The 60,948-nt window shown below is 43.2% G+C and overlaps 1 protein-coding gene and 1 pseudogene across 1 annotated transcript; one reads left to right on the top strand and one right to left on the bottom strand.

Moving 5' to 3' along the window:
* The first annotated feature begins 23,162 nt into the window (after positions 1-23,162).
* LOC138390578 (protein argonaute-1) lies at positions 23,163-58,764 on the top strand. Its single transcript, XM_069479756.1, has 19 exons — positions 23,163-23,305; positions 28,397-28,580; positions 30,914-31,034; positions 31,494-31,675; positions 32,073-32,209; positions 32,436-32,570; positions 32,721-32,808; positions 33,446-33,593; positions 37,313-37,432; positions 37,798-37,920; positions 38,055-38,188; positions 41,497-41,681; positions 47,732-47,891; positions 48,074-48,164; positions 49,249-49,443; positions 52,094-52,228; positions 52,837-52,938; positions 53,561-53,760; positions 54,000-58,764. The coding sequence occupies exons 1-19, from the start codon at positions 23,281-23,283 to the stop codon at positions 54,106-54,108; spliced, it is 2,574 nt and encodes an 857-aa protein (XP_069335857.1). The 5' UTR covers positions 23,163-23,280; the 3' UTR covers positions 54,109-58,764.
* LOC138389359 (COX assembly mitochondrial protein homolog pseudogene) lies at positions 49,642-49,962 on the bottom strand (annotated as a pseudogene).
* Positions 58,765-60,948: the final 2,184 nt, after the last annotated feature.

Below are 60,948 nucleotides of genomic sequence, written 5' to 3' on the forward strand. Positions count from 1 at the left end.
AGGCAGGCACCAGTTCCTAACAGGACAGGATTTATATGGCAATCTAAGGAGTTTACAGTTTATCCGAAAGGTCCAGGGGAATAGCAGAGTTTGATTTGTGTTAGTTTTGCTGGCAGGTTGAAGCTGAGGTTCTGCTGAAGGAAAGTTCAAGTTTTATTGCAGTAGTCAAGCAAATATGATGAGGCTTGAACTTGAGCAGGGATAGTACAGTTGAAGAGAAGGAATGAATACAAGAGATAGTCAGAAATTAGAAAAAGCAGAACCTGTTGGCAGAGTGGAGGTGTCGAATAAGGAGAAGGAGGTAGATTCATTAGGGAGACTTCCAGGTTTCTGGCTTGGGCAGCTGGGTAAATAAAGGTGCCACTGAGAAAATGAACACAGGAGAAGAGGCAGATTTGTGGGAAGGAGGAAGGTAGTGAGTTTAGTTTTGTACAAGGTGGATTTGAGGGCTGGTGCATATGGACTAGGGAAAGAGATTGGAAGCCATCAGTATATAGGTGGTCATTAAAACCATTCAAATGTGCACCCAGAAAGATCATGCAGAGAGAGAAGAGATGAAAAGATGACATCCTCGAGAACACAAATATTTAAAGGGTAGACAGAGCAAGAGGGACATCCAAAGCAAACAAAAAATGGACAAATAGATAAAAACAGAACCGGTTGTCCTAGAAACAAGGGAAAAGAGCATTTCATCAAGTTTATGTAGGATAGGGAGTTAGCTGTGTGACACTGGACAAGTTACTTAACCTCCCCTAGCCTCCGTCTTCTTATTTATAAAATGGAGATAGTACTAGCACTCACATCCTAGGGTTGGAAGGATTAAATGAGATAACATATGTAAAGACTTGGAAACATGTAGATGTAAGATACAAAGAAGGAAGTGGTCAACCGTCCAGTGGTGGTATAGAAAGACAAGATCTGAAAAGTCTTCAATGGAATTTGTAGCAAGGAAATTATGGGTGACTCTGGTGAAAGCTATGTCTGCGGCTGGAGGGGGCAGAAGCTCGACCATAAAGGCCTGAAGAATCAATAGTACAGACCCTCTAGTTGGCAGATTGGATATAAAGGGAAAGAACAAGTTCTGATATTAGCTGGAGTGGGAAGTGGTTAGTTTTTCAGAATGGGAGAGATTTGAGTATTTACACACTAGTGAGGGAGTCAATAGAAAGGGAGAAATTGGAAATACTGGAAAGAGAAAAGATGCATGACAGAGGAAGAACTTGAAGCAAATTGGAGGGAATGAGATCTAATGTACAAGTGGAAAAAACTGGGAGAGGGATGGAAGAAGGAGGAGACTTTACTATTAATATATAGCCTTTTCTAACTTTTTAAAAGTATGCATAAAGTATACAAGGCCTAAGTATATAGCTCAAATTTTCACAAAGCAAAAATGTCCGTGTAACTCCCACCCAGATTTAAAAACAGAAGTTTACCAAAACTCCAGAAACCCTATAGCACCCCTCCCTAGTCACTACCTGAATCTGTTCTGCTCAAAGATAACTATTATCTTTTTAAAAATGGTTTTATTGAGGTGTAACTGATAGACAAAAAAACTGCACATATTTAATGCATACAATGGTTTTAAACATATGCATATACCTAAGAAACCATCACCACAATCAAGGTTATAACCCATATACATCAATAACCACTGTCATGACTTGTTGCATCATAGTTTTGCTTGTTTTGAATTTATATAAATGGAATCTTTTGCTTCTGGCTTCTTTTGCTCAATTTTACATTTTTGAGATTCATTTATGTTGTTGTATGTAGCAGAAATGTGTTCATTTTTATTGCCGTATGATATTCCATTTATGAATATACCCTACCCCATTAATCAGGTTTTGGACACTGGTTGTTTAAACTTTTTGCAATTGTGAATAATGCTGCTATGAACATAGGTGCACAAATATCTCTTCAAGGCCCTGCTTTTAGTTTTTTGAAGTTACACTTGGAAATGGAATTGCTGGATCACATGATAATTTTAGGTTTAATTTTTGAGGAACCGCCATACTGTTTTCTATAGCAGCTACACCATTTTACATTCCCACCAGCAGTGCACAAGGGTTCCAATGTCTCCACATTCTCAATAACGCTAGTTACCTTCTGTTTTGTTTGTTTTTTGAGACAGAGTCTTGCTCTCTTGCCCAGGCTAGAGTGCAGTGGAGTCATCATAGCTCACTGCAACGTCAAACTCCTGGGCTCCAGAGATCCTCCTGCCTTAGCCTCCCAAGTAGCTGGGACTACAGGCACATGGCAACATGTCTGGTTAATTTTCTAAATTTGTTATTTAGAGACAGGGTCTTGCTATGTTGCTCAGGCTGGTCTTGAACTCCTGACCTCAAGTGATCTTCCTGCCTCAGCCTCCCAAAGTGTTAGGATTATAGATGTGAGCCACTGCATCCAGCCTGTTTTTTTTTTAAGTAATAGCCATCCTAATAAATGTGAAGTGGTATCTCATTGTGGTTTTGACTTTCATTTCTCTAATTGTTAGCAATGTTGAGCATTGTTTCACATGCTTATTGTCCATTTTGTATATCTTCCTTGGAGAAATACCTATCTATTCAAGTCTTTTGCCCATATTTCAGTCAGATCCCTTAATTTTTGAAGGGCAATTTTGATAGGTGATACAGTTTAATTTTTTTTTTTTCTTTCAGTACTTTGAAGATTCTATTGTCTTTAGTTTCTATTGTTCTGTTGGGAATTTAACTATCAGTGCCTTTGAAGTTAACTGCCCTTTTTCCCCTGGCTGCTTTTATCATATCTTCTTTTTTTCTTTGACTTTCAACACCTTTACTATGATAGACTTAGGTATTTTTGTACTTAGTCTTCTTATGACTTTGTCCTATTTATCTTTGTGAAACGAAGACACAGTGGCAGATAGTAGGTGCTCTTTAATGTGTGGTAAACAAATAAAATCCATAAACTCCTACAGGCACATATATTTTTAAAATCAGCTTTTAGGGATTGAATCCCACAGATATTTAAGGAAGCAATGCTTGAATTTCTGTCTGCTGTAAGCCTTGCTCTCCTAGTAATCCTGTCTCATTTAACCCTGAACTCCAGGCCCTGTGATCTCTTTCCTTGTCCCTGTTCCTGGCCCTTGCACTCGACATTTGGGCTTTTCTCTTATGTTTAATCTTGCTTTCTCCGACTGCCTTCACCTGGCTGCTGTCAGCATCTCAATGTCCCATGTGATATTAATCCCCTAATCCCATGTGTGTGGAGTTGCATGTGGGGGATTGGGGAGAGAATTCGTACATTAGGAATAGGAAGAGTTTTAAAATTCTTATTTAAAAAGACCCCAAATACAATGACAATTTATTTTACATATTACCTTTCAATACATATGCATTTTATATGGTTGTACTGTTAATACATTTAGGATTTTATATTCTGTTATTTTCATTAACTATCGCAAAATAAACAGTTATCCTTTTTCAACACTGAAGTCATGTGATCATAATTTATTTGGCAAGCACTTATTGAATATCTATGGCCTGCCTGACATTGTGTTAGGCACTGAGGCCACAAAATAAATAAAGCATGGTTTTCTTCATGCTTTTGAGACTTTTACATGTTTAGTGGGGAGAGGAGGAGGAAGATTATGTCAACAAAGGAGACCAGCAAAGTGTTACACATGCACTACAGGAAATGCAGGAAGGGACACATAGAAGGGAATGTCAGGAAGTTGTCATGAAGGCAGGAAGCCTTGAGCTGAGTTTTGAAATACAAGTGGGTTTCACTAGTCAGATGGAGGAGATGTTGAGGTTTTAGGGGGTTAATAAATCATATCTGCTTCCCTGCACTGGTTCAGAACCAACTGAAAAATAGATATCAAAAGTTGGATGAAGAGCAAGACATTGGCTTTATTGCTAGTAAGACTTAGATAAGAAGACATAGAGGTAAGGGCAAAGGAGAATGTTAATACTCCTCTTTATATAACATGCTTTGCCTACCAAGCCACAGTAAGCACAGGACATCCTTGGCTTTCCCCACAGGGAAGGAGCCTACTTCTCTAAACTTACTGATTAAGCACTTTAGAATAAAATTGAAATTTTTAAAAAACCCATGGAAAATGGCATCAAAAATATTAATATAAAATACTTAAGATAAATTTGAAAATAAGATGTGCAAGATCTGTACGTTGAAAACCAGGAAATATTGCTGAGAGAAAGGAAAGACAACCTACAAAAATGGAGAAATACTATGTCCATGGATCAGAAGACTTAATATTGTTAAGATGTTATTTGTCCCCAAATTGATTAATAGATCTAACACAATCCCAATCAAAACTCAGCTGGGTTTTTTTTTTTTGGTAGAAATTTATAGCTGATTCTAAAATTTATACGAAAATGCAAAGGACCTAGACTAGCCCCCCCAAAAAAAACCTTAAAAAGAAAAACATGGCCGGGCGCGGTGGCTCACACCTGTAATCCTAGCACTCTGGGAGGCCGAGGCGGGTGGATCGCTCGAGGTCAGGAGTTCGAGACCAGCCTGAGCAAGAGTGAGACCCCGTCTCTACTAAAAATAGAAAGAAATTATATGGACAACTAAAATATATATAGAAAAAATTAGCCGGGCATGGTGGCGCATGCCTGTGGTCCCAGCTACTCGGGAGGCTGAGGCAGTAGGATCGCTTAAGCCCAGGAGTCTGAGGTTGCTGTGAGCTAGACTGACGCCACGGCACTCACTCTAGCCCGGGCAACAGAGTGAGACTCTGTCTCAAAAAAAAAAAAAGAAAAGAAAAACATAATTGAATTACTTTTACTATACATGGAGGACAGATTGTAAGATGGCCTCCCATGATTCCTGCTTCCTGGTGTTAAGGCCTTTGTATAATCCCCACCCCTTGAATGTGGATGGGACCTGTGACTTGCTTCTAACCAATAAAGTAAGGCCAAGGTGATGGGACACCACTTTGTGATTAAGTTAAGTTATAAAAGAGTCTGTCTTGCTGGCAGTCTCACTCTAGTGTTCTTCCCTCTCCCTTCCTTTTTGGCCATATTGGGGAAGCCCATGTGGCAAGGAATTATAAGGGGCCTCTAGGAGCTAAGGGTGTCCTCCAGCTGCCAACCAACAAAAAACTGGAGCTCTTGATTATACAGCTACAGCAAACTGAATACTAATAACCAAGTGAGCTGGAAACCGATTCTTTTTCAGTCGAGTCTCCAGATAAGAACCAATCCCTAGCCTATATGTATCTTGATTGCAGCCTGTGAGACGCTACTCAGAGGAAGCCATATCTGGACTCTTGATCCACAGAGACTGTGAGAGAATAAATAAATAAATGTTGTTTTAAGCCTCTAAATTTGTTATGCAGCTAAAGATAACTAATATACTACCTGATCTCAAGAATTTATTTTACAGCTACAGGAATCAAGACACTATGGTATTTATCATAAAGATAGATAGGTAGATGGAACAGAATAGAGCCCAGAAATAGGTCCAGATATACATGGCCAGTTGATTTTCAACACAAGAGCCAGGGCAATTTAATGGGAAAAATCTTTTCAGCAAATGATGCTGAAACATTTGGACAGCCATGTGCAAAAAAACGAACCTTTACCGTTACCTCTCACCATATACAAAAATAAGCTCAAGGCCGGGCGCGGTGGCTCACGCCTATAATCCTAGCACTCTGGGAGACTGAGGTGGGAGGATCGTTTGAGCTCAGGAGTTCGAGACCAGCCTGAGCAAGAGCGAGACCCCATCTCTACTAAAAATAGAAAGAAATTATATGGACAGCTAAAAATATATAATAGAAAAAATTAGCCGGGCATGGTGGTGCATGCCTGTAGTCCCAGCTACTCGGGAGGCTGAGACAGGAGGATCGCTTGAGCTCAGGAGTTTGAGGTTGCTGTGAGCTAGGCTGACGCCACGGCACTCACTGTAGCCTGGGCAACAGAGTGAGACTCTGTCTCAAAAAAAAAAAAAAGCTCAAAATGGATCATAGACCTAAACGTAAAATTATAAAACTTTCAGAAGAAAACATGGAAGAAAGTCTTAGTGACCTTGAAGTTAGCAAAGATTTTTGAAACGTAACACAAAAGAATCAACTATAAAAGAAAAAATCAATAAATTGAATTTTATCAAAATTAACATTTTTTTATTCTTCAAAAGACCTGTTATGAAAATGAAGAGGCTGGGCACAGTGCCTCACCCCTGTACTCCCAGAACTTTAGAAGGCCAAAGTGGGACGATTGCTTGAGGCCAGGAGTTCTGGACCAGCCTGGGCAACACAGTGAGACCCATCTCTACAAAAATTATCCCAGCGTGGTGGCAGGTGCCTGTAGTTCCAGCTACTTGGTAGGCTGAGGCAGGAGGATTGCTTGAGCCCAGGAGTTTGAGGTTGCAGTGAACTACGATCATGCCATTGTACTCTAGCCCTGGCAACAGAGTGAGACCCTCTCTCCAAATAAGCCCCTGAAAAGAGCTCAATATAATTTGTCATTAAGAAAATGTAAATCAGGACTACAATGAGATACCACCACATTCCCACTGGAAGTACTGAATGTACCAAGTGTTCAGGAGGATGTGAAACAACTGAAATTCTCATACAGGTCTGGTAAGAACGTAAATGAGGCAATCACTTTTGAAAATAGTTTGGCTGCTTCTTAAAAAGTTCTTAAGTTCTTTAAAAGTTATGCATCTGTCATAAGACCCAGCCATTTCACTCCAAAAGACCTGTAGACAAATGTTCACAGCAGTTTTATTTGTAATAGTTCCAAACTGAAAACAACCCAAATGTTCATCAGCATGTGAATGAATACACAAATTGTCATATATCCATACAATGGAATATTACTCAGCAATAAAAAGGAATGAACTATTGATGTAAAAATCTCAAAACAATTGTAGTGAGTGGAAGAAGCCAGACTCCCTCCCCACCAAAAAAAATTATTCCAGTTATATAAAATACTAGAAAATGAAAGCTAATCTATGGCATCAGAAAACAGATCAGTGGATGCAGGGGGGAGAGCAAAGAGGGAGAGGAGGCAGGAAACAAAGGGGCAGGAGGAAACTTTTGGGAGTGATGGATGTTATGTTCATTATCTTGATTGTCGTGAGGGTTTCATGTGTGTATACTTGTGTCAAAAGTCATCAGATTGCACACTTTAAATATATGAAGTTTACTGAGTGTCAATTATACCTCAATAGAATTTGGGGCCTTGGGAGTAGTAGAAACATAACTTTGCCGTGGACCAGAGGATCTGAAACGAGAGAGGGAGGAGCTAGGACGCGCATGCTCAGTCCTTCCTCCACGCTCACCAATCAGATACCCGCTACGTGACCTGGCGTGGCTGGAGCCAAACGCAGACCTGTGAAGACGCCTTGCCGTGAGGGCCGCTGACGACTATGGCTGGTCGAGGGTGCACGAGGCCTACACGGAACCCGGGGGCATTTTGTCCTGAGGGCCCAGGGGAGCAACTGAAGGACTGTATTCAGGCAAGTAATTTAATCTGGTGTTCAGTGTGAAGCAGCATTTTGAAGCTGTGTGGGAAAATGGCTCGAGAGGGTGGAACGACCCATTGGCGGGCTGTGGCTAGATAGATAGATTGGTATAGATAGATATTTTTTTTCTGTCAGTCTTCCCATTCGAGCAGGAACTCTGGAGGGGAGGGACTATTTCATACTTTGCACCAGAGCATCCCTTCCCTACATGTACCTCTCCGCCCGTGACCGGTGGTCCGTACCTTGTTGTTGTTGAAGACGCTGACTAATCTCAGGGCACACAGCTTGTTAAGAGTGAGCCAGGATTCACATCTAGGTCTTTTTGACGTCAAACCCTGAGGTCTTTCCGTCAAAGCAGAATGAAAATCCAAAAATATTTGGTATTCACTTTAGGATTCATCAGTCGAATCCATTCAGTGATGCTGCCTGCCCTCAAATGCCCACCATAAGTAATGGGGGATTTCTGAGGGTGTATGGAGGGGTTTGTGTGTTTTCAAAAATTACACAAGATTGATTCAACAAATATTACGCACGCACTCTTTTCTAGGCACTGTTTGGCGCTGGATGCATCACGTGAGGAAGGTGGACATTGTCCCTGCCCTCACATAAAGCAGACAAAATAGTAACAAAAAAGTGTGCTAGGGCTCTTGAAGCTTTGAGATCTTCTGGGCTTTTTCCTTTTCCTGAAGTTTTGAAATTTTACCATGATGTGCTCTTAGGTGTGTGTGTGTTTTTCTTTATTTCTCAGTGTACTGAGCATGGAACCTCTCTTTCTGTCTAGAAATTCATGCCCTTTAGTTCTGAGAATGTTTTTTTGTATTAGATCTTTGATAATTTCTTCTCCATTTTTTTTCTCCGTTTTCCCAAGTTGGATCTTCTGTTGATCAGATGTAGGACCTAATGAATGGCTCCTCTAATTTTCTTTTATTTTCTCTTCTAATTTCCATCTCTTTTTGGCTCTACTTTCTGGGATAATTTCCTCCACTTTATCTTTCATCTCCTTTATGAATTTTAAACTTTTGCTCTTCTAATATTTTCCTTTAATTTAAATTGTTCGTGTGGTTATAACCTCCTGTTTAATGAATGCAGTATTTTATCTTTTTGAGGATATAAAATGCAATTTTGGGGAGGAAGTTTTTTGCATTCTCACTGAGTGGCATCTATTCCTCTGAATTGTGTTTACTATTTGTTTTGTTCTCTGACTTTCATGTTAGAAACTTTCCTCAAATCATAATAATCACTAACATTTATCAAGCACTTACTGTGTTACGGGCAGAGTTCTAAGCTCTTTCAAATATTAATTTATTTAATCTTCATAACCACTAATGAAGTGAGTGCCACTAACTCCAGTTTATAAATGCTGAGATGAAGGAAATGAGAGGTTGAGTAATTTAACAAGGTCACACAGCTTGAAAATGGTGGAGCCGATACATTAACTGAAGTGGTCTTGATCTAGGGCATGTGTTCTTAAACACTGTTCTGTACTGCCTCACATTTAAGAGTGAGACCTGGCTTCTGGCTAAAGTTATTTTTGTACACACCCACATTTACCTCTGTTTCTTCCACTAAGCCCACAAAAACAATATAAATGGATTTTTTTTAAAAAAGGGCACAAACCACCTGGGCATGGTGGCTCACACCTACAATCCTAGCACTTTTGGAAGCTGAGGTGGGAGGATCGTTGCGGCCAGGAGTTCAAGACCAGCCTGGGCAACAGTGAGAGCCTATCTCTATAAAAAATAGAAAAATTGGCGGGTGATGGTGGCACATGCTTGTAGTTCCAGCTACTCAGGAGGCTGAGACAGGAGAATTGCTTGAGCCCAGGAGTTTGAGGTTGCAATGAACTATGATGACTCTACTGCACACTAGCCTGGGCAACAAAGTGAGACTGTGTCTCCAAAAAACAGAAATGAAAATAATGTTTTTCAATAAAATTTTTATGATTTTTCTTTACAGATCTTACATACCTTTTGTCAGATTTATTCCTCGTGCCTTCTTATTTTTGTTATTTAAATTATCTTTTTAAAGTAATGGATTTTTAGAAATATTAATCTCATATTCATGAGTCTTGCCAAACTTGGGTTTTCTTTGTAGATAGTCATATCATCTGTGAGTAATAATAGTTTTACTTCTTCCTTTCCAGTGTTCTAACATTTTTTTTTTTTTTTTTTTGGCTCCATTGTGCTGGCTGGATCTCCAGTACAATGCTGAAAGAAGTAAGGACCTGTTTGACTTGTTCCCAATTTTAAAGAGAATGCTTCTAATGTTTTGCTATTAAGAATAAAGTTTGGGCCAGGTGCAATGGCTCACACCTGTAATCCTAGCACTCTCGGAGGCCAAGGCAGGAGGATTGCTTGAGGTCAGGAGTTCAAGACCAGCCTGAGCAAGAGTAGAGAGCCCCGTAGCTACAAAAAAATAGAAAAATTAGCCAGGGTGTGGTGGTGCACACCTATAGTCCCAGCTACTCTGGAGGCTGAGGCAGGAAGATCACTTGAGCCCAGGAACTTGACGTGGCAGTGAGCTACAATGATACCACTGCACTCTAGCTGGGGCAACAGAGCAAGACTCTGTCTCCAAAAAAAAAAAAAAAAAAGAATAAAGTTTGTATTTTGTTACTGTTATATATGAATGGTGGATATATGGGAGTTCATTATAGCCACTCTAATTTTGTGTTTGAACATTTTCACAGTATATTAATTATATTAATATTAAATATTAGTTAATATTAATTAAAAAGTGTTTGCTACAGGGTTTTGATAGATTTTTTTTTTTTTAGTTTAGGAAACTTCCTTTTTCCTAGTGTGCAAAGATTTTTTTTTTTTTTTTAAAGGGACAGTGTCTTGCTATGTTGACTAGGCTGGAGTGCAGTGGCTATTTATAGTTGTAGTCATGGCACACTGCTGCCTTGAACTCCTGGCCTCAAGTGTTCCTCCTGCCTTAGCCTCCTGAGTAGCTAGGGCAACAGGTGCATGCCACCATGCCTGAATAGGTGTTAAATTTTATTACGTGAATTTTCTACATATGTAAGATGGTCATATTGTTTTTCTCCTTTCACCTGACATTTACAGATTTTCTAATGGTAAACCACCTTTTCATTCTTGTGATAAGTGCAATTGAGTCATTATATGTAAAAAACTCTTTTATAGTTATATTATATACATTTAAATTTGTTTTTAATATAGCTCTAGGTTTGGTTTCTTACTGTTTTGTTTAGGATTTTTACATCATGAGTGAGACTGGCCTGTAATAGTCCTTTCTTGTACAGTTCTTGTTGGTTTTGGTATCAAGATTAATCTGACTAGGGGAGAATTCTATCTTTTATTCTCTGGAAAAGTTTGTATAAGATTGAAATGATCCGTTATTCCTTGAACATTTTGCAGAGCTCACCTATACCATTTGAATTTTTTGTGTGTGTATGGGAAGATTTAACTGCTGATTCAATTTCTTTAATAGTCCTAGAGATATTTTAGCTAATTGTTTGAAAGTTTTATTTCTATTTTTTTCTATTCTGTTTCTATTCTTTTAGTTGTTTCTTTTTGAAGTTTTACCATGTATGCTTACCAAAGTCTAAAGTGAATCAATACTTTTATCCTTGTCCTAAACAGTACAAAAACCTTTACAATACTTTGATCACCCCATGTCCCAACTTACATGCTGTTGACTGGTATTTTAGTTCTATCACATTAAAAAAATATACCTCCACCCTTTTTTTAAATAAAAAAAGGTTTTATAACTAAGTTGTATGAACATTAGGAGGTTTAGGTCTTAGCAACAGGCCACTGAATGTGTTAAAAACTGATTGCTCACAGTTATAACTGAGACCACTGGTGGCACTGGATGTCCTAGAATCTTCTCTTCATGGACTATATTAGCCAAAAATAGATGTCACTCATCTATCTCCACAATGGTGATGAGTTGAGATAATCCATATTGTGATGATAATCCATTAGTTGTTCTGAACGTTTCATATCAACTGTTGGTTTCACAGCTATAAGCTTTTTTAATAAAGGCACATTTTCTCTTTCAATCCTTTGTTGTTCCCTCTATCTGTTGAAAACTTAGAGGGATGACCAACCAGTCTTCTAGGAATTGTACTTTTGCTTCCTGTTTTTTTGCCTGTCCGGACAATTCTTTCAAAAGCTGCTGATTTTCATGATCAATCTGTCTCACCTTTTCTCTTGTGAAAGAGAACTTTTTCCTAGGTGCTACTAAAGGCTGATCAAAGTGATGTTTTTGCCATCCTTTTTTTTTGGAGACAGAGACTCATTCTGTCATCCTGGGTAGTGTGCAGTGGTGCCATCGTAGTTCACTGCAACCTCAAATTCCTGGGCTCAAACAATCCTCCTTCCTCAGCCTCCCAAGTAGGTGGGAGCACAGGCCTAGCCACCACACCTGGATAATTTTTTTATTTTTAGCAGAGATGGGGTCTCGCTTTTGCTCAGGCTGGTCTCGAACTCCTGAGCTCAACCACTCCTCCTGCCTCAGCCTCCCAGAGTGCTAGATTAAAGGTATGAGCCACTGTGCCCAGCTGTGATCGTTTTTTTATCTAGTTGCAGAAAAGCTTCAAATATGGTCTTGTCAACTTCTTCAGTGCTCTTCTTGGCCACTTACATCAACTACAGGCATACCTTGTGCTTTGCTTTACTGTGATTTGCAGGTATTATGGTTTTTTTTTTTTAATAAATTGAAGATTTGTGGCAGCCCTGCATCAAGCAAGTCTATCAGTGCCAGTTTTCCAATAGCATGTGCTAAGTTTATGTCTGTGTCACATTTTGGTAATCTCTCATTATTTCAGACTTTTTCATCATTATTTTATCTGTTATCATGATGCGTGATCAGTGATCTTTGATATTACTATCGTAATTATTTTGGGGCACCACGAACTATACTCATTTAAGATGGCAAACTTAGTCTATAAATGTTGTGTCTGTTCTTACTGTTCCACTGATGGCCTCAGCTCTCTCCCTGTCCTTGAGCCTCCTTATTCCGTGAGAGACAACAATATTGAAAGTAGTCCAATTAGTAACCCTATAATGGTTTCTAAGTGTTAAAGTGAAAGGAGGAGCCCCACGTCTCTCACTTTAAATTAAAAGCTGGAAGTGATTACGCTAAGTGAGAAAGCCATGTCAAAAGCTGAGACAGGCTCAAAGCTAGGCCTCTTGTACCACACAGTTAGCAATTGAATTCACAGTTGTGAATGCAAAGGAAAAGTTCTTGAAAGAAATTAAGAATGCTACTCCAGTGAGCACACGAATGATGAGAAAGCAAAACAGCCTTATTACTGATATGGAGAAAGTTTTAGTGGTCTGGATAGAAGTTCAAACCATTCCCTTAAGCCATAGCCTAATCCAGAGCAAAGCCCTAACACTTCAATTCTATGACAGCTGAGAGAGATTAGGCAGCTGCAGAAGAAATGTTTGAAACTAACAAGAGGTTTAAGGAAAGAAGCCATCTCCATAACATAAAAGTGCAAGGTGAAGCAGCAAGTGCTGATTTAGAGGTGGCAGCAAGTTACCCAGAAGATCTAGCTAAGATTATTGATGAAGATGGCTACACGGAACAACAGATTTTCAATGTAGATGAAATGGCCTTCTGTTGGAAGAAGATGCCATCTAGAACTTTCATAGCTAGAGAGGAGAAGTCAATGCCTGGCTTCAAAGGACAGGCTCTTATTAGGGGCTAATGCAGCTGCTGGCTTTAAGTTGAAGCCAGTGCTCATTTATCATTCCAAAAAATTTTAGGGCCCTTAAGAATGTGCTAAATCTACTCTGCCTATGCTCTGTAAATGGAACAACAAAACTTGGATGACAGCACATCTGTTTACAACATGGTTTACTAAATATTTTAAGCACACTGTTGAGACCTACTGCTCAGAAAAAAAGATTCCTTTCCAAATATTATTGCTCATTGACAATACACCTGGTCAGCCGAGAGCTCTGAGGGAGATGTAGAAGGAGGTTAATGTTTATTTTGCAGCCCATGGATCAAGGAGTAATTTCACCTTTCAAGTATCATTATTTAAGAAATACATTCCATAGACAGTGATTCCTCTGATGGATGTGGGCAAAGTAAACTGAAAACTTTCTGCAAAGGATTCACCATTCTAGATGCTTTTAAGAACATTTCATGATTCATGGGAAGAGGTCCAAATATCAACATTAACAGGAGTTTGGAAGAAGGTGATTCCAATCCTCATGGATGACTTTTAGGGATGTAAGACTTTAGTGGAGGAAGGAACTACAAACTTGTGTTGGAAATAGCAAGAGAACTAGAAGTGGAGCCTGAAGATGTGACTGAATTGCTGCAATCTCATGATAAAACTTGAATAGATGAGGAGTTGCTTTTTATATTAAGAGTCAATAGAAGGGCCGGGCGTGGTGGCTCATGCCTGTAATCCTAGCACTCTGGGAGGCCGAGGCGGGTGGATCGCTCGAGGTCAGGAGTTCGAGACCAGCCTGAGCAAGAGCGAGACCCTGTCTCTACTAAAAATAGAAAGAAATTATATGGACAACTAAAATACATATATAGAAAAAATTAGCCGGGCATGGTGGCGCATGCCTGTAGTCCCAGCTACCTGGGAGGCTGAGGCAGTAGGATCGCTTAAGCCCAGGAGTTTGAGGTTGCTGTGAGCTAGGCTGACGCCATGGAACTCACTCTAGCCCGGGCAACAGAGCGAGACTCTGTCTCAAAAAAAGAAAAAAAAAAAAAAGAGTCAATAGAACTTCTTTCAAAATGGGAATCAATCCTCTCAGACCCTGCCACTTATTAACTCAGTTTATGTAATATTCTAAATCCTTTTTTGTCATTTCAACAAATATTGAAATGACATCTTCAACATGTGTAGACTCCATCTCAAGAAACCACTTTTTTTGTTTATTGGCTGTGTCTCTAGCTAGGGAACTGTAGTCTTCATGAGGGCAAGGAACATACATATCTGCTTTGTTCCCGAATTGGTAGGCATTTAGTAAATGAATGGATATTTGTATTTTAGAAAGATCACCCTAGATGCAATTGGAGAATGGATCTGAGGGTACAAGACTAGAGGGAGGGAGTTAGGAGGCAGTTGCACTTAACCAGGCAGAGTTAGTGGTGATCTGGACTTGGATAATAGCATTAGGGATATAGAAAAGTTGTGAGGATTGAAAGATATTAAGAGGCAGAATCAGCCAGGTGTGGTAGCTTGTGCCTGTAATCCTAGCACTTTGAGAGGCTTTGAGGCAGGAGGATTGCTTGAGGCCAGGAGTTCGAGACCAGCCTAGGCAACACAGCGAGACCCCCCCCCCCCCATTTCTACAAAAAATAGAAAAAATTAGCCAGGTGTGGTCATTCACGCCTGTAGTCCCAGCTACTCAGGAGGCTGAGGAGGAGGTGAGCCTAGGAGTTTGAGGTTCCAGTGAGCTATGATGATGCCACTTCACTCTAGCCTGGGCAACAGAACGAGAGTAACACCCTATGTTAAAAAAAAAAAAAAAAAAAAAGGCAGAATCCACAGAATTTTATTACCATTTCAATATGGGGGCATGAGTTAAGTGATAGTTTTTAGGCATCTCTTGATGCCTATGTGATGTGTTTGCTCTATTCTCTATTCATACCACACACCCTTTTTGAGATTTTGCATTGATGCCCATGGCTTCAGTTACTTTGTTTGTGTTTATAACTCTCAAATATGGATCTCTACGTGAAATCTCTTTTCTGGGTTCTGTACCATATATCCAACCATGTATCAGACATCTGTTTTAAGATATCTTGCAGGCACCCCAAGCTAAATATGTCAAGACCACAGATACTATCTTTCTTGCCATACCTTCTCCTTTAGTGTTTTCAATCTTAGGAAATGGTACCACCAACTTTCTACTTGCTTAATCCAGAAACCTGTTAGGAATTGGCTCCTAGAGCCAGTCTAGGAGGAGGTAAGGGTTATAAAGACTAGTCTTTTTATTTTATTTTATTTTATTCATTTTTTTGAGACAGAATCTCCTTCTGTTGCCAGGGCTAGAGTGCAGTGACCTCATCATAGCTCACTGCAACCCCAAGCTCCTGGGCTCAAGTGATTCTCCTGCCTCAGCCTCCTGAGTAGCTGGGACTAGGTGTACACCACCACACCTGCCTAATTTTCAAAATAATTTTTTTATGGAGACAGAGTCTCATTATTGCCAGGCAGGTCTTGAATTCCTGGCCTCAAGTGATCCTCTAGCCTTGACCTCCCAAAGTATTAAGATTACAACCTCCCAAAGTGCTAGGATTACAGGTGTGAGCCCCTGGACCTGGCCCAGCCCTTTAAAGGGTGTGACTTTCCTCTTCCATTTTCTATTTTTATTTATGATTTTTATTTTTTTAATTAATTAATTAATTTTTTGGAGACAGAGTCTCACTCTGTTGCCCGGGCTAGAGTCCCATGGTGTCAGCCTAGCTCATAGCAACCTCAAACTCCTCGATTCAAGTGATCCTCCTGTCTAAGCTTCCTGAGTAGCTGGGACTACAGGCATGTGCCACCACACCTGGCTAATTTCTTTGTTTTTTTTAGTAGAGATGGGGTATTGCTGTTGCTCAGGCTGGTCTTGAACTCCTGAGCTCAAGCAATCCCTCTGCCTCGGCCTCCAAGAGTGCTAGGATTACAGGCTACAATTTTTAAAATATTAGAGGAAAGTAAAGCTATGAGAATGGATGAGATAACATAGAAAGAAAAAAAAGGACTTGCTCTAGGAGCGAAACAGAAGGCCATGGGAATTATCACATATTCAGCATATGTAAGTGCTAAGCTCTGTGCTTGGCCTTTGCCATTTCATTAATTAATTTAATCTTCCCACAACCCTATGAGATTTTTATAGATCAAGATGTTACAGTTTGTGGTAGGACTATGGATTGCTCAAAGTTTCATGTTTTTCTGTTTTTTTTTTTTCTTGAGACAGAGTCTTGCTCTGTTTCTGGGGCTAGAGTGCCATGGCATCAGCCTAGCTCACAGCAACCTCAAACTTCTGGGCTCAAGTGATCCTTCTGCCTCAGCCTCCCAAGTAGCTGGGACTACAGGCATGCGCCACCATGCCCAGCTAATTTTTTTTGTATATATTTTAGTTGTCCAGCTGATTTCTTTCTATTTTTAGTAGAGATGGAGTGTCGCTCTTGCTCAGGCTGGTCTCGAATTCCTGAGCTAAAACCATCCACCCACCTCCGCCTCCCGGAGTGCTAGGATTACAGGCGTGAGCCACCACGCCCGGCCAAGGTTACATGTTTGCATGTGGTAGAACTGAGATTTCACCCAGGTTTGCCAGATCCCAAGTATTTCCTTATGTAACTGAGTCAAATTGAAAGTCAAAGAGCAAAACATTGTTATGGCTGTTGATAAATATTGCCAGATTGCTTTCTAAGGGATCATACTGGTGTATTAATAAAATGCTAATTTACCAGTTCCATTATGACATCTTTTTTTTATTTTAGATCTTTGCAGTGATTTGGAACTATCACATTGTCTTGATCATTGAGTATATACTAGGAATTTTTAAATTAATGGATATAGAATTATTATTCTATATCAACTTTCTTATGAGTGAATAATTATATAGTCCTACTTGTGCACACTGTCCTTTTCTTTGGTCCATTGATTTTTTTTTTTTTTTTTTTGAGACAGAGTTTCACTCTGTTGCCCAGGCTAGAGTGCCATGGCATTTTAGCCTAACTCATAGCAACCTCAAACTCCTAGGTTCAAGCAGTCCTCCTGCCTCAGCCTTCCAAGTAGCTGGCTGGACTACAGGTGCCTGCTACAACACCTGGCTAATTTTTCTATTTTTAGTAGAGACGAGGTCTCACTCTTGCTCAGGCTGGTCTTGAACTCCTGAGCTCAATTGATCCTTCTACCTTGGCCTCCCAGAGTGCTAGGATTATAGGCGTGAGCCACTGCGCCCAGCCTGATATTCTGAGGCCATGTTTATTGTAAATATTTTTACATTGAGCTCCCTCATGGATTAATGGAGGTGAAGGAAGATTATAGGAGTTAATTCTGCCCCTGTCTGTTCTGCTAATCAGCAGCTTGGTAGCATCCACCCAGGTAGATTCTGGGTTGAAAGTTGAGTTGCTAGTTCACATTCTCAAAGGGATCAAGATAGGACATCTCAGGTTGACTATCATCTTTGGGGTTCATTTAGTATAGCAGACATACATATACCTCTGTTTCAGGGAGGACACCATTTCTGGTCATATCTTTTTTTGTTTTTTTATTTTTTTTTTATGTTTTTGTTCCTGGTTATACATGACCGTAAACTTCAATGTCCTAGAGTTCTGTTTCTAGATTTGAATGTTTCTAAGATTCTCCAACCCACTCTGCGGCAGCCTGGCAAAAGCTTCTAGGCTCTCCTGTTCTGCCAGGCTAAGTTTAGGGTTTTGGGGCCTCCACGTGTGCTACAGAAGACATAGGAAAATAGACTTGAACTGGGGCTGTTCAGTTCCAGGCTGAATTGTGAATCTGCCTTGGGTGTCAGAACCAGGGACAGCTCCACCTGTCGCCTTTACTGTCCCTCCTCTGGTTTGGGCTAGGAAGAGAATGGGCAGATTTGGTCATGCTATACTTCTCTAGCCTCTTTTCTCACTACTTGCTTCCATCTTTATGCTAGAATAATAGTACTGATAGTTCCTGGAATATATGCTGTTTCTTACCCTCTAACCTTCTACTAATGCTGCTTAGTACATTTTTCTCCCATCCCTCTTTTGCCTAATTCCTGCTCATCCTCACAGGCCTGTTTAAATAGTTCTCTCCTCCAGGTAACCTACCCTGATTGTCCCAGACTAGATTAGACATACTCCCTCTTAGTTTCCATGTCACTCATATGCTTCTGTCATTATACTGAAAGCTGCATTGAAATGACCATCTACCCAGTCCAGTGCAGTAGTCACTAACCATATGTATTAGGCATTTGAAATGTGGCTAGTCTGAATTGAGGTGTGTTATGTCTAAAATACACACTATTGATTCTTAAGAAGAAAATAATAAAATACACACTGAATTTCATACTTACATTAAAAAGAATCTAAAATATTAATAACTTTTTAGTTGATGGTATGTTATTTGAGGGTTAAATAAAATATATTAAAATTAATTTCACCTGTTTCTTTTTTACTTTTTATAATGTGGTTAGTAGAAATTCTAAAATTACATATCTCATATCATAATTCTGTTGGACAGCACTGATATATGTATTTGTCTTTTCTTAGGGGTAGGGACTAACTTGAATTTATCCTTATATCTTTATATTTTTTGAGCATAATACATGGGGGTGGGTAGAGTTACCTGATGCTCATTCTCAGAACTTGGGGGCTGGAGTAGCAAGTGTCCAGTAGACATTATTACATTATTTAGTGTTTCCATCCAGGAACAACTTGGCCTCTCTCTCTGCTTAGGTTTCTCTCTCTTTCTTCCTTCCTCCCTTCCCCATCCCCCTTTGCCCCTCCCCTCCCCCTCCCTTCCGTCCCCTCTCTCTTCCCCTCTCCTCTCCCTTCCCCCCTTCCCTCTTCCCCCTTCCCCTCCTCTTCCCTCCTCCTCTTCCTTTCTTTTCTTTCTTTCTTCTTTCTTTTTTTATTTTATTTTTTTTAAAGATAGGGTCTCACTCTTGCTCAGGCTGGTCTTGAACTCCTGAGCTCAAGTGATCCTCCTGCCCTGACTCTTTTCTTTCTCTTCTCCTCTCCTCTCCCTCTCCCTCTCCCTCTTCCTCTTTCTCCCCTCCCCTCCCCTTTCCTCCCCTCTCCTTTCCTCATAGGGCATAGGGTCTTGCTCTGTTGCCCAGGGTAGAGTGCAGTGGCACAACCATAGCTCAATGCACCCTCAAACTCCTGGGCTCAGTTGTTCCTCCTGCTTCAGCCTCCTGAGTAGTTGTGCACTGCCACATCTGGCTACGTTTTTCTATTTTTTATAGAGACAGGGTCTTGCTATTGTACAGGCTGGTCTTGCACTTCTGGCCTCAAGTGATCTTCCTGCCTTGGCCTCCCAAAGTGCTAGGATTATAGGTGTGAGCCACTGTGCCTGGCCTTTTATTATGTCTTCTTAATTGGTTTTTGTATATTTTCTCATATATAGATCACAAACATCTCATGAAGTTTATTTTAAAGATTTTGAATTGGATTTTATCATTATAGTTTGTAATTATTACTCATACCAGCAGTGAATGCTACAGATTTTTCTTGTTTTCTTGAATCTTTGCACTACTTAGTCTATTTTTTTTTCTTTTTTGAGACAGAGTCTCACTCTGTTGCCCAGGCTAGAGTGCCATGGCATCAGCCTAGCTCACAGCAACCTCAAACTCCTGGGCTCAAGCGATCCTCCTGCCTCAGCCTCCCAAGAAGCTAGAACTATAGGCATGCGCCACCATGCCCAGCTAATTTTTTTCTATATATATTTTTAGCTGTCCAGTTACTTTCTTTCTATTTTTTTAGTAGAGACGGGGGCCTTGCCCTTGCTCAGGCTGGTCTCGAACTCCTGACCTCGATCCTCCCGCCTTGGCCTCCCAGAGTGCTAGGATTACCGGCATGAGTCACCATGCACGGCCTAGTCTATTAACTACATTGATTCTTTGTTCCCATGCTGTTTTTTTTAAATATTAAAAAGAGGAAAATATAAAAAAAAAAAAGAAAAAGGAAAATATAGGTGGGAATGGAAAAATTTTTTCAGGCCATTCTTATTGTTTTGGCTCTAGGAAATTCTGTAGAGAAAGTGTATAGATAGAGGGCTCTGGCCTACACAGCAGAGGCCCTTAGGTGTGAGTTAGCTATGGACTGAGATGCAAGGATTAAACTGGAACTAGAAGGAGCCAGTAGATATTCTGGGAACATAGATCAAGAGCTACTGGAAGAAGTTTATCAGCATAAAAAAGCAAAATGCTATCTGGATTTCCCTTTTACTCTAGCACTTTGCCTAGCCAAGAGTAGATCCTTTATGATGGGGACACTGTGCAGAAAGACCCTGAGAGGCAGGGGCCAGGCTTGACTCCACTAGCCGCTTTGGAGATTGGTCAGAATAGTGATCAGTGCCTTTCCACAAAGTTAAGTATGAGGCTGAGCATTTAGAACAGGGGAGTCAAACTCTTCTTATGGAATGCTGAGCTCCCAAGCTCAGTTATACCATGGCAGAGGTCTTACTACTTTTTTTTTTTTTTTTTTTTTTTTTGAGACAGAGTCTCACTCTCTTTCCTGGGCTAGAGTGCCGTGGTGTCAGCCTAGCTCACAGCAACCTCAAACTCCTAGGCTCAAGCGATCCTCCTACCTCAGCTTCCTAGGTAGCTGGGACTACAGGCATGGGCCACCATGCCGGCTAATTTTTTCTGTTTTTAGTTGTCTGGTTAATTTCTTTCTATTTTTAGTATAGACAAGGTCTTGCTCTTGCTCAGGCTGGTCTCGAACTCCTGAGCTCAAGCAATCCTCCCACCTCAGCCTCCCAGAGTGCTAGGATTACAGGCGTGAGCCAGTGCGCCTGGCAGGTCTTATTATTTCTGACAGTTTTTGGATGCCATCTCTTTGATTCAGGTAAACCCAAGTTTACTGATCATTCTAGGCACAGCTTATCCTAGGCACTAAATGGGGACAGAAATGTATCTGATATTGTCCCTGTCTTTAGGGAACAGGCCATAGTGTGAGAAGCAGATAATGATAGCAGCTAATTCTTTAATTGCATTCTTTTAGGTATTGTTCTAAAGTCTTTTTATATATCAACTATTAACTCATTTAATCTTCACAACAGCCCAGTGAAGTAGGTACTATTATTATCATTTTACAGAGGAGGAAATTGAGACACAGAGAAGTTAAATAATTTGCCAGATGTGGTACAACTAGTAAATGGCAGGGCCAAGATTGAAACCAAGACAAGCTGGCTCTAGAGTCTTTGTTCTTAACTACTACTTTATACTGTAGAGGAGTAGTTCTCAAAATGTGGTTCTCAGATCAGCATCATCACCCTCATCTGGAACTTGCACATTCTTGGATCCCACCCAAGACCTACTAAATCACAAACACTGGAGGCAGGGCTCAGCAGTCAGTGTTAAAACAAGCTTTCCAGGAGGTTCTGATGGTTGCTGTTTGAGAACCTTTGCTGATGCAGAAGAGAAGCATGCTATGATAAGTGTCAGAAATTAATCTCGTCTTGGGTCAGGACTGGGTATGGTCCATCTCTTTAAGTTCCAGCCCTCTGCATAGCATCTAGTGTAAAGCAGGCATAAAAATACATATGAATGACAATATGTGAAAGCGATGTTTTAGTTGAGCCTCTTAGTGCCCATCACTGCAGCAGGCTGAATGGGAGGGAGAATAGGAGATCCCAGAAACTGTGAGACTAGCAAGGTAGTGGTTGTGATACTTCTAGCAAGATATGATAAGGGTTTGCACCAGCACAAGGAATCAGAATGGCAGGTAGTCACATGAGAACAGTTCAGGAGGTAAACATGTCAAGACCTGGTGAACAGCTGAATAGAAAGAACAAAGGAGAGAGAGGAACTGTCATTTCTGACATGAAGGTGCCATTCACCCAGACAGGAAGCAGAGGGCAAGCACTTTTGTGGGAGAAAGATAAAAGGTTTGGTTTAGACTCCTTAAATTTGAAGTGCTAGTATCTAGGTGGAGCTGTCCAGCAGACACTTGGAAATATGAGTGAGACAAGGCTGGAAATAGAGATTTGGAAGCATAGTTGGGCCACTGAGCCTTAAGTGTGGATGATACCTTCAAGGACAGACTGGAGAGTGGAATGTGAGGTGGGTTTGGAACCACAGTGAACAATTATTTAATGGGGCAAAAGCAGAAGGGGCCCTTGAAGAAGACTGAAAAGCCCTTAGGCAGTAGGAGACTTACGAAAATGCTGAAGCTACGTAGAAGGCTCAAAAAGGGAGGAGAGACACAATGTCAGATACTGTGGAGAAATAATTGAAAATTGTCCTTTGGATTTCAACACAAAAAGTCATTAAGTGATGTGGTGAGAGTGGAGGCAGATTGACAGAGTTCAAGCATGAGCTGTAGATGAGAAAGTGGAGGCAAGTGCTTCCCAGATCCGGCAAGTAGAGCTCTGTAGTCGCACTTAAGTTAAGGCTGTGACATCTTCCAGGTTAGGCAGGGTCTCTTACATAGCTGTGGTCTCAGCACCCAGCACACGGCCTGGAAGAGAGGGTGGCGTCAGTCAGCTCAGTGACTAGGGACGGAGAAAGACTTCGCGGAGGCACTCGCTTTGCAGCCAAGGCTTGAGGATGAGGGTGATTGGGAGGAGAGGTGGGACGCAGGGCCCCTGGGCGATGGGGCGCTCGAGTGTAATGGGGTCTGGGAATGAGGTGGGGGTTCCTGTAATGTACGCGCGGCTCTGTGCGAAGGGCAGGGGCTGTGGGTAGGTTTAGAGGGACCTGTTTGGGAAAAGACAGGGCCGGAGGCTGCTAGGGGGTGTCCCTCTGCCCCGCCCCACTTACGACACTGCGCGGTTCCGCGGCGCCTCTACCGGAGCCCTCCCGCCGGGCTGCATGGCGACGGGTGACCGCCAGGGGCCGCTGCCTCCGGTCCCCGGTGCCCCCGCCCCTCTCCATTGGCCTTTGTTGCCGTCGGAGCGCCCCGCTTGACTCGTTCCCGTCCGCCCCCTGGGCCTGGCGGTCGCGCCTGCGCACTGGCAGCTGGCCGGGCGCTCGCAGGGGGAGCTGCTGCAAGCTCCGCGGCGGCGGCGGCAACGGAGGCTGCGGGGGCGGCGGCGCGAGCGGCCGGGCTTGGTTGGGGAGCCGAGCCCGGCCCGGGAGCCAGAGCAGCGAGAGTGGGAGGTACCTAGGCCCATCACGCTGGACTCCACAGTCTCTGGGCCGCCTGACCTCCGCACGGGTATATGGGATGGAAGCGGGACCCTCGGGAGCAGGTAAGGGCTCCCGGGAAGGGGGGACGGTGCATGCTCCGAGGACCAAGGCTCTCCTGCGTGAAGAGCATGGTTTCCGAGTGAGGGAAGGGCTCCTGAGTGTGAGGGGTTCTCAGGGGATGGGGGGGCCTCAGTTTGAAGGAGGCTGTGTGCAGTTCCGGGGGAGAACCATGTGAAAAGAGCCCTGAGATGGGGCCCGTTTGTCCAAGCAGGCTATTTGCAGTCCTGTGGGTGGAAAGTAGTCTGGGAGAAGGGCCTGAACGCACGGAAGGACTCTCGGAGATCCGGGTAGGCCTACGGAGAGGCCCGGCAGGTGGCAGGGGGCGGGCTCCAGGTGTCCACGAGAGGAGGGGGGCGACACAGATGGGCTGGGAGCTACCGCATGCTGGGGGCGGGGGCTCAGCCAGACTGGGCTGGGCTAGGCTAATGTCTCTTGGGAGAAGGCGCCAGAGCTGGGCTGTGAGCTCCGCCCAGCCGGGCCTGACGCGGAGGCGAGGGTCAGGGGGCGGTGGGTGGGGACCCAGCCCTGGGATTCCCCCCGTGAATCTGGGGAGCCAGAGCGGAGGCGCCGGAGCATGCGCGGAGGTGGCAGCTGGAAGGGGCTGCCCGACGTGGTGGGGGCGTGGCTGTCCGAATACCCCCACCCCTCCCCCTCCCTGTTTGGCTTGGAAAAAGGAGCGCGCTGATGGGGTGCATTCTCTCAAAAGTTATGCTGGCAGAGCGCAAATGGAAATGGTTCCCTTCCCCCACCCTGGGGGCTCTTACCCTTGGCCCTGAGGCCCCTCAGTCACAATTTGCCAAGAATAGGTTGAGGGATACTGCCAAAGTGCCTTTTTCTGCCACATGAGGAAAGCCTGGGAGCCAGGCGATGTTTTGGGGGCGGGTCCTCTTGAAGCTAGGCCTTAGAAAAGATGTTGATTACTGAGGGACGAAGGACAGGACCAGGTCTACCTAGGAGTTGTCTGCAAGTTTCTGGTCCAATACTGAGTAGAGATGGGGGCTTTTAATTCAAGGATAATTACCTTTTCCATTGAATTCTCTTGAGGTTACAGTCTTTATACTTGAATATTTTCATGGCTCCTATCTCCCACTGGGTATCTTTCTTTTTTCCTCTCTCTACTCCCCAGAAACCGTTAGGGCAATGTCATTAGAGCCAACATTGCTGAGTTAGTCTGTCAGCTACAAACAAGTTGGGGGAGGGGAGGAGTTTATACTTTCACCCTGGTGAGTCCCAGGTGATAGTCTTAACTTATTCACAGGCAATCAGGAGAAAAGGCGATAAGAGCAGAGGAGAAACTGAGGCAGGGCTGCCCCAAGAAGACTGGAGTTCTAAGGAGGGGCTAGTGGTACCTCTTGTGTGTTAGGTGTCTTACCCTGTGATGGGAGAAGCATTCGGGACCTGGGAATCCTTTAGGCCCTCTCTCCCCACTTGCTAACATTTGGTCTAGAGATGGGAATCAGATTTCCATTTGGGACTGAACTTCATTACTTTCCTGGTGGAAGAATTTGTATCTTTTATTCCAGACCTAACCTCCCCCTCCCCCAAGGCAATAGCTGCTATCACCCCACTCAAGTCATCCATTTAGTGATCCGTAAGTACTTAGTGACTACTTTCTCCCAAACAAACAACCTTGAGAAGGCTGGTATGGTCCTAAGGTTGAGTGCAAGGAGCAACTGACATCAGTGCAAACTGTTTCCACTCTCTGTCAGGCCCCTCTCTCTCCATCCCAGGAACTCCAGGTTTTCTAGGCTGGAAACTATTTCCAACGACCTGTGGACTAGAGTGGGGGGTGGGGAAGGATCACTGAGGTCCACATGGATTGTTGGGAGCTGGCACCCATTCTAGACTACTAATGATTTTATCCTGATGAATTCCTAAAGGGCTCTGGAGTGATGAAAAAATTGACTTTTTTGTTTGTTACAAGAAATAATCTTCTAGGGAACAGTCTAGAGCCTGGTGTCTGGAGTTAGTCATAGCTTTGGGAAAAACCTAGTAGGACAGGCTTTGCCTCATGAAAGGGTATAATTGAAATTCAGTCTGGAAGCTGAGGATGGAGAGACCCCATAACTGCCTCCTTCCTAGGCCAGTACTGTTACTGTGTTGGAAGAAGTAGGAGTGGTGTCCTGAAGACACAAAACTAAGGTGTTGTTGCTAGCCTCATGCTCATGCTCAAGTGTGCCTTCTGTGCTCAGGTGTATTCCAAGCACATGTACTGTACTGGGTGCTCCCTGAGGGTAGAGGCAGTGTCTGATTTATTTGTGGAACCAGCAAGTGTCTAGAATATAGGTCCCGAGACAGATTACATGTTAATTAATTGAACTGAATCACATTCAAGTGTGAACATATATGGTTAAGCTCATAGGTGGATATTTAATAATTTCTGTATACTCATGTGAAGACAAATCCTTTTTGGAAAGATTGGCCTCTTACTCTTTGCTTGCCCACCAGCTAACCTAGCCTTGAGTTTGTGTCTTTTGAATAGGCAGTCTGGCTCCTTGGGAGGTATGTGGGCCTCAGAACTGCAGGGAAGGAATCCTGAGCCAGGGCTTTCAGCTCTGTTACTTTTCCTTCTCTGGGGTGGTTGGAGATGGGGGAGGGGGAGTGTCCTTTTTCAGAGACCCTCCCTCCTTGCTTTTGTCTGAAGAGAAGGGCCCCGCCCCTTTTCCTCTAGGCCCAAGCTTTGTCCTCTGTACTGGGGCCCTCATCTGCATCACAAAGTGGCCGTCTGTCCCTGTCTGGGTCTGAAGGGAAGTGTCTCCCTTTCTCAGGCTAAGAGCTGGGGTAAGGGGGTGGGGGCGACTTTGTACTGCTGTTAGGCTTTCAGGGAAATGAAATGGGAGACAGGGTCCCGTGTCCTCCAGCCTTTCCTAGTTCAGGGATGAAGTGGGGATGTGGGCTCCCCTGTTTTCCCAAAGCTTCCTTGAAGAGGAAGGTGCTCTAAGGCTAAGTCTGTTGTGTAGTCCTGTTTCTGGGAAAGAGAAGGCTTTGAGGCAGAGTGTATGTTCCACCCCCATGATATCCACCAGCCCCAGCTCTAGGGGATGTCTTTCTCCTCAGGCACCAAATAATTATTTAGCCTGGGAGGCTAAGAGGTGAATGGAATTTAAGAACCTGGAGATGGGAAGAGTGTCTTTTACCAGCTATGCTCACAAGGATATATGTTTGTCCTGTGCAGTGTTTATAATTGTTTCTGGGCAGTTGCACGTGTTCATGTGTTTGTGTGCTTGTGTGTCTGGATATGTTTGTTCATTCATTTCATATTTGTATAATGAACACCTCCTGTGTGTGTGCCAGGCACTAGAGATTAAGCAGTGACCAAGGCAGATATAGTCTTTGCCTTTGAAGAACTTAGTCTAAGGTGGTAAAGGATATGTTTATAAAGGTAAACATACGTTGGTCTAAATGTGTGGATGTTTGTGATGGGAATGTGTGTCTAAGTGTGTCTGTCAATGGGCTTGTGTGCAATTTTCTGTCCAGCTTTCTCTGGGGTAGGTGGCTAGGTTCCAGTAGTTAGGCTTTCATTTCCTCACATAGCTGAATTCTGAAGACCTTTTCCTTCCAGGCTGGGCCTCCATTTTCCTGTCTGCAAAGTAGGTCTGGGCTTGACAGGTGGTTAGAGGGAGACAGTACAGCTTAGCTCTGGGAAAGATGCCCCTCCCATGAATGGTTCTGACCTTTTCCTGACCCCCAGCTGAGTGTATGCCCCATCCCCCACCTCCAGCCTATCTGACTGTGAAAGCCGAGCTCTGGTAATTGGAGGTCCTGGGCTGGTTTATCCCTTTCTCCTCCTACCTAGGTTGGTCCTCTGCTAAGGACAATAATAGCTGAGAACAAAGGCTTCTCTTAGGCTGTTTCCCTTTTTTTCTGTTCCCGCAAGCTAAAAAATAAGACTGGGGGCAGCAATCAGACTAGCAAGAGAGGAGAAAGTAGCTAGAGCTGGCCCTGCCCTAGCCTTTCCCAATGGCCCCCTCAGTCTTGAAATTGTTCCCTTTTGCTACTGTCTGGACCCTCTGTGTGGAAGGATCTGTGGGGCTTGGGGAGAATCTTGTATTCTTCTTACCAAAGGTAGTGTCTCTTCCTTCTTCAGCATTGTGATTTCTACCTCTGCTTTCCCAACCCCATCTTTCTTCATTCAAGCTTTCTCATCATTGTCTCCCCAGTTGCAGCCTGTTTCCTCCTGCCCTACCTTCCAGCTCTAACCTATCTTGCCCCAGTCCCTAACTCCAGCCTTCCCTCCTTTCTCTGGCCAATTCAAGCTTTTTTCCTGCTGTGACCTTCTCTTCTGGCCTCTTCTCCAGTCTCCTACTTAAGCCTCTCTCCTTTCCTTTGTCTCCAAACTCTATCCTTTTAGCCTTTTCTCCTTTCCTTTTTTTTTGTTTTTTTTTAATTTTTATTAAAAAAAATTTTTTTAGGGACGAGGTCTCACTAAGTTGCCCAGGCTGGTCGTGAACTCCTGGCTTCGTGCGATCCTCCCACCTCAGCCACCCAAGTAGCTGAGACTCCAGGTGTGAGCAGCCACGTCCAGCTTCTTCTTTTCTTTCTCTCCAACCCCAGCCATTCAGTTGCTTTAATCCTGTCTCAAACCTGCCCCTACTCTCCCCAACCTGGCCTTTGGTTCTTCCTCCTGCCTACATGCAAAGGAGCATCAAGGTGATGCCATTTTATGTTCAAGATGATGATGAATGAAGTGAGCATCTGGCTAGCAGAGAATAGGGCATTCTTGGACTGTTAGATACCTGATGGAGGTAGGTGTCTTAATCTCGTAGAAGGAAAAAAGGGTTTTGTTACTGGGAACCAAATTTAGCCCCTCTGCTTATATGTAATAGGAACTTATTACATATTCACTTGATGAGTTTAAAATATATGACAACAGTAATTTTCCTAACTGGAGATAGGTTTAAAAAAAATAAAAAAACAAAAACACAAATGAACCTGGATGTCTGAGCCCTCAGCTAGAAGCCCTCAGCTGGGCTGGGTAGCAGGAAAGAGGCTTTCTCCATGTTCTCCCGTTCCTGCTGGGAGGCCTTTTGCCTTCTCTGATCAGAGTAGTTAGATTGCCAGACTTTACCCTCACCAGCCTCTTTGTCTTGTAGCTGCAGGTGCCTACCTGCCCCCCCTGCAGCAGGTGTTCCAGGCACCTCGCCGGCCTGGCATCGGCACTGTGGGGAAACCAATCAAGCTCCTGGCCAATTACTTTGAGGTGGACATCCCTAAGATCGACGTCTACCACTACGAGGTGGACATCAAGCCGGATAAGTGTCCCCGCAGAGTCAACCGGTAAGTGATGCACATCTAGGCCACCAAATCCAGGAGTCTTCGCTTTCCTGAGTCTCAGAAACTTAAAAGAGGGGCCAGAAAGGTAAAAGTAAAACCGGTAGAGGGTGGTATCACCAAATCCAAGAAAGTTTTTGAGGACAAGATGCCAAGTAAATGCTGAAAAATATAGTTGGATTTGGCTATTAGAAGATAATTGGTGCTTTTGCCAGAGCAATTTCAGTGGAGTAGTTGGGCTAGTTAAACTTACTTCAGTGAGTTAAGAAATATTTTTAAGTGGAAAGTTATACGGTAGAAATAGTGAGAGCAGATAGCTTTTTCCAGATAGCTTGGCAGTGAAGTGGGGAGAGAGGGAATATGCTGGCTAGAGAGGACTATAGGGGTCAAGTACAGTGCTTAGCACATTTCAATATTTGTTGAAATGAATGAATGAAGAGTTTTCAAGAATGAGACATGGGTATATTTATAGATTGAGGAGGAGCTAGTAGAGAAAGAGAGGTTAAAGGTATGGGACAGAAAGGGGAGGACTAAGAGTGGGATGTTCTTGATGAGGCAGGAGGACATGGGAGGATGCACAGTTGGAGGGATTAGCCTTAGAAGAAGCAATATTTCTTACTAAATTAATTTTATTATTATTTGAAAACTATATATATGATATAAAAAAAATTCAGGTATTACAAAAAGAGTGATGAAAAATGTCTCCTTCTTATCCTGGTCTCCAGTCCCCTCGTTCCTTTCCCCAGAGGCATTGATTGTTACCATTCTTGAGTATGCTTCCAGATGTTTTTCTATGTGTATGCAAGCATGTATGCATATATAACGTTTTTTAAATGCACAAAATATAGGTTTCTATATACCTTGTTCTATGCCTTGCATTTTCCCACTAAAAAATATATTTTGGAAAATAATACATATCAGTACATACAGATCTGCCTCATTCTTTTGCATAGCTCCATAGGTATTCCATTGAATGGCTGTATTATAACCTATTTAATAAATCTATTGAGGAACATTGACATTGAGTCTAACTTCTGCTACAAAAATGAAACTGTTAAATATTATATATAGATACATTTTTGCACTCAAAGTTGAGTGTGTCTGTAAGATAAATTCCCAGGAGTGGGATTGCTGGCACAATACATTTTGAAGTTTTCAGATATTGGAAAAACTTTTAAAGGTAAGTTGTACCTATTTATACTCCCATCAACAAGGTATCAGTGCCTGTTCCCCGTGCCTGTACCGATCCAATATATAAGATTTTTTTTAATCTTGATATTCTGATAAGTAGATAATTATATCTTAGTCTAATTTTAAATTGCATTTTACTAATAAGTGAAGTTGAACATATTTTCTTATATTTAAAAATAATACATGGAAGGGGCATTTCAAATGTGAGAGCAAGGGAGGAGAAAAAGACACATGCACATATAAATATGTTTGTGTGTATGTCTGGAAGTTCAAGGATGGCCTTGAATACTACCTTCTGTTCTTTACAGAGATAGAGCTGCTTCCTGATAGGAGGCAGGAATGAATTCTAGAGTTAAAGGATAGTGGAGAAGGTTCAACACAGTCTGTGAGGGATGGGAGTAATCAGGAACTTGAAACAAGATTGCTGGGCAGCACTGAAGCCTAATGGAATGGAAACCATGTGATTATAGTTGCTCCTTATATACTATTTATCCAGTAATATTCAAGACTTTTGATTTAAAAAGTGAAGAGGTCAGTTGGTTGCATGAGCTGGAATTTTGAAGGAATGATGAATACTCTGGGATCTAAGTGGCAGGGGATAGGGAGTGAAATCAAAAAAGAGATGATAATGGAGAGAAAACATTTTAGTGAGACTAAGGGCTTCAGAGAGATGAAAGGGATGAGGTTTTTCTTCCACAGTTTATTCTTATTCCAGTTCAGATCTCATTCCTATTTTGCTTATCAGATTAGGGGTCGGAGATTGGAGCAGTCTGGAATCTCTTCCTGATTCTTGGTAGACCCTGGGACCAAACCCGTTTCCCCTCAGCCTCCCCCTTTTCTCAGAGGGCTCTCAGGTCCACTCTTTCAGATCCCTTAGAGCCTTGATGATCTGAAGACCAGCAGCATCACCTGGGAGCATTTTAGAAATGAAGAATTTCAGGCTTTGCTCTAGATCTGCCGAATTAGAAGCAACATTTTAACAAAATCTCCAGGTGACTCATAGGAATGTTGAAGTTTGAGAAGCACTGCCATAGAATAGATGCTAGGATTAAGTGTAATAGATGGGACATTGCCTGGACTTTGAATTATTTCCAAAAGCTTGAAGTGGTAGTCTCTCAGCCTCCACAGGCCACTCCTATCCCCCACAGGGAGGTGGTGGAATACATGGTCCAGCATTTCAAGCCTCAGATATTTGGTGATCGCAAGCCCGTGTATGATGGAAAGAAGAACATTTACACTGTCACAGCGCTGCCCATTGGCAATGAACGGGTAAGGTTGGGAGTCAGGCTAGACCTGTGTCAGGGGTATGGGGCGGAACCAAGTTCATGTAAGCCTACTCGGAGTCTGGCCATCCAGAGATCCTTTTCGTCTTTTGTGCGCAGAAAGTGTTTTAGGGTGAGGGGTGGGTAGGTGCTGATGTTTAGTCTATTATGTGGCTGTCCTTATCCTAAACATACTGAGATTAAATTTAAAATAGACCTAAAGGATTTCCTACTGGGTTGAGAGGTGGTTGAGAGGAACAGAAGTACTGAGGTGGCTGGAAACTTCCAAGGTGGCTGGAAACTAAGGGGCTAGATTTACTTTGGAGTCTTCATTGTGAACCTGTATCAACTGAGGAGCATATTCTTGGCAAATCCATGGAATGGGGGGTCGTTGGGGCAAGGCAAAGAATGCTGGCCTGTGGGAAAGCAATGCAATCCTTTGCCCCTTTCTCTCACCCTCTTAAAGGTCGACTTTGAGGTGACAATCCCCGGGGAAGGGAAGGATCGAATCTTTAAGGTCTCCATCAAGTGGCTAGCCATTGTGAGCTGGCGCATGCTGCATGAGGCCTTGGTCAGTGGCCAGATCCCTGTTCCCCTGGAGTCTGTGCAAGCCCTGGATGTGGCCATGAGGCACCTGGCATCTATGAGGTATTGGGTGTAGTTAGTGTCTGGGGTGCTAGTGTCGGCAGAACTGCTGTTTGGGGAGGAAGGGAATGAGCACATATTAAGGTCCCACAGTGTGCCATTTAACAAAAAATTATGTGAAGCCCTACCATTTGCCAGGCAAGTGTGCATATACATTTAGATGGTTTAAAGCTCTGGCCCTGAACTTCTTAGATATCTTTCGGCCTCACCCCATTTGTCCCTGCATGGCAGAGAAAAGGTAGAAATTTGCACAAGGTCAGTCATACAACTAGTAAAGGATCGGAGCTGGCATTAAAGCCCTGGTGTCCTGCCTTCCAGGCCAGGGCTCCTCCGTGCCCAGGATGCCTCACAGGGTGGGGGCCTGTGCCCGAGGGACCAGTTCTCTGCCTGTCCCTGCCAGGTACACCCCTGTGGGCCGCTCCTTCTTCTCACCGCCTGAGGGCTACTACCACCCGCTGGGGGGTGGGCGCGAGGTCTGGTTCGGCTTTCACCAGTCTGTGCGCCCTGCCATGTGGAAGATGATGCTCAACATTGATGGTGAGTGGGGAGAGCTATGGAGCCAGGGGCACCCCAAGTCCAGTGACCACACTCCCAGCCTCATCCCTCCCAGCTCTGCAACCATACTCCTAGTCTAATTCCTACAGCCCTGGCACCCCCTGTCCCCATCCCAATACCCTATAAGGAAGAGGGTATAAATTGCAGTGCCTCCATTTATTCTGGAAGACAGAACCTGAGCTGAGCTATTCCTACCCTATGCCCACAGTCTCAGCCACTGCCTTCTACAAGGCACAACCAGTGATTGAATTCATGTGTGAGGTGCTGGACATCAGGAACATAGATGAGCAGCCCAAGCCCCTCACGGACTCTCAGCGCGTTCGCTTCACCAAGGAGATCAAGGGTGAGGACCCAACCAAGCGGGGAAGGGAAACAGCGCTACTTTCTCTTTAGCTGTAAGAGGAAATCCCCTTGGGATATGTTCAGGGGAGAGGCCAAGCCTGGGCAAATGAGCAACCTATTCCAACCCTGACAAGCAGTGTGTGTATCTCAGGTCTGAAGGTAGAAGTGACCCACTGTGGACAGATGAAGAGGAAATACCGTGTGTGTAATGTTACCCGTCGCCCTGCCAGCCATCAGACGTAAGTTGGCAGGGCTGCTGAGCCATACTTCATTGGTGGAAGAGGGTTGAGATTTCCAACTCACCACCCCTCCTCTGCCCTACCTCCACTGGCCCTCAGAATGAGCCTTGGGTTGGCCCTGTTTTCAAAGATAAGCTGTGGGAATTTGGCATACTTCCTTTAGCCTTCCCAGATCTGATACTCTGTCTACCATTTTTGCCTTCTTGATCTGCGTTCCTCCTTGAGCATTTACTATAGAGGAGGCATGTTTCCCTGATTCCTGTTATGGTTGTATAAATGTTAGCATCTCTCTCAATTTATTCTTTTTTCTGAAAAAAGAAAGCCAGGCTCCTGGGCTCTTTGGGAAGACTGTCACTAATTCCATCCCCATTCTTAACCGCAGGCCACACTGGACCATGAGTGCCTAGTCTGTGTCAGGTTTTATGCTCAACGTTAGAAATGCAGATGAGTCAGATATGGTCCTGACTTTTGTGGAATTTTCTTTCAAACCTTTCACTTGTCTCTTGGACCCCTGTATTGCCTGGTTTCCCATGAGTTGGGAAGGATGATGCAAAGTCTAGGGCTTCCAATAGTTGTGGGTCTAGAAAGGTGGGATTGAATGCTGGGTTATGACACCTCCTTCCCTTCCTCCAAACAGATTTCCCTTGCAGCTGGAGAGTGGACAGACTGTGGAATGCACAGTGGCACAGTATTTCAAACAGAAATATAACCTTCAGCTCAAGTATCCCCACCTGCCATGCCTGCAAGTTGGCCAGGAACAAAAGCATACCTACCTGCCCTTAGAGGTGAGACTGCCAAGTAATGGCTGGGCTCGGGAACAGGCATTGTTGTGTGTACCTGCATGTTGGTCATCAGAGGTCTGTTATTTCATAGTCTCTCATCCTCATTTTGAAGTTTGGAAAATTAACGTTCAGAGAAAGTATGAGGTAGTTCTCCTGTGAAATAAAGGTCTCATTCTTGCCTACTGAGTTCTTTTCTTATCCCCTGTTCATTCTCTAATTTTCTTTCAGGGCTGTCAGGCAGAGGCACAAGCTGTATTTACCATTTAATAAATAATTAGTTCATTCAGTGCAGAGATTTTAGGTACCCACACTCATGTTCTCTTAATTTCTCTTTCTGTGCTGTCTCAAGCTGGGAATACTAAGTGATCTGGAGATACAGTGTACCTTACTCTACAGAAAATGGAGATGAATGTTACCTACAATGTAGATTCTGTTTCCCCAATGATTAATCCGTTCCTTTTGAAAAAGTTCTAGCCCCAGGATTTGTCATACTTTTGTATTTCAGTAGACCTTTGAAATCCTGCAATTAGAGAAAGAATAGTAATGCTATTTAAGTCATAGGATACAAATGCAGAATCACTGGGCTCTATTTGGTTTGGTACATACTAGCCATAATACCTAATGAGAAACTACTCTGACTACTTCATTGTCTAGTCCAGTGCTACTCAAAAAGTCTGGTCAGTATACCAACAGGAGGCTGGGTGTGGTGGCTCCCGCCTATAATCCTCGCACTCTGGGAGGCTTAGGAGGGAGGATTGCTTGAGGTCAGGAGTTTGAGACCAGCCTGACCAAGGGCAAGACCCCATCTCTACTAAAAATAGTAAAAATTACCCAGGTGTGGTAGTGAGCACCTGTAGTCCCAGCTCTTTAAGAGGCTGAGGCAGGAGGATCACTTGAGCCCATACATTTGAGTTTGCTGTGAGCTAGGCTGATGCCATGGCACTCTACCCCAGGCCACAGAGTAAGACTCTGTCTCAAGAAAAAAAAAAAAAAAACAAAAAAACATACCAACAGGATAGGCATCACCTGAGAACTTATTTAAAATGATGCAGAATCTCAGGCTCTTCCTATACCTGCTGAGTTAGAATTTGTCTTTTAACAAGATCCAAAGGGGATTCATATGTTTGTATAAGTTGGAGAAGTACTATCCTAGACTACCTTCTTTGTTCCAGCAGCAATTGTGAGATTGTCCAGACCAAAGCTCAAGCCTTCTTTGAGCTTCTGGGATTTCAGAACTAACCTGAGGCAATTAGGCTGAAGGGGACATGTCACATAAATGGAATCATATAATATGGGGGCTTTTTTGACTGGCCTCTTTCACTTAGCATAATGTTTTCAAGGTTCATCTGTATTGTTGCATTATATGGATATGTCACATTTTGTTTATCCATTCTTCAGTTGACGAGCATTTGAGCTGTTTCCACTTTTTGGCTATTATGAGTAATGCTGCTGTGAACATTGATGTACACATTTTTGTGTGAACATATGTTTTCATTTCTCTTGGGTATATACCTAAGAGTGAAATCATATATAACCCTATATTTAACATCTTGAATAGCTGCCTGATTGTTTCCCAAAGTGATTATGCCATCGTACTATCTCATCAGCAATGAATGAGTGTTCCAATTTCTGGTCAGGTGAGATTTTATTCTAATTATAATAGGAATCCATTGGAAGGTTTTAAGTAGAAGAACAATATAGATTATTTGAATCTCCCTAGCTAGAAACTAGAAATAACCAGTGCCTCCAATCCAGGTCTTTGTCTTCCTTGAATAGTTATCCAGGCCAGTGGGAGTGTCAGCAAAATCATTTGTTCATATTCAAATCACAGTTCATTCTTCCTTTAGTCTTTTTCAAATTGTGGTAAAATGTACATAACATAAAATTTACCATTTTACCCATTTTTAAGTGTATAGTTCTGTGACATTAAATACATTTACACTGTTGTACAACCATCACCATCATTCTTCTCCAGAACTTTTTCATCATCTCAGCTGAAACTCTATACCCATTAAATAACAACTCCCCTTTTCCCCTCTCCTTAACCCCTGGCAACCACCATTCTACTTTCTCTCTCTATGAATTTCACTACTTTAGGCACAAATAAATGGAATCATATAATAATTGTCCTTTTTTGACTGGCTTATTCTCCTTAGCATAATGTCTTCAAGGTTGATCTATGTGGTAGCATATTAGAATTTCCTTCCTTTTTAAGGCTGAATGATGTTCCATTGTATGTGTATACCGTAATTGTGAATTGTTTATTCATGCATCCACTTATGGATACTTGGTTGCTTTTGGCTTTGTGAATAATGCTGTAATGAGCAAGAAGTACAAATGTCTGATCAAGTCTCTGCTTTCACTTCTTTTGAGTACATACCCAGAAATAGAATTACTGGTTCATGTGGGAATTCTATGTTTAATTTTTTGAGGAATTGCCACACTATTTTCCACAGCAGCTATACCATTTTACATTCCCACGAGCAATGCACAAGGGTTCTAATTTCACCACCTCCACACTTTAGTCTTTTGCTAGTGTTAATTCTGTATCTGTAACCATCTGTATAGAGTGCTACAAATTTAAGGCACCTTTAAGAGAGCAACGTCACAAATGTCGACAATTCTGGATTTCCATTAAGTGAATGGACTACTTTATGATTCTTTGGAATATGGAATTTGAAGGCAGGTGACCTTGGCCTGGTTTTCCTTCCCATTGTTTAGCATGAACTCTGGGAATTAGGATGAGAACCAGTACTTAAAGAATGTTGACCCTATGCAAGCAAGTTATACATTTCATCTCTTTTAAATCTTCACAACAACCTCGTGAGACAGCTACTGTTTTTTTCCCCATGTCGGAGACTAAAGAAGCAGAGTCTAGAGTAGTTAAGAGACCTGCTCAACATCACCTAGAAATAGCAAAGCTGGACTTAAAAGACAAGTTTTCCAAAACTTACTGGCTCTCTCAATTCTACTATAAGCCTTCCTGTTAACGGCATCGTAAATATAGTATATTGGGGAATGGAAGTCTTATATATCACTAGACAGCCTTTTTTGATCTCCATTGTGTTCTGTTGGGCCCCGAAGAGATGAACTGAATGGCAGGATGTTACTCACATCAACAGAGGAATGTGGTCAGCCAACAGAAATGGTGATTTCTATAGTCTGGGGGCTCAATGATCATCTGTTGGCTGGGGCTAAAGGGTTTAGAGCCATTGTCCTCCTGGTGGGTTGCAAGATGGAGCAACTGACTGCCACCATTGGACAGCTGCTTTAGGAATCTAATTTGTGTATATTGAATTTTTTGGTATTCAGGAGGGCTCAATACTTGGTCTTTTGATAAATAATAATCTGTGCTTCAACTTACTGAATGTTTACTGTGTCCCAGAACTGTACTCAGTCCTTTCGGTGCTTTATTTTATTTACGGTTCAGAGAACCCTATGATATTGTCACTGTTCTCCTCATTTAACATTTGAGACCTGAGCCTAGATCTGGCTCTGGATCCTAAGCTCTTAATCACAAAGTGGCTGTATTGTCTTTTATATTGCACATGAATATTTTCTAACTATCAAGTAAAATTCAAGAGGACAATATATGCATGTGTAAGGTTTTTTTGCAGTCCCTTTCTCCATGGCTGACAGCTAAGTCTCTTCTCACCGTGGGGCTCTGGGTACAGGGTGGACTATACTCAAGCCAGAGCTACCTATCCTTCTCGTTTCCTCAGGTCTGTAACATTGTGGCTGGGCAGCGCTGCATTAAGAAGCTGACTGACAACCAGACTTCGACCATGATAAAGGCCACAGCTAGGTCGGCCCCAGACAGACAGGAGGAGATCAGTCGCCTGGTCAGTGGGGCTGCAGAGAAATGTTTGCTCAGTCATTGGGGCCCTTGGTAGTATAGGTGTTTTAATGGCCCAGTAGGACCTTCCTTCAGGAGAACCCAAGTCTGGATTTGTTCCCTGGAACTCCACAGGGCTGCCCTTGTTTCTTTACCTTGTATCTACTTGCTTCTATCTGTATTTCTCTCCTGCATTACTTTCCTGTGTTATCCACTTTCACTTCCCTCATCTTCCACTCTCCCTTGTCCCCCTTTTTAGGGCTATTCCTTGCTAGCCCTAGCTTCTCTTCAGGGCTGTCTTCTTGGGACCCAGAGGGTGAGGAGTATTGCCAAGCTGCTGGTCTCCTGAGATCCCCCTCTTTTGCCCTGCAGATGAAGAATGCCAGCTACAACTTAGATCCCTACATCCAAGAATTTGGGATCAAAGTGAAAGACGACATGACGGAGGTGACGGGGCGAGTGCTGCCGGCGCCCATCTTGCAGTACGGCGGCCGGGTGAGCAGGGTCAGGGCCAGACAACATCTCTGGGGCATATGTGGGTGGTTGGGTTGTATAGCCAGGGGCTTTTGCTCCCCTACCCACCTGGCTATACTGAGGCTCACCTGGGTTCCCCCTTTGCCTATTTCCAGAACCGGGCCATTGCTACACCCAATCAGGGTGTCTGGGACATGCGGGGGAAACAGTTCTACAACGGGATTGAGATCAAAGTCTGGGCCATCGCCTGCTTCGCACCCCAGAAACAGTGTCGAGAAGAGGTGCTCAAGTAAGGAGGGTTGGGTGTAGGGATGGAAGGGTGGGAAGGACCCTAGAGCTGCTTGCCCTCCCCCACCCCCAGGGGTTGAGATCGATTGGTAGTGTGCTCTTTCTGTCTTGACTCTGCCTGTATTGTGCTTTCTTGCTCAAGCTTCTACCTATTCCTTTTCTATCCGTCTTTGGTTAGGAGAATTTGATAAGGTGCTATATTTATGTCAGAGATGATGATTTTAGGGCATGAATCGCCTGAAGAAGGCCTGGATTATTTTATTATTATAATTATTGTCATTGGTAATAAATAGTACTAGTGATGACTATAATGTTTATGCCAACATTATACTTAATTACCTAATTTATGTTCTCTCATTTCATCTTTACAGTGAGTAGGTGGTGATATTTCCATTTTCAGGAGACTGAGGCTCAAAGAGGTTAAGTAACTTGTCCAAAGTTCGCATATCATCAAGAAAGTGTTAGAGTTGGGATCAATTCAGATCTGAGCTTCAAAACTTGGTTCCTAATGGTAAACAAAATAGAGCAGATTGTTTAGCTGATCTCTGAGCTGTCCTTTCCTATGCACAGAATTCGTTCAGTCAGGTCCAAGTGACCTGAATTAGGTTAACAAGAGTTGTAAGGGCCTCTGTGCCACTGTGGCTGAGGGGGCAAGGAAAGTGATATTGCCAGTTGATTTTAAAAAACAGGTTAGATGGGTGAAGAACCTACGGGCTTAAGGCCACATGTGGCCCTCCAGATCCCCAAGTGGGATTTGTTCTGTAAAATTCAGATTCAGTCAAAAGGCAGCACTCAAGGATCCAGAAGGCTACATGTGGCCCCAAGGCTGCAGGTTCCCCACTCCTCGATGGCTCTAGTGTGTGAATAAGTAAGTGAAGAAGTCAGTGATCCTTCCTCTGCAGTCTTTTTTTTTTTTAAATAGTTTTATTGAGATATGTTTAAAATACCACAAAACACACCCACAGAAAGCATGCAGTTTCTTGTTTCCTGGTGTCTTTTGAAGTGGTGACTTCTCATTCTCTCTGGCTCTGGAGTGGAGTTAGTGTACTCTGGGGATGAAGAGAGTCAGTGGAGGTGACCATTTTGGGTAGTGATGAGGGTAATGGAGATGTGTGCTCTGGTGGGTTAATCTGGCCTTGGAGTCTTCACAAGAATTAGTTCTAGCAGTTCCTGATGGATCTGGGGACTCTGGACCCAGACTTGGTCATTCTTCCCTCTCCCCTCACGGATACACAACCACCACCACCATCATAACTGTAGCTTCTTCTAAATGGGTGGTTCTTGTCCCCTTTCCTGGGTTCTTTGGATATTGGCCCCATTTAGACCAGACTACTCTTGGCCTTGGCCTGGTATTGGAGGGCTGGCCCTTAGCATATTGGAAAGGCTCCCAGCTCTTTGCGTTTGTGCTATAGTCACTTCACTGGCAGCTCTATTCTCTCTGTGCTTCTCTCTTATTCCCATGTCTTTCCCTTTTCCAGTTCTTTTGGCAAACAGTCCATTGTTTTGGCCATTTTGGGGTATAGGAACTGATAAACCCTAGAATCTCAGACTTGGAAGAGGTCAGTTTATCAAGCATCCCCTTCTCCTCATCTCCCCTTACCCCTTAGATATATGGGGTAAGAAAATGGTTTGTCCATTTGGGTCAGTAGTAACCAATTAGGTGTGTGGTTCTGAGTTAAATGTAAAGATTTCTGACTCTTTAGCCATGGCAGTGGATGAGATTGTCCAGGGAGAATGTGCATAGTAAGATAAGGCTGTAAATAGAACTCAGAGAAACTGGAAAATAAACAGAGCAAAGTCCCTAAGTGTGTATGAAGGGGTGGGATCCACAATATGGAGAAAGGGCATCCTTTCCACTGAGAAGAGGGGGAAACATGAAGATTGCTGTGGAGTTGGAGAAACTAATAGTTGGGAATGGATGAGGGAGTCCTAGTGAAACTAGGAACCCTCAGAATTTTTCTTCTAGCTAAAGAGGCCCCATTACTTCAGCTGTGTCACCTATAGGACAGGATTTCAAGACCTTCCCCATCCTATACATCTCTCAACACTTTGTGGCCTCCAGCACTGGACACAGTATCCTAAGTGTGGTCTGATAGTAGGGAGAAGATTGGGAATACCACTTTTCTTGAAGTAGAGACCCACTATTAATGAATTCTGGTAGCACGTAGGCTTTTTTCGTAGCTACACTGCAGTTGTATACAAGGCAGAGAAATGGAAGAAATACCATTAGTAGTCCATCAAAGCCCTAGTTTTTATTTACATGAAACAATGGTTAGGTTGTATTTTTTTAGTCTAACATTCATTTTGAAAATTTTTTTTAAAAATAGTAAATGTAGAGAATACCACCTCACTCATGTATCCATCATAAGTTTTGTCATATTTATCCTTTTTTGAAAAGTAAATATTACAGATAAACATGATCTTTCATATCCTCCACCCTAGTCCTATTCCTTCCTTCTAAAGCAGCCACTGTCACAATTTATTGTAACCTTCCTATTCAATTTCTATGTTATATATACCTATGTGTATTAAATGATTTTAAATTTTGCATGACAGTATCATACTGTATTTACCTTTCTTTTGCATTTTTATAAAATATGTGAAAAATACTTATTTTCTAACTGAACTATCATATTGATATTTATATTCTATATAATGTCTCCTAAGCAATTGCTTTCATTCTCTGTACATTCTTGCTTATAATTTCATTGCAAGATTTTCACATTAAATTTCCTGCTGCTCATTTTAGTCTGTCAGTATGTTTATGTAGGTTGATTTTTTTCCTATACTGTACGTGTATCTTCTCTTCCACTTTTGTCTTCATTTCCCAGGGTAAAGCCCTAAAGCCAAAGGAATGAAGCTTATTTTACTGGCTGTTAGACTTCAAAGAAACAGTTGAAGAGGAGGGAGCTCATTTTTACTGAGCATCTCCTGTGCTCCCATCACTGTTGGAACCTCATTTATTTTGAGCAAAAAGGCCTTACTCTTGGTCATCTGCCTGTTTCTTTGGACATGTAATGGAGCACAGGAATCAGCTGCTTGAGTGGGGCAAGGTGGGAACCCTGAGAATTCCCATAGGTCCCTTTCCCAGGCTCCCTCATCTCTTTGCTCCTACCATTGAACACTCGGCAAGCTGTCTTGTCATACTCAACTATAAATGCACATTTTACACTAGCTGTGATCATGTCTCATTCATGTTAGGATCTCTCAGTCTCTCTCATAGTGCTGAGCACCTAAGATGGAGGCATGTGGCCGGAGGTATTAAAGTGGGACTTACTGCTTTCTGTCACGACCATGCTTATGCTACAGGAACTTCACAGACCAGCTGCGGAAGATTTCCAAGGATGCAGGGATGCCTATCCAGGGTCAGCCTTGTTTCTGCAAATATGCTCAGGGGGCAGACAGCGTGGAGCCCATGTTCCGGCATCTCAAGAACACCTACTCAGGGCTGCAGCTCATTATCGTCATCCTGCCAGGGAAGACACCAGTGTATGGTACAGTTTTCTTGGGACAGTGATAATGATGGTGGGATTCTTCTCAGGGTAGCTCCCTGGGGACTCCTAGGGAAGACTCGATGTAAATTCTTGGCTCTAGCTAGAGCTGTTCCTTAATGTCAGTGCTCCTGTTACAGGAGAAAGAGCAGCCTATATGAGCCATTGAGTCATCCCAGATCCTAATTATATGCTCACCTTATCTCCCCATAACATTTGCTGGAGTCCTCTGAGTGCTGATTTTTATGCCAGGCTCAGCTGGGCCAGATATAGAGATGGGTCAGTTCAGATTCCTGTCTTTAGCGGTGAGTTGTTTATCAGGATACTGTGCAGCACACTCAACCAGAATGTGTGGTGGTGGTTTGAGAATGATTTGGACTTTTTGAGAGGCTTTCTCTCTTCTTTTCTTTTCTTTTTAGGACAGGACAGACTATATAAGTTTCTGGCTTAGCAGAAACTTTCTCGTACTCTGTTTTCCCTCTCTACCTCTACCTCTACCTCTCCTGCTTCAAACAAAGAGGTGTTCCTCTTAGTTTGCTCAACTCCTCTGTGCTCTTGTTCCCAACCTATCCTGCTACCTTTGGGACTTCATACTTTTCAACTCTCAAACATCTTCAGATTCCCCATCCTAGTGCACATTACCACAATCTTGCCATCTCCTTTGGTTTTCTTCATCAAACCTTTTTTTCTTTTTTTTTTTTTTTTTCTTTATTTTTTTTTTTTTTTTTTTTTTTTTTTTGTTGAGACAGAGTCTCACTTTGTTGCCCAGGCTAGAGTGAGTGCCGTGGCGTCAGCTTAGCTCACAGCAACCTCAAACTCCTGGGCTCTTCATCAAACCTTTTGAATGAGTTCTTTACATTGTCTATGCCCACTTTCTCACCAGCCACATACTCCTTAGCATCTTTCATCTATCTTCTATTTACCTTTCTCCTGAACCTCCTCGGCAAAGGGCTGCCAATGACCTTTTTCAGTTGTCCTCTTCCCTTGACTTCTACATATTTTCTCCTGCCTCTCTTTACTAATTTTTGTCATGACCAGGAATGGCTGGTATTTGCCAGGTTTCTGTCTTCTGCCCTCTCTTTCTGTTTTTACATTCTCTTGAAATTCTCATTCATTTTGGTTGCTTCAATCATCACCTATTGTTATATGGTATATTATTGAAGTCTTGATCTAACCCTTGAACCCTCTGCGGCTCCTATCTGTCCCTTTGGCTTCTCTCCCTTTCTTCTGCAAGAGTTTATTAATCATCTATCATGTGTGAAACACCGTGCAAGATCCTAGATACACTGGTGAATATAACAGATACTCTGTGCCCTTAGAAAGTGTTTTGCTGGACCATCTCTTCAGTAGCTTGTCTTCTCTGTAAACCCTTCTCTTTGCTTCTCTTTTCTGTGCTTGGCAACACAGTGGTTCCTGAGTACCTTCATTCAAACTTTGGAGGCAGTCTGTCTTCTCTTTGCTTTACCTCCAGTGCTCTTTCATAATCTTTCTCAAAATATATTCCCTGCTCTCTACCCATATTTCTCAACTTAGTTCTAACCTTCCTTCTCAAGGCTTTCCTGAATAGATTATCAGGTAAGACTTTCTGTGACTGTATTACCAAAAAAGTTGACTGGGCACGGTGGTTCACATCTGTAATCCCAGCACTTTGGGAGGCCAAGGCAGGAGGATCGTTTGAGTCTAGGAGTTCAAGACCAGCCTGGGCAATATAGCAAGACCTTGTCTCTACAAAAATAAAAAAAATTAGCCCGGCATGGTAGCATGCACCTGTAGTCCTAATTACTTGAGAGGCTGAGGCAGAAGGATCGCTTGAGTCCAGGAGATTGAGGCTGCAGTGAGCTTTGGTTGTGCCACTGCACTTTAGCCTGGGCAACAGAGTGAGACCCCATCTCTTAACAAACAAACAACAAAAAACCCCAAAAACCCTTCACTGGTTCCCATTCATTACTACATAAAGGGTTTTCATGGCCCTGATCTTAATTTAAACTTTTCAGCTTTATCTTGCAGTGTTCACTTGCCACACATCCTGGAAAGATCACTGGTTCTAGAATTAGACAGAACTGGATTTAAGCCTGGCTATCCTTCTAAATTGTCTTGGGCAAATTATTTAATACCTAAGCTTTCCAAGCCTCATGAATTAATTATATAAAACGCAGCATCTGGCACAGTGCTTTACATATAGGTGACACTCTAAGTGCTCATTTCTTGTCCATACTTTCCAATCTCTGGTTTTGCTCATGTCATTTGCTTGTGCCTGGGATATCTGAATACCCTTCTTCTTGTCCTCCATGTTGCCCTTAAAATTGTCTCCATCGTTTAAGGCCCAATTTAAATGCTACTTATTCCATATTCATGACATCCCACCTGGAGGGTAAACTTGTCTCTGTCTGGATTCCTCTAGTTTACCAGGCCATTGATCAATTACTATCTTTCATCATATTTTGAGCATGGATTAGACCTGATTCTGCTCTGAAAACTTCTTTCCTCTGCACACATACACACCTAAGGTAGTAACTCCCACTGATAAGATACTCAGTAATTATTAATTCTTATTGAGGGAAGTCGGTTGATCATCAATCCATATCTCTCTTGGGTCCTAGTATGGATGATAAGGGTACGTTTTAGGAGAACTGCCTGAAGGAAGTATCCATGTTTCTGGTTCCCTCTGTTGAAGGAAGAAATCAGTATTTTGGCTTACTTTGGGGAGTACAGTACGGCATGCTTAGGGGAGGCAGTACTTACTCAGAATTTTCCCTTCCCTGGCCTCAGTAATGTTACCCGTGTCTCTAGCTTCATATTAAGGCCTTGGGTTTCTTCCATTTAGATGCATTCCTTGGTTATACTACCTGGTCAGTGGGGTCATCTGTGTAGGAGTTAAGCCAGCAGGTAAGAGAAGTAGTCCAATTCTTCTAAAGACCCTTCACCCTCCCTCCTGGGAGGCTGGGTGAAATGGCATTTTCCCTCTGATGGTCAAAGTCCCATTGGCATTTGGTGGTCCTGAGAGTGTAGAAGGACAGTGTCACATTTGCCCAGTTGTTATCAGGTACTATGCCTATCCTGCCTTTAGTATATTTAACTCCTTCCTCTCTACTATGTTGATACTATTGGCTTTTTTTAATGTAAACTTTTAATTAAATTACTCATAGAGAAATTTTACATGTTCAGCTCAGTGAATTTTCACAAAGTGTCAACAGCGTAATCAGCACCCAGTTCAGGTAGTGAAACATTACCACAACCCCAGGCTCCCAGTCACCTCAGCCCCCCACCAGTGGTAACCACTGTTCTGGCTTCTAACACCATAGGTTAGTTTTGCCTGTTGTCGAACTTTATATAAATGGAATCACACAGTATAATCTTTCTATGTGTCTGGCTTCTTTCACACAACATTAAGTTTGTGAGATTCATTGATGTTGTATCTAGTTGTAGTTTGTGATAGTTATTCCATTATATGAATATAACACAATTTACATGTATTTATCCATTTTACTGTTAATGCACATATTTGAATTATTTCTAGTTTTTGACTATTTATAAATAATGCTTCAGTGACCACTCTTGTATATGTCCATTGAACATATGTACCCATTTCTGTTGGGTGTATATCTAGTAGTGGATTGTAAGTATACTAATTTATACTTCCACCAGCAGTGTATGAGACTTCTAGATATTTCACATCTTTACCAAACTTGGTATTGTCTCTTTCTTGTTAGACATTCTTGTGGGTTTTTGGTGATATTGCATTGTGCTTTTAATTTGATTTCTCTGATGACTAATAAAATTGAGTATCTTTTTAATGAAATAGGTGAAGCTATGTCATTAACTTTTTTTATAAAGTGCTTGCTCAAGTCTTTTCCTTTTCTTGTTGACTTTACTGCCCTTTCATTACTGATTTATAGGTGTTCTTTCCAGTTTCTTTGTTGAGTATGTGTATATTATAACACATATCTTCTCTACACTGTGACTTGCCTTTTTACTTTCTTAATGGTGTCTTTTGTTGAATAGAACTTTCAAATTTTAATGTAGTCCAGTTTTTTTTTGTTTTTTGTTTTTTGTTTTTTTTTGAGACAGAGTCTCGCTTTGTTGCCCGGGCTAGAGTGAATGCCGTGACATCAGCCTAGCTCACAGCAACCTCAAACTCCTGGGTTTAAGCGATCCTACTGCCTCAGCCTCCTAAGTAGCTGGGACTACAGGCATGCACCACCATGCCCAGCTAATTTTTTCTATATACATTTTTAGTTGGCCAGATAATTTCTTCCTATTTTTAGTAGAGACAAGGGTCTGGTTCTTGCTGAGGCTGGTCTCGAACTCCTGACCTCGAGCGATCCACCCACTTCGGCCTCCCAGAGTGCTAGGATTACAGGCGTGAGCCACCGCGTCTGGCCTAATGTAGTCCAGTTTATCAATATTTTGGCTAGTAGTTCTGTGTCCTGTTTAAGAAATCCCAGGGTCATGAAGGTACTATTTAAAGTTTTCTTTTATATACATTTTTTTTAACCTTTCACATTTAGAACTAATCTATCTCTAAACAGAGCAAAAACTCTGTTGCTTTCCTGTCCCTTTGTAGTGGTCCCAGAGCTTGGAATCTCAGCCTCCTGCCCATACCTAGAATCAGCAAATGTACACAGGTTCAAAGCAGCTGCAGAAGGTAGCTCACCTCTGTGGGATTTTCTCCCTGTCTGGAATTTTAATCCCTCCAGTTCTTGTTGCCTCAGCACCTCTCTGCTGCCTTCAAAAACATGATTTCTGTATTTTATCTGGCTTTTCTGAATGTTCGCTGCAGAACTGGCTTGCCAGTAACTATTCCATTTCTCTTGGAAGTGGAAGTAAACTTCTTAAAACATGCTCAAGTCTCTTCCATTGAAAAGATAGCAAATTCTTCATTGATCATAACTTTCCTGCTTGGTACTTTGTATCACCAAAATAGTTTTTGCCTCTATACACTAATTTTTTTTGTTGCCTCAATATCACTAATTCCAGAGGGCATTTCTGGTCCTCATTTTACCTGATCTCTTAGCTGCGTTTGACTTTGTTGACTACTTGCTCCTTCTTGATACTTTGTTTCTTCCCATGGCATTCCTGATACAACTGTTTTGGTCTTCCTTCTAGCTCTCTGGATTTTTCTCTTTGGCAGACTCATCATCTTTCTGTTCTGCAAATAGTGGGAGTTCCTCAAGATTCAGATCTAAGTTCTCTTCTCTTTTCACTGTGTTATCTTCCTTGGTGATCTCACCAAGATCATGCTTTCAATTGCTACCTGTACCTAAATATTACACAAATTTGCATCTCCATTTCATACTCCTCTTTTGAGCATCCAGCTACTGTACTCATTTGCCTTGTTGATATCCTCACTGGGATGATAAACCCTTCAAATTCAAAATGTCTCAAAAAAAACTTATGATCTATTTACTCCTATTACAGAAGCTAGAAATTTAAAAGTTACACATAGAAATTCATTTCCCTTACTCATGCCTCCAGTCTATAAGTGAGTCCCTTAAATATCTCTTGAGTTCATGTGTTTCTTTCCATCTCAGCAACTCAGCTGCTTTCTTAATTTAAGGTACCCTCATCTCTTCCATAGATCGGCCTAATGACCACATTCCTTCTCTCAAAACATGGTCCCCTTGCTCTTTGTTTTAGCTACTATGACCTTTCAATTTCTCAAACATATCTTGCTATCTTCTAGCATAATGCATTTTTGTATGCTCTTCTCTCTGTCTGGAATGCTTTCTTCCAAACTCCCCCTCTTCTCTAAGTCCTTTGCTGCCTTCAGAATTCAGTTCAGTCATTATTTAAGAATCCCTTCCTGACTAAGTTGTTACTTCCTACTATGTGCTTTCATTGCTCCATGAGGTTTTCTGTTATAGCATTTATCAGTATTGTAATTTTCATAGTTTTTAAAATCAGTCACTAGGTAGTAAGCACTATAAGAATAGGGACATTATGTATTTCCTGTCACCATTGTATTCCCTAGCACCTCATATACTGCCTGGCATCTAGTAGCCATTCAGTAAATATTTGTTGAATGCACTAATCAGTTCTCTCCCTGCCCATAGCTGAGGTGAAACGTGTTGGAGACACGCTCTTGGGAATGGCTACACAGTGTGTCCAGGTGAAGAACGTGGTCAAGACCTCGCCTCAGACTCTGTCCAACCTCTGCCTCAAGATCAATGTCAAACTTGGTGGCATTAACAACATCCTAGTCCCACACCAGCGGTATGAACTCTGTTGTACACTTGCCCTTGTCAAGGTATCATGCTGGGAATTGATGAAGAGACAGGACCCTAGCCAGGCAGAGTGAATCAGACACAAGGGGGAGAAGATCAGAATGGGTGTTGGATGGTGCCAGCCAGAGAAAACCCAACTCCTCACAATTTTGTTTTCTCTTCCTTGCTTAGCTCTGCCGTCTTTCAACAGCCAGTGATATTCTTGGGAGCAGATGTTACACACCCCCCAGCAGGGGATGGGAAAAAACCTTCTATCACAGCAGTGAGTGATGCTTTCCAGCTATCTCATAAGGTTCTCCTCTAAGCTCTGAGTCCCCAAGACCACACATGATTTCCTTCCCTCAGCTCTGGCTCTTGACCCTCCATGAGATCATCTCCATTTAGCTCACCATCCCATTGCCCATTCCCTTAGAATCTTCATAAAGGTAGCTCTATATGAAGCTCTTTTTCAGGGAGAGCAGTGAGAATATAGCCAGAGACTTGGCTCAGTCTCCATCATTCTTGCTCTGCATTTGAATTTCTCACTCTCTGTGCCTGCTTTTGGTATGTAGGGGGGTGACTATGTAGCTCTTCTCTGAAATCCCTTTTAAGGGAATTATTTAGTTGCTGGGACTGTCCTTTCCTCTACCCACCCCTACTGCTGATCCATCTAGTAGATTAGATGTTTCTGTAGTCTCTCTCCTGACTTTTCTACTCCCTATGCCCTGGGGCTTCCAAAATGCTAGGGATCAGGCCTTCCTTTCCTTCCCACTTGTATTTTCTCAACACTCACATTTCTGTAGGCAGACTGGTCTTACTGCAGTGGAAACCCTATAATATGCTTGTCCCTGTTTTTCTTGTGGCCATCCCTCCTATGCTCTGGCCACTGTCCCCTCTGAAAATGGTGTTACTTCCATCAACCAAAAGAACATTGTCACCATGGATATGGTTCCTGGGTAGATTAGCACTTGAATGGAAAAAAGGCTAAACTTAGGGCTGGATGAGGTCATTGTTTGATCTAGTAGTGCTAGACCTTCACATGGCCCTCTGCAAAGGGTAGGGGAATCAAATTTATCAAGTACCTACTGTGAGGTAGGCCCTGTGCAAGGTACTTTATATGTGTCACTACAGCACTGCAAGGAGGTATTCTTACCTCCATCTGAGAAGAGGAAAGAGAAGATCAGATGGATTAAGTAACTTCTACATGTGTGATACTACAGAGATTGAAACCAGGGCTCATTGCATCCCAAGCTCTGCTCATTTGATTGCACAGTTTTCTAGGAAGCCTTTCCCCAAACCCACAGCCTGACAATAGAGGGAGGGTGAAGAAAGATTCTAGGGGCTGATCCTTTCTCTTTGACTGTCAGGTGGTAGGCAGTATGGATGCCCACCCCAGCCGATACTGTGCTACTGTGCGGGTGCAGCGACCACGGCAAGAGATCATTGAAGACTTGTCCTACATGGTGCGTGAGCTGCTCATTCAGTTCTACAAGTCCACCCGCTTCAAGCCTACCCGCATCATCTTCTACCGAGATGGGGTCCCTGAAGGCCAGCTCCCCCAGGTAGGGCCCAGAAAACCTTTACATTGAGGCCAGAGGGCTAGGTGCTGCTACCTTTTCTTAGCTATTAGCAGTGGGAGGTGCACTACTTCTTTTTTTTTTTTTTTTTTTAGTGCTGATTGATTTATTTATTTCAGTTGATTTATACTATAAGTGACTTCCATGAATATTAGAGTTCCTGAGTATCACTGGAACATTTGCCTACATGCTTGTAGGAAGCTTCTGTAGCAGTTTCTTGGTAGGAATTCCAGTTTTTCTGAATTCTTCTCTTTCCTTCAGGTGTTCCATTTTGCATTGTTTGTAAAAAGCTGGATCATTATAGTAAGCAGTTAGACATTGTTTCAATGCAGAATTTTCTTTTCGGAATTTTACTACGATAAGGAGTCCAGAGTTCTTGCAACATTTGGTAAAATCTTGAACTTGTTCAGAACACCTCTCTCTGGCCTTTTCTCTTACTATTTTAGGGATCAAAACATCTTTTTCAACATGTCTAAGATGCTGTTCTGCAGGGTCAAGCACCATCTTGGTGGGTGGAGAACAAGGCAGCCGGTGTCAGCTCTGGGACAGGGGGTGGGGAGGGGAAGAGCCTGGGCTTGGCCACACATGCAGCCTCTGGAAGCTTCCCCGGGCAGGAGGCCAGAGGAGGAGGAGTGGGGCACCCTTCGCACAGCCTGGCCATGGCCCTTTCCCTCTTCCTTGAGGTATGCTACTTCTTAGGGAGTTTTGCTAAATGGGGTAGGCTTGGGAGTGGGGATTACAATTGAGGGGTAGAGTGTATGAGCATCTGTAGACCTTTCTTCTTGTAACAGAGGCCCTCAGTCCCTATTTACTAGTTGGTTCATGTTGAAGACTGATTATTTAGACCAGTGGTTCTCCAAAGTTAGCATATATCAAGATCACTGGGAAGGCTTGTTAAAACAATTTGCAGGGCTCTCCCCTCAGGGTTTCTGATTCAGTGAGTCTAGGATGTGGGCCTAGAATTTGCAATACTGACAAGTTTCCTCAGCAGTGCTGCTAGTCTGGAGACCACACTTTGAGAACCACTGCTGTTTACTTTCCTTCACAATGATCCTCCTATTCATTCTCACTGCCAAGTCTCCATAATGTATTGTTTAGACTTCTATACTGAACTGGTCTCTTTGATTACCATTTAATAGCATTATAACTATTGTTTATTGTGCACTTCTTACGCTGACCACTTCATTTATGTTCTATTTAATACTTTATGGTAGCCCTATGAGATAATAATTTTATTATTCCATTTGACAGATGAGAAAACCGAGGCTTAGAAGTGTTAAATGATTCTTTGTTGTCACCCAAACTAATGAGGGATAGAACTGGGATTCAGACACATTGGTCTGCCTCCAAAGTCTATGCTCTTAACCATTATGCTCAGTTACCTCTAAGTCATCCAGTATTTCCTAAAATACCAGACAAATTTATCATATCACTTTCCTGTTCAGAAATGTCTAGTGGCTTCACGTAGCTTTGGATTAAAATTCAAACTGCTTAGTAAAGCAGTCAACAGTTTTTAAGCTACTAGATTTTCTATGCTTTTACTTAATTATCTTAGTCTTCACAACAGCTTTGTGAGGCAGGTCTTAGTAACATTAACAGTTGTGGAGAAAGTGAGATTTAGAGGTGTTGAATAAGTTGCTCAAGGTAATACAGTCAGATAAAGCTTGGGTTTAAACCTAGTTCTATTTGATTCCAAATTCTATCCTTTTCTACCATACTGTTTTAACTCCCTGTATCTGTATGGCCGCAGGCCGCTGTTGCCTATGATTATTTACCTGTGGCTTCTTCTTTAGCTGTCCATTTTCTTATAAACCTGCTTCCTTGTGGGACTGAATTCATCTACTCACTCTGCGCCCATTCTGGAACTATATGTCTGCTCTTCTCTAGTTGTCCAAACCCTGTCTGCTCTTGGAGCCCACAGGGGAACTCCCATTATCTCCTTTTTTTTTTTTTTTTGAGACAGAGTCTTGCTTTGTTGCGCGGGTAGAGTGAGCCGTGGCATCAGCCTAGCTTACAGCAACCTCAAACTCTTGGGCTTAAGCAATCCTTCTGCCTCAGCCTCCCGAGTAGCTGGGACTACAGGCAGGCGCCACCATGCCTGGCTAATTTTTTCTATATATATTTTTAGTTGGCCAGATAGTTGGCCAGATAATTTCTTTCTATTTTTAGTAGAGACGGGGTCTCGTTCTTGCTGAGGCTGGTCTCGAACTCCTGACCTCGAGCGATCCACCTGCCTTGGCCTCCCAGAGTGCTAGGATTATAGGCGTGAGCCACCGCGCCCGACCCCATTATCTCCTTGATCCACCTAACTTTGGGCATTGTAATTTTAGTGATTCCTCTGTGGACCGGGATTCTGTGGCTTGATTTTAGGTCTCTTTATGCATAGGAACCAGGTAAGTGCTCTCTTCTGATGCCAAGCCTTCTGGCCAAGGTTTTATAGGAACATACCCGGTGAACGGAGTATAAGGCTGATTTTGGCAGGAAGGGACTATCATCTGTAATTATTGGGCATCAGCTTAGAAAGGGAGGCTGAGCAAAAAGCCATATTGCAAGTGGCAACCCCTTAGTTCAGAAGGGCATGTGAACTCAAAAGGAATTGTATGTCTCTTTCTCTCCCTCCTCATCCTGTGTCTAGATCCTCCACTATGAGCTGCTGGCCATTCGTGATGCCTGCATCAAACTGGAAAAGGACTACCAGCCTGGGATCACTTACATTGTGGTGCAGAAACGCCATCACACCCGCCTTTTTTGTGCTGACAAGAATGAGCGAGTGAGTGAGGGTTTGAGGAGACTAGCCATACCCTCATCCTGCCTCCCTTGTCTTGATAGGGAAGAAGCCCTTGAGATAAAGTCTGGGGACCTAGGCCTTGTCCTATCCATCCTTGCTTGCCCCTTCCTTTCCCCTAGCGCTTATGATCCTTCCTCTCCCACCTCCTTCCTGTAGTATCCCCGTCCTCCCCTCATTCCCTTATGCTTCCTCTCCCTCCTCTTAGCTCCCTGGCCTAGACCCCATATATAGACCAGCTCCCAGAGAAGGGGAAGGGAACTACCATTTATTGAACTTCTCCTATGTACCAGACACTGTACAAGGAGTCTTCCTCACAGCAACCCTGTGAGGTAGGTACTATTATCTCCAGTTTAACCTCAGAAAGGTTAAATGACTTGCTGAGATCACACAGGTAATAAATGGCAAAACCAGGACTTGAACACAGGTCTGTGTGACTTTAGAAGTCTATTATATTAAGACCTGGTACCCTCTGGGAATAGCAACTTCTGCTTTGTTCTTGGGATTCTGGTGAAGTCAGAGTAGAATTGAGCCAGGGCCCTGGTTAGGGCCAGGCAGGTCTTGGGATCTTGGTTGTGTTTGTCTCTATACAGATTGGGAAGAGTGGTAACATCCCAGCTGGGACCACTGTGGACACCAACATCACCCACCCATTTGAGTTTGACTTCTATCTGTGCAGCCACGCAGGCATCCAGGTAGCTGGGCTATGTCCTGGGGTTTCCAATGGGTCAAAGATTAGTTGTTTATTCCCACTGCTTCTAGAATATATCAGTATCACTGAGTAGTGTTCAAATCAGAATCACTCTCTCTTTTTTTTTTTGAGACAGAGTCTCACTCTGTTGCCTGGGCTAGAGTGCCATGGTGTCAGGCTAGCTCACAGCAACCTCAAACTCCTGGGCTTAAGTGATCCTCCTACCTCAACCTCCTGAGTACCTGAGACTACAGGCATGCTCCACCATGCCCAGCTAATTTTTTCTATATATTTTTAGTTGTCCAGATAATTTCTATTTTTAGTAGAGACGGGGTCTCGCTCTTGCTCAGGCTTGTCTCAAACTCCTGAGCTCAAACGGTCCACCCGCCTCGGCCTCCCAGAGTGCTAGGATTACAGGCGTGAGCCACTGCGTCCGGCCCAGAATCACTCTCTTACTAAGCCCTGAATGTACTTTCAGGTTGCCTATAAAGAAGGGTGCTTTATGACATTGGTGGCTTTTTGCATGGGTGGATCATCCACCCAGCCATATTCTTAACAGTGATCCTGTTCTTTATCAGCCATCCCCTTTGCCCAACCTGGGTTCCCTCACCTTCCTATCTTCCCAGGGAACCAGCCGACCATCCCATTACTATGTCCTTTGGGATGACAACCGTTTCACAGCAGATGAGCTCCAGATCTTGACATACCAGCTGTGCCACACTTATGTACGATGCACACGCTCCGTCTCTATCCCAGCACCTGCCTACTATGCCCGCTTGGTGGCTTTCCGGGCACGATACCACCTGGTGGACAAGGAGCATGACAGGTGAGGCCTGGGATCAGCCTGGTTTCCTTTTTGCTTCAGTCTGTTTTACTAGATGCTCTCAACTTTCCTTGGGTAGAAGGAAAAGGGTGCTGTCCAGTTTGCCCTTCAGCTTATCTGCCCAAAGCTGGGATGGGTTTTCTCTTAAGTTGGTAAGGGAATTGGCACCCCAGGGAAGAGTGAGGTAATTGGCAGCAGTTCAGTTCACCAGGAAGGACTTCTTTCATTTTTTTCCTTTTCAGTGGAGAGGGGAGCCACATATCGGGGCAGAGCAATGGGCGGGACCCCCAGGCCCTCGCCAAAGCCGTGCAGGTTCACCAGGATACTCTGCGCACCATGTACTTCGCTTGAAGGCAGAACGCTGTTACCTCACTGGATAGAAGAAAGCTTTCCAAGCCCCAAGAGCTGTGCCACCCAAATCCAGAGGAAGCAAGGAGGAGGGAGGTGGGGTAGGGAGCAGTGCAGGAGGCCTTGTTTCCTTCTATAGAGGTGGTGTAAGGGTGGGGAACAGGGCCAGCAAGACAGACCACCAGCCAGAAATCTCTGATATCAACCTCATGTCCCCCACCCCTCACCCCATCTTGTCACATCTGGCCCTGACCCCACTGGACCAAGAGGGGTGCCCACCATACACACAGGTGTCTCATGTGACTCACAGTGCTAAAGACTCATGCTTGACAGCTTGGTAAGGTCGGCTCTGCAGCCCTGCGGACAAAAGCTGGTAGGTTTGGGTTTGATACTTTAGATGGGAAAGTGAGGGGCTTGAGAAAGTGGGTGGGAGGAGGGAAGGATTTTTTAGGAGCCTTAATCAGAAAAGGTCTAGATTTGTTTAAGAAGAAAAATGAAACCAGACCCAGATCAATATTTTAGGATACTAGATGTTTTAATGGGTTCAGAATCCAGTTTGTAGGAAGATTTTTAATGGTTTTGGTTGCTCCTCCCCCAGCTGCCACCCCCCGCCCCTTGCCCTCATTCCTCTCTCTCCACATTTTCTACCCCACCTTACACCTCCTCCCTGACAGACATCCAGCCCCTAGTAATACTTAAGGCACTATGGCACTTAGCTCTGAAGTGACACGACCCTGTCTTCCTTCCGCCTGCTGGTGGGTAACCAGTGCCTTCCCTGTAATGGTAATGCTGCAGAACTGCAACCTTTTGTACCTTTCTTTGGGGGATCGGGTGGGGATGGGAGAGGAGATAGGTGGGGAAGAAATACCCCAGACTCAACAAGCATCCAGCCAGAATGCCAGCTATTTTGCATTTGAGGGAATTGACTTCCACATTCATTAAGCTTTTTAAAAGATCACAACCTCAAGATGGTTAAAATCCATTGACATTTGCACTTTCAGATATGACAAGTCTCAGAGCTGCTTCCTGAGATGACTGGCCCCTGGCCTTTCCAGTTATGCCTCCTTTTCTTCCTGTTCCCCCCACCTCCCACCCTGCCTGGGTCTGGAGTTACTTTCATAGCATTTCTCATTCTTTTTTCCCCCGATGGTCAAGTCTCTTATGTTTCAATATTTCTTAACTGGGGTGTCTTATAACAAAAGATCCTTAGGTCTAAAATAAGAAAAAAAGAGAGAAAACAAAATGTTATTTTTATACCATAACTTGAGTCTATTGCCAAAATTTGGAAATCCCTCCATGCCGAATGAGTTTATATCCCAGAAACACTGAGCCATCAGAAGGAACGGTGTACCTGACTTGTTCTCTGGCCTGGCTAGGTAGGGAGTGGTTATCTCCCCAAGGTGGAGCTCAGACTCCATCCTTCCTCTGTTCAGATAATAACCTTTTTCTTGCTACAGCCCCTCTCCTCTGTACCGTCCTGCACTCTTTCTTGCAAGTGCATCTTCTTTTCCTCTGGCCTGACCTCTGACCCTCTGGCTTACCCTAGATTGCATTGTGTCCTGTGGACAGGCTGAGGAATTTTGCTGCTCCCTATTGCTTCTGTTTACACAAATGAATTTTTCCTGGTTTCCCACTAGGGCATGTGAGTGGGTGGCATGGGCTTTTTTTTTTTTTTTTTTTTTTGTCTTGAGACATGGGGTTTGGCTGTCTTGCAGGACTGGAGGAAGTGGTTCTAGCTTGGTCCCTGCTGGCCTTGAGGCATGGCCCCCTATTTCCTTGACTGTTCATTTTTTTCCTGTCCAATTACTTGGGCTGGGGAGTTGCAACTTCAGTGTGGAATTTCCTCTTTTTGGGGAGCCTTGGCTTGGGTTTGCCCCAATCTGGTGATGAAGCCATGATACTTTAGACCTAGCCCAGGCTTAGAGGCCAGCCAGAGGAAGGAGGGTCTGAATCCTGGCCTGTCCAGTTAGAGCTACCCTTTCCTCTCCCTAGCAGCCCTTGTATGACCAAGATTTGCTATGCAAAACAATCTATCCCAGGTTCTGTTCTGGTAGGCTATGTTGTTTAGTAACTTCACAAACCATAGCACATTCATTATGGAGAAAGCATCAGGACTGTTGAGTAACTCCTCCTTTACTATTTTCCTGCTGGCTACAGCATGGGGTGCCCCGTGGGTACAAGCCCAGCTGAAGAACAGAATGGAGGGCTCTGGGAGGAGGCAGTTCACTGGAGAGCCTACATTCCTTACACAAGTGCCTAAAGAGAGTGATGCCAACACTCCATCTGCCCTGTCCATTGCCTTCACATACAGTCTACTTCGTGTTCCGTCACCCTTTGGGGAGGGAAGCTCTCCTGGGACAGTGGGCTCTGCATGTTCTTTGCTTGGGTACATTTTGGGGCTGGGAGCAGGGCACTATTCCTGGAGGGTCCAGTTATTCACCAGCATTCACAAATGTCCATAGGGAGCAGGTGACAGCCACACTCCCAGCAACTTTGTGTTCTCTCTTTTTCTCTCTTTGCCTCACTCTCTCCACTTGAGTTTTCAGCTGGGGCTTGACATACATTTTTAGCCCTTTGGCATTGCACGTGGCATTCAATAAATAAATGCAAGAGAGAAACAGCTTGGGCAATGACAAGAAAAAAATGACTTCTTTGATTTTTTTTTTTTTTTTTAATTTTTGAGATTTGAAAAATAACCCCTAACCTTGAGGATTATTCTTGCTTGAAAGGTGGTGCATGCAGATTGAGAAGTGGTGTTGGCAGCCTTTGGCTTGTGTGGATTTGGTCTAAGTGGTGCTTCCTACCCACGCTCCAGGGAAGTGCTGGGGAGACCCCAGCCTCATCTTCTTAAACAGGTCTCTTTCTCCCTCTGTTCCTCTTTTCTGCCTTCTTTTTCCTCTTCTCTCTTTGCCTGGCTTCCTTTTCCTTTTTCTGTTCACTTTGCTTGCTGGCCTGCCTATGTGCCTATGTGATAATGAAATCTCTGCATGGCCACGATGGTCCCACTGTTAGCTGGCAAGGTCAGGCTTAGCTCCTTGACTGCAGAAGACCAAGAGTCTGTTCCCCAAGCACTGAGGTGTCCACCCTGGGCTGGACTGCCCTCTAGCTTACACTAAGGCAAAATAGCAGGCCTGCCCAGTCGGCATGAAATCAGGAGGGCTTCTTGCAGTTTCCACTCCTGTTTACTCTTTGGAGCTGGTTTCCCTCATTGGTTTTTCTAGATCTGTTTCCTTTACTCTCTGCCTGCCCCCTCTCCCCTCCCTTTTCTGGAGATTGTCTTATGTTGAGCTACTTGGTTATCCAGGGTTGGAGCATTAGGGGATATATGGGGAGGAAGAGAGTGGTGAGGAGAGAATGTAGAAAATCTAGATAAAAGGTAGGAAAGGAGAGCTCTTCTCTTTGTTTATCCAGTCCAGCCTGACCCATTATGTTTGAGGTGCTAATGCTGGCCTCTAGGGATAAGTCTGGGGCTGTTTTTCTTGGAAACTTAGGTTTAGAATAAGGCTGAAGAAGAAGGTACCTAAAATTGTGAAACCTTCCTAAAAATCTTGTACTTCCCACCTGTTAGGTAGCTTCTCTGTGGCCTCTTCTTAGGCTAAGTAGCAATGTTTTTGGATACTTTTCTTTTTCTGTCCAGAATTCCGTGAATGAGGCCAGCACTCAAGATGGGCAGCCAAGGGAACACTGACTTATTAGCTGGCCCATGGATATCTGCAAGGCTGGTGGGACAATGTTTTGGACCTGGCATCATGTGTAAGAAACAAGGATGGAAGTTTCTTCTCCTTCAGGGTAGAAAGGTCATCTCAAACTAGCCAAAAGACAGTTTTGGAAACTACATTGGGGGAAGTTATTTTTATTTATTTACTGGGCCTAGGCCAATTCAGGATGGTAGCTGGGATGCCTTCCTTCTTAAAGTCTGATCATGGCAGGAATATGCAGGGCACTCTCCAATTTGGCCTTCTAAGCAGATTGGGAAGGAGGGATTCTCTGGTTTTCTCTTTCCCTCTACTTATTAGGACTTGCCTTCTCCCTGGGCAGGGAGAGAGGTTGAGTTGGTGCTCTCCCCTTACTCTACTCCTATTGATTTAGAACCTCTGGCTGCTGTTTTGGGAGCCCAAGAAAGGGAGTGGAAGGATTGGGCTGAAACAAATAAACAGAATGAGGTAAGGAGGGGAGATTTCCTTATTTCCTTCTTTGAAAAGGAAACTAGGAAACCCTCCAAGAATTGTGCAAGTTAAGACAATGTGTCCAATGCACTGAGTCCCCTGGTGTAGTAGCAATAAGGAAAAATGAAATGACTTTCCTGCACACACAGTCCAACCTGATTGGTGTGTGATGTTGCACTTAGCAGCCATGTGGTGGGCATGTGTGACTACTCTGGGTTTCACTTTAGTTTCTAAAATTTTTATCCCTCTCAAGTCCAGCATGGATGGGGAAATGTCCCTGGAACCCCACAGCTGTGTACTTGTTTGCATTTGTTTCCGTTTGAGACTTGTGTTTGTGTCCTGCTTTGAGCTGTATCTTGTCTAGTCCATTGTGAAATTATCCCAGCAGCTGTAATGTACAGTTCCTTCTGAAGCAAGCAGCATCAGCAGCACAATTCTGTGTTTTATAAAGAAAACAGTGGCTTCTGTTTCTAAAGTGCAGTCTCTCTCTTTTTTTTTTCCTACCAGTAAAACAAACTTTTGGGATTAATTACATCTCTGATAGGCTTTATGTTAAAATAATACTGTAGATTGTCATGCAGTAATACTTCACAAGGCCTCCATTTATTCTTCATCCAACAAACATGCAAAGCACTGTGCCAGCAGTATTGCGGGAGAGAAGGCAGGCATAGTTCGAAAATGAGGAAAACAGTGTCTCTCTCCTTAAGGAACTTAAAGTTTGAGGGGGGATACAGTTAGCCAAATAGTCCTGTGGTACACGACAAAGATAATGAGGGACTGGAACAAGGCTATAGCAATAACTATAGAGAGGGAAGGGCAGATTTGAGAGATGAGATAGTTGGACTCAGTGGTTGATGGGAAGGGAAGAGAGGAGTAGAGGCTAATGCCCAGATTTCTGCTTTAGCATGTGAGTATATTGGGACATTCTTCTAATCAAAATGGAGGTGGGGGAGGAGTAGAAGGAAGGCAGTGAGTTTTGTAAAGAAAGATAATTAGCCTTTTGTAGACTGATTTGAGGTCCTTGTAGGACAATGAGGGTAAGGTTTCCAGTAAACAGATTTGGTGCTCAGGTAAGACTGCAAAACCACGGTTACAGACGTGGGAGTCATACTGATATAGGTGGTAGTTAAAGCCATAGACATGAATAAGATAGTTTAGAAAATTAGTTAAGGAGAGAAACAGTGTGTGTAAACCTAAAAAACTCAATTTAAGGCATGATGAGAGAAAGCAAAACCTAAGGTGACAGTCAAATCACGGGTAGATATCTTATATTTTTTTGACTGGTTTAATGAGGTGGGAGAAAAATCAAGAATGGAAGAGGATCCATGAAGAGTGATTAACAACATAAACTTCTGTGGAGAGGGAATATTTTTTTTCTCATTTTAACATCCTACTTCACATTTTGTTTGGGATCTTATAACTATATGACTGGCTTAGGTCATTCTCCAGTATTTTCTAGTGAGCATTAGACAAACTCAAATAAGGATAAGACTAGGACTTTCAAGTTGACCGCAACTACCCACCACCACTACCCTACAGCTTCCTCCTGTCCTTAGGAGATAATTGTAAAAGAATAAACAAAACCTAATTTTGTTTGTGACCAGTTTTATAGACGGTGTTCCAGTACATGAGGTAGCACTTAGTAGCTTGCTTGTATTTATTTTCATTACTTGTCTTCCCAGTGCCTGTGAACTTCTAGGAGCAGAAACTACATTTTATACATTTTTGTCATCTCAGGGCCAGAGCATATATCAAGGGATCAATATTTGTGAGTACAATTAAAATGAACTAGTAATCTGTGGTGTAGGAGTTTGGTGGGGGGAATCAAGAAGTGATATTGAGTACACAGGATGGACTCCGCATTCCTGAATCTTCAGGTAAGCAGAAATCTAACCAGATTATCATCATCTCTTCCCAGTCTCACCCCAAGTTGGAGGTTTATGGTTTTGTACCTAAAGCTGGTGGTATAATTGTCAAGCATGTAAGTTCTGGGATTCTTCTCTGGTACTGCTAGAGCACTGTTATTTCTGTGTACTACGGAAAGATGGCTCAGAGAGGGATTCTGTTGGAGGGCCTAGTGAGAAATCAGTGGCAGCCAGAGTGTACATACGTGGGCCTAGCATTCCTCTGGATGCCTTGTGACTTTTCAAATGGCAGAGCTAACCTGCGGCCACTATCTGCCAGATTCCCTTGGGAAAGAGCCAACCAGCCCCATGCTCCTTTTCAGCAGCAAGGGTTAGGGAGTTTGAACTTGAGCAAATTGGAACATGGAGTAGACTTTTCCCAGTTAAAATAAAACATGAAATAAATTTATGACCCTGAACGAAACAGAAATAATGTACTTAGCAGAGAGAGTAGGAGGATGACCATTGTGGCAAAATTTTGCTTTAAACTTCAGTTTTAGAAGAGATTGAAGTTGAAAGGGCTTTGGGGTTTGGCTTTTGGTTGCTACTCAAGAGAAAAAGACTAGAATCCCAGGACTTTCATTGTCTGAGCCTGGAGCTCAAGGTTTTGAGCGAAGGCTTGTCCTATATCCTTGGACATACCTTTTCAGCATTGGTTGAGCAGCCTTCCCTCTGCTCTGTCAACAGGCAAAATGTTCTGTAGCCCATTCTTGTCTAACAGGTGTCTTGGGGTAGAGTAAGGCTGGATCTTTGTTGGGTATCTCTTGGCTCAG

The sequence above is a fragment of the Eulemur rufifrons genome, chromosome 8, assembly GCF_041146395.1.
Source record: "Eulemur rufifrons isolate Redbay chromosome 8, OSU_ERuf_1, whole genome shotgun sequence".
Taxonomy (NCBI): Eukaryota; Metazoa; Chordata; class Mammalia; order Primates; family Lemuridae; genus Eulemur; species Eulemur rufifrons.

Excerpts from the sequence above, each read along its gene's own strand:
- LOC138390578 (XM_069479756.1), top strand. The coding sequence starts at position 23,281 with ATGGAAGCGGGACCCTCGGGAGCAG. Across the intron at positions 32,809-33,445 it reads CGCCCTGCCAGCCATCAGAC|ATTTCCCTTGCAGCTGGAGA; the intron begins GTAAGTTGGCAG and ends TCCTCCAAACAG. Across the intron at positions 41,682-47,731 it reads AGGGAAGACACCAGTGTATG|CTGAGGTGAAACGTGTTGGA; the intron begins GTACAGTTTTCT and ends CCCTGCCCATAG.